This window comes from Calypte anna, chromosome 2 (assembly GCF_003957555.1).
Source record: "Calypte anna isolate BGI_N300 chromosome 2, bCalAnn1_v1.p, whole genome shotgun sequence".
Lineage (NCBI taxonomy): Eukaryota > Metazoa > Chordata > Aves > Apodiformes > Trochilidae > Calypte > Calypte anna.
In genome coordinates this window covers 16964111-17034412 of record NC_044245.1, presented here as the reverse complement: position 1 = coordinate 17034412, position 70302 = coordinate 16964111, and the positions used below count along the sequence as shown (strand labels likewise).

The following is a 70302-nucleotide window of genomic DNA, read 5'->3' as shown; positions in this document are numbered from 1 at the left end:
GCAATTAGTAATTGTGGCAAGGGACTAAGCACAGCACTGTTTTGTTTTATGTCTGTATTTATACAGAATTTCATTAACATTTAGAGGAGAAAGTATTTTGTATCAGCTATAATTACTGGTGTTATGTTAGCTGATACGAAACCTTTTAGTAACAAACCTTAAACTTCTTCAGTTTTTAATAGCTAGTAAAAGTTTTAGGTGTATTTTGTTTACTATTTTTCCCAAGTCCCATCTTTTAAATAAATTCTGCTGTCTGCATACTGAGCTAATGAATCTGTAGGGACAAGGCCAGCTTCCAAAGAACCAGTGCTCCCAGCATTGCCCACTTTGTGAAGAACAGGACTACATTAGTGCCATCCAGTAGAAGCCTTCACTTTCATTCCCTTGCTGCAGGCTAAATAGCATTTGCTTTTCTTATTACATTGCATAGGACTGCTATTTGCTTTAATATATACTAGCTTGGTCCAAAACACCTACTTAGCTAGGATTACAGTAGTATTACAACCTCTGCTTTCATTCCTCTAGGAAGGCTGCTCTACACTTGAAATAATAGGGGCAAGTAAGTAGAGGACATCTGCAGAAGTGCATAGACAAGTACAAGCCTATTTTAATTTATAGTGGGAAGATGAAACAGTCCTGACCTCTACATCTTTCTCCCACCTGGGGCTGCTGCAGCATTCTGATTCCGTACTGGACAGGTATGTGTGTGACTGACTACTGGCATTTAGGGTATCAAACCTTTTTCTTGATTGAAGTATAGTAGGGGTTAAACTTCTCACTGGCATCACAGGAGTTAATTCAGAAGACTCAAGATCTTAAGAGGAAAAAAACAGTAATTCAAATATTGATACAATTAGGCAGCATATATTCACCAGCTTCACACTGTCAAGCTTTCACATACATTATGGAATCTAAGGAAAGCTATGTGTGACATCATAATTTCTCTTGTCATCTTTCCTGGGTAGTCAGTTACCTCATTTTTTGGAGTAGGGACTTGCCAAGAATTTAGAACATGAACATTAACACCGTAATAGCCTTCTTTATCATTTCAGGTTACAAATTAGAAAGCAGCAAGCTAAGACCATTTAAGTGAAAGCACACATAGCTATATTAAATAATTCAGAATGAAACTAACACATTCTTAGCAAAATCTTAAAGGGTCATTTTTTAAATTCAGTGGTTGTGCATTTGAAAAAAATAAAAGATAACATCAGTAGTGTAGGTAAACATCAGATCTTAAACACTGGAGGAATGGTAAGACAGCAAGACACCAATAGAACCACACCTTTTATCAAGTGGGTCCAAGCTACTAACATAAAATTAAAAGACCACAACCTTACAGCCCAAGTATTAGCACAAGGCTTGGTATACTCACGTGGTCTAAATAATTTAGTTGAAAGAGAAGTATTTTCCTTTTGGACCAAGGATAAGGGAGAAACCACTCCATGCTGACTGTCAGATGATTGACTTGAATTGTGCCCTGACATTTTCATGCCCACAGGAGTATACTATCAAGCAGGAGGGATAGATAAAAGTTAATGGAGCCTGAACAAAACTTTCAGGATGGAGAGTATAACTTAACACATTCATATGTTTGCCTTGGAGCTTAGCCGTGCCCATTTACCAAAGTTTTTAAAGAATAACTTTTAGTCAGCAGTTTGAAATATAGGACAAGGTAATAATTTTAGAACTTCAAGGTACTGGAAACATAGTAAGTCATACTATCACTTGGAAGAAGATTTGCAAGAATAAACTTATCACCCCTATTATTACATTTAAGATACTTAGTAAATTAACAGAATTAAATAAAGACAGTGAAAATTACTTACAAAACCCAGAGAACTGATGAGAGACAATAATTGTCCTGGAGTACGTGAATAGTCTTGTTTTGGTTTTGCCATTGATGGCGTAGTAAGAATATCTATCATATTTATTTCTACATGCAGACAAAAATATCAAGCAGGTCAGGTGTTTCTTTTGGTCATAAATAAGCAAAATTACAGGCATTAAGAGGGACAAAAATTTAGTCACATGCTAAATAAATACAAAAAGAAGCTATAAACCGAGTGAAGACATATCCATACATTCTTATTCAACACAAGCTGGTTTTTCCTGTACATCCACCATAAAATCAAAACTTATAAACCAAGACACTGTAAAACTCCAATTTCTTTTCCAACATACTGTGTTGGGAGCATTAGGTTTTCTAATTAGATACCAGATTTGGTTTTTAGGTAGTAATTCCAGCCTATGCCTTGTAGGCTACGATTTAGATCCTGCCTTCTCCAAGACATCTCAAAAAAAAAGCTACAGCTGAGCTTTTCACAGGTGAAAACCTTAGATGCAATTTTTTTTTGCTTACAAGAGGTAAGTAAGGCTTATAGCTTACATTATTATGTTAAACTTGACACAATCTGTCCCATTAGAAGATATCAATTGATGCAGTATTTTATAGAAAATATAGTATACTTAGTATTATCCTCTATATACTCCTAAAACTATGAATCAGACTCAAAACAACTCTGAATTTCTACAGTGCCTGCCAGCAGCTGTGTCAAAAAACTACAGCGGCCCAGTTCAGCATTAGTTTGGCTGATATTGCCAAGGGGTCACAGGTGCAAACTACTTCAGGAACTGACTATTTACTTTTAGACAAGTAGCCTATTGCCCATGTTAAAATCATCTGACTATTCAGCTGTATTTTCTGCTAGTTGAAAAAAGTATACTCCTCTGCAAAAGCACTGATTTGTAATATTCTTTTAGGGACTCACCACCTCCCCCAGTCCCTCAAATTAATGTCTCAAAGGTCACAGCTCAGGTTGGAAGTCAGGATATACAAGGAGAGAAAAACATGAACTGAAGGACAAAAGTAGCCAGAGAAATACCAAGAAAAAGCCAAAATTGCCCATTCACCCTTTGAATTCTCTTCAGGGACTTCACAGAAAACTATGAATTCTTTACCCCTCAAGAGAAATTACTCTATATTGTATTTCATACACCCTTGTCCCACAGAATAACTATTTTGGCTTCTGAAGTGCAATGCTGAACCTTAACACCTTGACTAGCATGCACTTTACCAGTACTTGCTAACTACAAATCAGGTATTAGTGTAATATTTTGGCTTATTTAAGTGAAAGCTGCCTTCTACAGGAATGTAAAGCATTCAAGAATGAGAACATGACACAAAAATACATTTCAGGGGACCAAAAAGGATACAGACAACTCTTACCTCTGTTCAGCGTAACTCTTGAAAGTCCAAAGTCTGTCAACTTTATATGGCCCTGATTAGAAATGAGCATATTGTCTGGCTTCAGATCCCTGAAGACATGAATATAGTTGAAGTCAGCAAAAAGACAACCAAGTAATATTAAGGAAGTTAACTGACCAGAGACCCTCAATACAAAACATTGATTATAGCTGTTCCTCAGTAACATCTCTAAGCCAGCAGGAGATTCCAACTAGAGGAACACACCAAAATAATTAAATATATCTAACACTAAATATTGTCACAGGAGTTGCATATTTTGTGTTTCAGCATGTTTAATATGTGTTCTTCATAAATACAGCCAGCACACATGACAAGCAAGCCCCTACTACACGTTTCTTCTCTGTAGCTCTACTGAACTCAAAGAACTCAGGCTACAGAATGTGCATTATTAATACACCAAACACCACTGTGCCCAGGGGGAGCATGTAGGCAGGGGAAAGCAGTGTATGTTTATCTGCTTAACACATATGGGCAGATTTTATTTTAGGTGTTGTTTCATGGTGCTCTTGCAGTGTACACATGTACAAGGAGCTTTCACAAGTTCTAGCAAACAAGGTAGCTGTTACTATAAAATTGTGACTGGTTATGTGTTGAATAAAATATTAAAAAGCCAGACTAACAAATAGTTATTTCTGAAACAAGCAAAAGAAAAAAAAAAAGGTAGGTTTTACCTGTGAATTATCCCATGCCTGTGAAGATAATCGAGAGCCAATGCTGCTTCAGAGATGTACTTAACAGCCATTTCTTCATCAAAATATCCATAAATATGGAGAAGAGATTTAACATCTCCACCGATAAGGTACTCCATTACCTGCCATTCAAGTAATAAAAAGCTTTAAATTTAGCATTTTAAAACATTTCAAATTCATAAGTAAATTATAAAATAGCTTTCACTCCTAGGAAAATATCATTTCAAAGAGCAGAAGCTGATAGAAGCTTCCCTGTTCAACCTTCATTTCCCACATAGTACTTTTCTATTGCATAAAATAATTAAATCTAAAGATGACAAAGGACAAAAAATTTTCTTCTAATAGGTTGTTTACTTATTTTGCCTTATTTGCCTGGCCTACTGTCTGACATAAGCTTTCTAATTAACTTATGAAAGATTTCTATACTATAGAAAATAGATTGCAAAACATTTCTTTGAAACTCAAGGCCTGAAGCAAAAGACCACTGATATTCTGATTCATATAGAACATGTATCTCTCCAATTTTATTTTACAAGTGCTCATACACAATATTAAATTCAGAACTGAGCTCTGAAGTACAGATTTCCAGAAACATATACAGTGGGAGAGACTGTGCATTTAAGAAAAAAGAAAGTGTTTAAAAAAATATACATATAACAAAAACACTGACTCAGGTATTCTTATGGTCCATGTCACATTCAAGAAAAATAGGAAAGTCAGCAGGGTTTCAGAAACTCTCTTCGATTACAAGAATAAATTTACAGTGTTTTGGTCAAGAAATCTCATTAGTACTTAGAATCCACACGTGACACTAGCATCTGCTTTACAAATACTTCATCCTGAGCTCCTCTACTCCACACAGCAGTTAACATATATCCCAGGAAAAGAGACCTTCATTTATACTTAAATGTGGGAATCCATAGCAGCCTTGCCTCAGAATTTAATCCAGATGTTCTCTGTGTGTGCTTACAGCAAAGCAGACATATTATTCTAGACCCTCTATAAAAGCCACACTACCTTTATGTGCAGGCAGTATACAATAACATATTCAAGTCATACTACACTCCACAGTCCTTGATATGGACTAGCAATTGGTTTCCCCACTCAGTGACCCTCTTGTCATCTAGGCCAACTATCATAACTAATTTGGAGCACAGGCAACAAGCAAAACAAAATTCCTTTAAGTAAGCCAGAGGGCATCTTGGATTCTGCTTGAACAGAACAGTTTCTTGTTGTTTTCCCTAGGATTTCTATATATTCCTAAAATAGAATAGCTATTAGATAAGTCTCCTCTGTAAAAAAAGAACACAGGTGGAAAGATCTCAGACATACCAGGGGAAAAGAAATATTTCACATATTCAGAAAAAAATTACCAAGGAATACCCACTCACTACCACAAAAATGTTTTCAGACATACAGTTCTGCACTATGCTTTCAACACTTCCATAAAACAGCAAAGCCAGTTATTTACTCACTAAATAGATGTTATTAGCTGATTGAAGTGAGTAGTACAAGTGCACAATGAAAGGACTTTTGCTGAGAGCCAGTGCATCCCTCTCTGCCTGGACCTGATGAACCATATTTTTGTTGATCATGTCTGCTTTTTTCATCACCTGAAAAACAAAACAAAATCAAGGAGATAAACTTTCTTTGCTTTGCTCAAGCTGCAGTTTTTTAGAAAATTAATTTATACCTATTTCATAGGTATTTGCATATAAATTTGCATATAAAACAGAGCTGTAACTTCCTATATAGGCAGAACTTTAACTCACAGGTTAGTAGAGAACCTTTTCCATTGTTCTCCTTATAATTCAGTCCTGAATAGAAACCACACTACCAATATTTATTGCAATTGTACATATTGGAAAATGAGTGTTTAGACTGTATCTTCAGTTTCCTCAAGTTAATTTTCTTATTGCTAGAACCAGGAAAAAAGTGTTCAATACCTACTTATACCCTGGCTGACCAAGTCTTTCTGTCTTTTCAGAGGCAGAGATATATGGCCTGAGGCTTGAAAATTAGAGTACAGCCAACCATCCCATCTTGGTATCCTCAAGAGCAAGACTGAAGTCATTTCAGCCTCAAATTCTTCACGTAGAGAGAGCAACTCAACATTTGCTTAATTTAAAATTTACAATTAAGTCACCCAACAAGTATTTGTTTCCTTGAGAAGAAGCTTTAAAGCATACAACTCAGAGTGAAAAAAATTACAAGCTTAACTGTCAACTAAGCTCTGATTCCTCTACTGAATTACTCCACTATACACTGATGCCCACTCATTATTAATCTTCAGTAAAAGATGTATAATAGCACAGCTGATAGTTATTCAGGCATTACCTATGTGTTGGAAGTTTGCCCACTTTCAACATCTTTGGTTCATACACATATGGGGATATTAAAGCAAGTTTCATTTATACATTTACTATGCAACACAACTGTAAAAAGTTGTGTCTATAGCTATCACTATCACTCAATAACAGAATAAAAAAACCAGTAAGACATAGGAAGTGTAATTAATAGCTTCTGTGCAACTGTTGACCTTAGCAATAAAAATATAGAGCAGGGGTTAATACAGTAGCTTGGATAATTCCTACATCTCTTTGCAACAGAAATAATGGATTTACACCACAGCTTTTAGGTCACAATAACCTTGTGTAAGATACTAAAATAACCCAATTGAACTACTCTATATGTAGCACCTAATTGCGGGAAATTAAGCTCTACGAATACCATCACTATTACTATTATATGACTTCTTACATTTCCTTTTATTGGTATACTAGGCAGCTGGCTACCCTTTAATTTCAAAGTTAAGGTCACACAGACCATCAGTAAGGCCTTTGATATTGATGAGCCTAGTTTTTAGTCCTTTGTGTAGAAAGCCACAACAGCTTTATTTTTAAAACGCGTACACGGCAAAAATCCTGTTTATAACTTGCTCTTTACACATCTGAGATGCAGGCTTGTCATTCCCAAACAGGTGTGAGAACGCCCTCCTTCACTTATAACAAAGTCTTTACAGGCAACAAGCAAAGAGCGCGCTAAAGCTTCGAAAGGTTTTTCCGTAGTTCCTCAACATTTCAAGAGCTTATAGAAGCAGCTGTCATTACCAGCTGCCTCCTAGACAAATCCCCCAGGAGAACAGGATCAAGGGCTCCCCAAAAGCCCCAGTGTCGGGACGCGGGGAGGCTCCCGTCGGGACAATCCGCGGGCCGGACAGGGGAGGCCCCTGCGGGGCGTCTCCCTGTGCCCGCGGGACACCCCTTCCCACACGGGGTTAAGCGCAAGAAGGGGCGGCGGCTCCGCGACACTAGGCAGAAAGGGGTCCCTGAGGGCGGGCAGGTGCGGGGAGGCGACCCACGCAGCCCCTCACCTTCACGGCATAGAGCCTCCCCGCCTTGCGGCCCAGGTACACCTTCCCGAAGGCGCCGCGGCTGATGGGCTTCACGATGGTGAATTCCTCGATGGAGGGGGGCCGGGGAACCTCGATGCGCCTCGGGCCGGCTGTCGTGTCGGCGCTGGTTGCCGGCTCCGGCTCTTCCTCCGGCGGCTCCTGCGGCCGCGCCTCAGCCGCCGGCTCCCCCATCCCCATGTCGCACCCCGGCCCCGCTGCCCCGCGCGGATTCAAAGCGGCGCGAGCCCCGCCCCGCGGGGGCACGGGCCAACGGTCAGGCGCGGGGGCGGGGCCCCGGGATCTCGCGACACTCCTCGCTCCGCGACCGTTGCGGCCGTTAGGAGGCGGTTGTGATGGCGGCTGCGGGGCTGGGGCGGGACCCGGCAAACCCCGTGCGTCCCGCGGCCTTCCCGTGCGTCCCGCTGCCCAGGGCCACGCTGCCGGCAGACCCCTCCGTCACGAGTCCCAGCAGCGCTGGGACGGTCCCTGCGCCTCCTCCAGAGGCCGTGGGAGACGCCATGACTGCCGCTTGTGCAGGCCTTTGCGTGGTAGCAAGTGCCGGTGTACCCGCCCTCCGTTATTGTTCCGGGTGGTGACTGGTGAGCAGTGTGTGTGCCCAGTTTTCTCACGACTAGCAGGAGTTAAATATTTATTACTGACACAAGCATGCTGAGTAAAGTTCGTTGCAGTGTTCGAATTGCAAAAGTACCTCTGATAGGCTCTTGTCACTCCAGATAGACTGTAGTCTGTATTGCCTCACCACAGCCTTCCCACATTGAGCAGGACTCGTCAAAAATTCTCATTCTCTTTATTGTATAGAGCAATTAAAAAAACAAGGAAACAAACAAAAAAACCAAACTGAAACCAAAAGAAGAAACCCCAGAATTCAATCTGAGGTGGATTTGTTGTTTTCCTTATTTATCAGAACATTAAGACAAACTGTCAAAGCTGTTGACCTGACTAACAGCTACTCAGTTTGACATCTGTGTTTCTTATTTGGCAGTAGGTTGTTGGTTGCTGTGAGAATGTAGACTCTACTCTCATTTCCATGGGATGCTTGAAGGTGGAAGGTGTAATAATTCAACAGAGCTTGGTAAGAGACATTAAGGAACTGGACTATAATATTAAACTTAGAAAGCAACAACTGATTTTGGTCCCACATGATTTTTTCCATGCTTCACTCATTTTCTCACAGTTGCATGCTCAGTAGTTCCAAGAGTGCTCCCCAAAGGGGGCAGCCAGGATGGTTTGTGTGCAAGACTCTGTTAGCTACCCAGTGCTTGCTATGACTTCTGAGCCCTTGCTGTCTCTTGGCGTCCTCTGGACTGGTGAGGACAAATTTCTTTCTGGGCTGATCTTCCATGATCAGGAGTTAGAATAATGTGATCTGTTGCTTCCCTCCAATTCTTGACTACTTAAGCCTCCATTAATCTTTGGTGGGGTTGCTCCCTGATGTCTTTATTTTGGGTATTTCATGAGTACATTCTGCCTTCCTGTTGTGACAGTGAGGACAGGGATGGCTGATCGTGCTGCGATCCTCCTGTTCCCAGAGCATACGCCTTTTGTCAAATCACCTGTGATAGGGCCTTACCATGAAATTCCTAACAAACCCCCCAAAAGTTGGAGAGCACAAGGAAAAAAAAACAAACCAAGGCATGTATCCCTCCCACTGTAAGAGATAATAAAGGTCACGACCTCCTGAAGAACTTGAATATATGTAAGTCTCTGGGGTCTGGTGAGATGCATCCCAGACTCCAAGGGAACTGGCTGGTGTGGTTTCCAAGCAATTCTCCGTGGTATTTAAAGTCATGGTTGTCAAGTGGAAAACGGGCAACAATACACCAATTTTTAAAAAGGGTGGGAAGGATGAGCCTGGAAACCACCAACCTGTCATCCTCACCTCTCTGCCTGGGAAGCTCAGGGAACAGATCCTCCTAGAAGCTATGCCAAGGCACAGGAAGGACAGGGAGGTGATTCAAGAGTCTGCATGGATTCACCGAGTCCTGCCTGACCAACCTGGTCGGCTCCTATGATGAGAGTGACTGCATCAGTGGGTGAGGCAAAAGCTTTGGATGTCAGCTGCCTGGGCTTCTGTATCATGGTGCCTCACAACCTTCTCTCTGAATTGGAGAGGTAAGAGATTTCGTGGGTGGGGTGTTCAGTGGATGAGGAGCTGGTTAAATGGTCGCATCCAGAGGGCAGTGGGCAACAGCTCCACATCCAGATGGCGACAGGTGACATGTGGCATCTCTCTGCGGTCTGTACTGGGATCACTACTGCAGTATCTCCACCAGGGACACAGACAGTGGGATCGCCCGCACCATCAGCCATTTTCAGGTCATGCTAAGCTGCGGGTGCTGCTGGCACCCCAGAGGGACGGGATCGCACCCGCAGAACCCGCGCCACCCGCCTGAGGGCTCCCCTGCAGACGGGGCTGCCCAGGAGGACGGTTTGCCCCTCACCCTCCTCCTCCTCCTCCCCCTCCCTCCGCAGCTGATGGTTTGGTCGTGCCGGCGGCATAGCGCGAAGAGGCGGGGGGGCTCATTGTGAGGCGGAGGCTGGGCAGGGGGAACGGAGAGCCGACCCGGAAGCTCTACCATCTCCGGCCGCTTCCGGGACAGCTTCCGGCCTGGGCTCTGGCGGCCGGAGGGGGCGGCCATTTTCCCGCAGAGTGCAGCCTTGGGGTCCTCCTGCTGGCGGCGGCGGCGGCGGGGACTGACAGGCGGCACGGCGTCTGCGTCTGGGCTGACAAGCGGAAGAGGCGCCTGTGGCCGCCGCCGCCGCCGTCGGCGTCCCCGCCGGGAGAATGTTTTCCTTCTCAACCGTGCAGCCTCAGGTGAGGGGGCTGGCGGAGCGCACCGGCGGCCGTCCCGGCCCTTTGCGGTGCGCAGTTCGCCGCGGTTGGGCCCTCTCTCCGCCCGGCTGCAGTCGGGGACTCAAGTCGAGTTTTGGGAGAGGCAACGGTGCTGGGCGGAAGCGCTCGAGAGGGCCGGAGGTTGCGGGCCTAGGGTGCAGGAGTCGGGATCTGCCACGTTTCTGGGATTTGGAGAGTGGCGGCCGGGTCTGCGCCAACGGGATGTGAAAGAACGCATGGCGAGGGGCTGCCGGCCTGGCGACAGCAGTGTCGCAGCGGGGGGAAGGCTGCCGAGGGCCCGGGTTCTTATTGGGGAAAAAAGTATATAAATGGAAGGTAGAGGAATATACATGGAAAGTTTTGGGAATTTCAAATGAAGAGTAATCTGGAATCTCCTACTAGATCAGGTTGCTCAAAGCCTCATCCAACCCCCTTCCAGGGATGGGGTATCCGTAACCCCTCTGAGCAACCTGTTTCGGTGTTGCATCACCCTCACAGTAAAGTTCTTCCTCGTATGTAATCTAAATCTACTGTCACGCAGTTTGAAGCCGTTCCCCTGCCTCTTTCCCGTAGGGTAGGGGACCGTGTAGAAGGACCTACCCTGGCTTTCTTGTCGGCTCCTTCAGGTACTGGAAGGATGCTCTAACGTCCCCAAATTTCTCATCCTGTCTTCACAGGAGAGGTGCTCCAGCCCTTTGATTACCTTTGTGGACGTTTTTTTGTTTTTTTTTTCTGTTAAATGGATTGGTATGTGATCTCATTTTACAGTGGGATTTGGTTGTTCTTTACGGATGTGGAGAATGTGTTAATGGCTTCTGTTACTGTAATGATATTTTTAGGAATGTGTCATTCCACTTTTCTGTAGTGGGAAATGCATCAGAAGGACTTGGTTAGTGGTTAGGATGCCAGCTTTGATCTCTGGAGGCTCTATGGTTTTACTACAAACTGTAGAGTTTAATTATAGCTTTGAACAATTAAACAGACTCCCCGAGTTGAAAGTATAACTTCGGGCAATTAATTCTGAGGCAGTTTTCTTGTCTCACAGCATTGTCTCACTTAATCTTCTGCCTGGTCACACAGATGGAAGTTCCTGGGGGAATGAGATTAGTAAAATGAAGATGAATCAGGTATTGTTTCAATAGCAAGAGTTGCAGCCTGACTGACTTCCCCAGTGACATGTAATGAGACCGAGGTGTTTTGGAAGCGTTGGAATTATTTGTACTGTAAATGCACAATGGGCATAGAGGAACCCTGATAGGTGGTTCATCAGGGCTTTTGTACTGAGTCCTGAGGTGGTGTCACTGAGCTGAGAGTGACTGAACTTCTGAAGTGACTGTGATGCGTGTATGTGATTTGGTTTAGATTAGTTTGATACTTAGGTATGTTTCTAAAGCATTTTTTCAGCGTAAACTTTGGAGAATACTTTGTATAGTGCAGGAAAAATACAGATAATTCAAATTATAAAAGTATTACTTTGTAGATGAAAGTAAGTGATATTTGAAAAATAACATAGGAGTCAGTAGTGCTTAAGAACTGTGATCTCTGAATTAGTAAGAGGTTTATAAATCCTCATGCATCAGTGCTATTCAAAAGCAGTCACTGAGCTTTTTGTTGAAGTTGGTTCAAGCCTGCTGAGACCTGTTGCTTGCGTAACTGTCCAGGGATACTCTAGAATTTCCTATGTTATAGTATTAAAGTCTGAAAGCAAAGCCTACCACTAAATAGAGGTAATTAACAAACAGTTCTTCTAAAGAAGAGAGAGTTCCTGAACAAGAGTAACTATAAAAAGGTTTAAACATTTCAAGAGATGGTGACAATTTGCATGCTTTTAATTGTAGAAGCTGTTGTTGTTTTCCTCTTTTTCTCCCCTTTTTGTCTTTTATTGCTGTGTGGGGAAAAACGACTGGCGTGGAATGTAAGAATTGACAGGGATGGGGGCTTGCTGATTACAGTTGAAAAACATTCAGTTTCACAAGGTTTTATATTTTATTTGCATGGAAAGGTTAAGTTTGTAATATTTGTCAGAAGATGGCAACAACCCTTATTGTTCTGTAATCTGGTTGCAACAGCATATATCTAAAACAGCAAGCAAGTGATACACTAAAAAAAACCTGAAAAAAATATCTTAAGGAAGTATGAAATGTAGTAGGGATTTTGTTTCCTGCTGTTTCAGCTGAGAACAGTCTGTAAGAAGGTGGCTGGGTTTTTTTGGGTTTTTTTTTGTAACTAAACATTGTCTTAAGTGTGAATTGAGGGCAGTACTTTCATTTTCTCTAACTATTGATGGTCTGTATCTGCTTCTGTATTTGCAAATCTAGTGATAATTTTCTTTGAGCCATTCTTATGTATGAAAACTAGGAAATGTAACAGCTTTTTTTTTTTTTCTTTCTTGCTTCTTCCAAGCTTTGTGAGCTTCTATTCTGCTATGCATACTTAAACTTTTTTTGTACTTAAATAGGTATCAGCTAACATTGTGATGATGAATCTAACTTAATGTAGTGTATTACAAAGTTGTCAGTTATAACCCTGCAGCTATAAGCCTGGGTTTGGATTGGAGATACATTTAAATACTTTAAACAATCTTAAATTATGATCTGATTTTTTTTTTTCTTCCCTCCAGGCTACTGTTCCTCTGAGTCACCTTATCAATGCCTTTCATTCACCGAAAAGCTCCACTGCTCCTGCCAGCACAACATCTGTACAGCCTGCCCAGAGGGACACCTCCCCAGAGAATGATCCTCATAAGAGTGAGGTACTAAAAACCTTTGGAAAAAGTGGTGGTTTGCATTTAACTGAATTACATTTGAATAATACCAGGTTTAGTTACTTTATCTCATAAAATTAATGTAATGTGACTAAACAAAACAATGTTAATACATAGAATGTAACTTGTAAGTCAGTGCTTTTGGCAGCAAGGATTCTGTGAATAAGCAGTATTTCATTAACAAGGAAAGAGGCTAGTACTTATCTCAGTAGTAATTTTCAAATAAGGAGAGGGTTAGTTTTCACTTTCAATTTAATGTTTATTCCTGTAAAGTAATAGTAACTTACCTGTTAGAACCCCCTTACTGTCTTTTCACTTTGAATGTTAGCAAAGATGCTGCATTATTGCATCTGAGAAAATGGATTGTAACTTAAATTGTGATGGGTGGTTTTGAGAGATTAAATGGCATATTGGTATGTTTTCTTATTTTTCTATTAAATAGCTTCCATTATCATTGTTTTTTTGTTCCTCACAATGAAAATCAAAATACAGAAACTGCAAAGTACTGTTACATCTTGCCACTAATCTTTCAAATAATATCTTGCAGTAAGTTTTTTAACTAGAAGATGTTTGGGAGTAAATGTATTCTGTTTCAAAAGTGAAAGTAGATGGCTTCTGATCCATTTAAAAACTTCTTTTGATTCTTAATTCTAGTATTTTTCATGTATATTTTATTAGAAATCCAGTTTTACTTTGAAAATAGAGTAACCTAAAGCTTATATAAAAAAAATTATGAAAATAAAAATAGCCATATTGTTCTAACAATCAAGAGTTCAATACTTGTGCAAATACATTTAGGATGGAATATTTACTTCACAATTTAAAAAATGTCATTGCAGAAGCAACATTGAAAGGCTAACATATTTTAGAGGGTGCAAACCAATACACGTTTTTTAAACATCCCCTTCCATAAGAAGATTTTTTTTTCCTATCTGTGAAATACAAGATTAACATTACCTTGATCAAAGTTACTTCTTTAGTAACTCAAGTTTGTGTGCTTTACCTCTACATAATCTCTGCTATCTGCAAAAAGGTTAGCAAAAAAAAAGTTTGAGGGGATTTTGCTCTTTCTTCACTTGGATAAAATACAGTGGGTGACTATTGCTGTACATCCTTCCTCCTCACACTGTCAATTTGCTCCATCATAAAGAGTTGAGTAGGAAAAACTCTTTGTGTGCCTGTTTCAATCAGGGAGCAGGAGAGTATTAAAAAGACTGAATTGGGAAGAAAATGAACATCATAAATGTACGGTGACAATTAAGATATTGATGTGTGCAAATGGAAAAATTACTCTGCATTGACAGTAGCAAATATTCTTTCTTTAATCATGTCCATTTATTTTCTTTTAGAAATCTTTTGTTTGTCTGAACTGTGAGGTATAGATATTACAGCAAACAAAAGTTAACTCAGTTAATTTTTTTCCCTAAGGTACTTTGAAGTAAACTTTGAGCATTTATTTCTGTTTTGCAGTCTCTACTTACTTTAAGAGATCTGGGCTTGTCTGATTTGAAAGCTCGTCAGTTTAAAGAACTGATGAACAGGTTGCTTCCTGGCTACAGTGCAGAAAACAAAGTCTCTTCACAGTGGCATACATCACACATCTCTGCTGAGTCCTTCTTTGAAAATAAGCATGGTATGTTTCAGAGTACAGTGCCTATGAGAATTAATAAGAGTTAGATTATAAAGGTGAACACACCCTTTGGTTTAATCTCTCGTGCTGTAGATAATTTGCAGTTTAAAAAAAACTTTAGTTAAAAGAGTTGATGTGAGTTTTTTTGTGTACAGGTTGTCTCCAGAGTGGTGCTTTTGAATTTTGGGAATTTTAGAAAATTCAGCCTAGATCTTTGGATCGTTTCTTCGAATGCAGTTTTGAAGTTGGCTGCTCTTAAAGTTGTCTGGACTTGGCTGTAGTACTAGTGCATTGTCTCGTAGTGATGAGCCTGAGCAATGATGTTTTTCACCAGTTCTGTTTCACTGAATAGAAGAAATTAGATTTTGCTAATCTGCTCAATTATCAGTCATTAGCATCTCCATTTTAGATTAAGTTATTCCTTTTTTGCTTGAAGCAACATCGCATGAGGATATTGATTAGAAAAAATTCTATGTGACAAACTGTTAACAGTCCATGTAGAGTTACTTAATTGCTGAAAAAAACAAGAGTTCTTCCTTACATTTAAAAATGTTTTGTTTGGATGAGTCTAAAATACAGGAAGTAATGTATTGTAGATGCTGAATAATGTGTTAGGAAAAGAAGCTTATAGCTGACATTTGAGTTGCTGCCTATATAGTATTGCAGTTGGGAAGAAGAGTGTGAAAATAATACCTCAGGGCTACTATTAGAGGATAAGTATTAAATTGCATTACAGTGTGATATAAAATACTACCCCAGAGGTGGCTTTCTGAATGTGAAGGAAAAAAATTCCAAATGCTTCAGGGCTTTGATAGAGTAACATGCAAGATCACCAGACAGGTTGTTTCATTCATAGATGAAAAGACAAGATTGTATGGCAAAGTCCCACAGGCAAGGGAGATTCTAAATCTTAGAGGTGACAATGCATGCTGTGGATGACTGTTACCTTTGATGCGCATGTTGTGCATATACTTGTGCATAAATAGAGGAGAGTATGTTTTTTTAAACTAACATATTTGTAATTCTGTTGTATGAGGTTAGTCAATGTGAATAAATAAGTGAGCTGTGTACTGGTCATGGTTTGCTTGTGTCATTACAAATGCCTGAAGGACTGTAGTAAAACAGAACAAATATCTAAGAAAGAAAAAAACTGTTATGTTTGGTAATGTTTAGTTGCCATTTAATGTAGGGATATATTTACACTTTGCTGTATCTTTTCACAGGTTTTGTGGATATTTTCAGTGCTTTACGCTCGCCTTGTTTGTACAGACAGCATCCTAATCCCCTCCAAAATTTCTGTTCGGGTGTTCAGTGTTGGCCAGGTAAACATGTAAATTGCAAACGTGGTGTAACTATAGAGTCTTGTTCAAAGTTGTCAGTATTCGTGAGTCATAGTCTTAAAAGAGGATAGATAAGCTTCTGAATTGATACACATAATGTATCTGGTATTCATCCAGATGGAAACTCTCTGAGTTTCTTGGTGACTGATTTAAACTACTCCTTGGATATATGATGGCTAGCAACAGGGCTGCATTAGGAAGAATATAATCAGGACCTCAGGCAGTGCAGGTACTGTCCTCAGTTCACTTTTCTGTTGCTTCATCTGGATATTGTACCTGATTTTTTTTTGTCTCAGAATTAAGAGAGAGGTACTAGTAAAATGGAGATAGCCCAGTGATCAGCCACAAGAAAGGGTGCAAAATTTTGAGCATTTAATGTATAGGGGAAGCTGAAGGTTCTGAGGCTTTACAGTTAGCAGAAGAGAAGGCAAAGAATGATCTAATACCTATTGGAGCCATATTAATTACCCTTCTCTTGTACACCTCAAAGAAGAGAAAACAAATACAAGTGAAAAAAAAGGCAGTTCCTGTTGGAAAAATTTCATAATGAGAATGGCTACGTTCTGAAATGGATTGTCTGGAGAAGTTGTACTGTCTTAATCCTTGGAAATTTTCAAAACTGGGGTGGATGAGGTCCAGACGTAGCTGATCTGATGTTGAAGCTGTGCCTTTTTTGAGCAAGGGATTGATTAGGTCACCTTAAGAAGTTACCCTTTTCTAGTGGTATTCTATGATAACAGAAGGCTTGGTTAACACTATATAATTGACTGGTATTGATGATTATTTTAAAACATAGGAGTGAAAGAAGAGAAGTATTCTTGTCTTTTGTGATTTATGTGGTAAAATATGCATTGCAACATTTCTGAGATGATGGAAGATGACATAGTTAGTTCTATATGTATAGTGCTAAAGACTGTTTAAATGCTCTCATTATCTTTTGTTAGTTTCTAAGTTAACAGTTTCCCTTAGCTATTTTAAATCTCTTCAGGGCACTCTGTCAGCTGAACTTCTCTAGACAAAGCTTATTTTACAGCATGAAGCTTCATTCTGTTCCTTCTGGATTAGTTTCCGAATGTTTCACATTGTCACCCTACTTGGATTTAGTTTGGCACAATGTCTCGTGTGTTCCTTGAGACTGGGATAGCATTGACCACTTACCTATAATACACTACATAAACTCATTATTTTATAGAAATTTGAAATGGGAAAAATACATAATGAAACAGTAAGCAGTGTACTTGCAAGTTTAGATATACAAACATGGTTCATGATCCTGTCCATTTGCAGTACCAAATATTTTTGTTTATTTATCCAGTTTGTTACTATTAGATCCAGAAGTGTTTTTCATACAGTGTTCTGGTTTTTACTTTTTTGGTCATTCATCTTAAACAAATTGCTCTTCGCACTTCACTTTCTACTGTGGATATTTTGGGAAGTTTATGTTCTGTTCAATCATGATAGTCTTTTTCATATAATAGTTTCTGAAATCTCTTGATTTGTTGTTGTTGTTCAGTGTGGTTTGCTTGTAGTTGTGGGGTATTTTTTGGTAGGTTTTTGTTTGTTTGTAGGTTTGTTTCTTTTTCTAGTAGTAAATCGGATAATTTCTAACTTTTAATTTATTATTACTATTCTTAGTTTACACACAATCACGGACCTTTAAGACTTTGAGATCAAGAACAAGACGTCTGCAGTCAACATCTGAACAATTCACAGAAACAAAAAATTCACTTTCTTCCCTTCTGAAGGTAAAAACAAGTAGCAACATGAACTTGGTTTTGGCTTATTCACACCATCGCTCTCTTGAATCAAACTTCACATTTTACCATGGTTGTTTTGTTTGACTAATGTGAAAAAGTTTCTTCTGAAACTTCAGCTAATGACAGCATACTTACTTACAGTAAGTACTGTACATTACATTACTTACAGTTTTTCTTACTAATACACAAATTTGTGTATCATCAATATAAAGTTGGTTTTTTTTAAACTCCAGAAATAAAATTATTTGTATTCTGTTTTGGTGGCTTTGTTAAAACTAGCTTGAAGTCAAATGAAATGCTTATTTAAACAGAAACACAACAAGTTTAACATACAAGGATACATTATTTTAATCAGTTCAGCATGCAATAAATGCTTTAAGAATAGACTTACTTGTGGCTAGTGTATTGTTATGATAAAAAAATTTCAGACTTGGTGTCTTCATGTCACTTACCTACTTTTAATGCAGCAGATGAGCCAGTCTTGAGCTAGCAAGTATTTAACAAAACCAAGTTAGCCTGGTTACTCTTTGCTTCTGAATGGTTCTAGAGAAGTCGACTAATTAAAGCATTTGATCTTACTGTGTGTGTCAGTTAGCTTTGAAATCTCCTTTTCTGCTAGGCATATGTAATCAGTTTTGTCTGTGGACTAGGTATACCATGGATGAAGATAATCCAGGGCTAGCTCCATGCAGTGATGCTTTTAAATATGGCAAGGCATGCATAGGAGATGTATTTGATCTAGCTCTATCAAAACTACTTATGAAGATACTTCACATTCAGATATAACTTAAGTTGATTTCATGAACAAGAAGCTTAAGCCAATAACTCCCTCTGAATCAAGTATCCAAAACTATCTGTGTACAACTCTGCTCTAAGCTGTGTTTTTTGTTTTGAACTATGGTCCAGGAGGGTTCTGAACCTGTCCTGTTCAGCAAAAAAATCCCTGAGTGCCCCTGCTTGAAGCTGTTGATGCCATACTCAACCCTACCTTGTGTCATTTAACCCCATAGCACCTGAATTAAATTCTGATTTTTTTATATATATATATATATATATATATATTCTTTTACCCCTCACCAGATAGTAAGTTAACAATGTATCAAAACTTAGTGTATACTAATGCTGTGGTGGAAAATATTTTAGGGCTTTATCCTGAGAAAGCGAAGAATTGACATTGAAAACTTGGATACGCTCATGAAAACAAAAAACATCCCAGAGGCACACCAGGATGCTTTTAAAACTGGTTTTGCAGAAGGCTTTTTGAAAGCACAAGTATTCCTGCAAAAAACACTTGGTAAGTTGTTTTTCTTCATATATCTTGTCTTAGAATTCAGAAAGTATTTTATTTCAACCCATTTAAAAACTACTTTTTTGTTTTGTTTTACAGATTCTTTAAGAAGATCACGTTTGCTTTCTTTCTTTCTCTTTGTTCTTTGTTTTTATCTTGCTATATATTCGTCATTTTTACCTGGGAAAGGCTCCTTTTCTGATGCTGGTTAGTTAACATTTTTTTTTCTCCTTTGTGTCACTTTTGTTGCTTCTTTGAGCAAGTTTAGGACAAGTTAAGTTTTGTGTTTTGACATTATAGTTTAGGATAACATCTCAATATACTAATGTAAGAGACAATATGTTTACTGCTTTTGGCTACAGTCTTTCAGACAGTAGTGTGACAAAGTGCTTATAGAGGCAAAAAAAGTTGTCTGTTAATGTAATTATTTCAGTTCTTTTGGTGAAGCAGCTACATGGAACCAAGCAGAGAAGAAGTCAGACTGTTCACTGATTATGTCTTTGAATGTAGATGATGGGTTATCTAGGTTAGCAGTAGGCAAAATGGTTTGATTTTTATTTGTAATCACAGCCTACTTTATAGCAACCTGTACTTGCAGGGCCTAATTGTCATTTTGAGAGATCTGTTGAAAATAGCATAGCAGTCAAAGGCTGAGCTAATGTAAATGGAGAATTTCAACTTCATGCTAAGTTGTCACCTGTTTACAACAAAGTTAGGGCATGTGCAGGAACACTGAAGGAAAATTTCTGGCTCTGTGTACCTGTGTATGGATGCAGGGTTTTCTGTGCTAAAATGACTAAAAAGCACATAATTGAATTAGCTGCAAATATTTTAAAGACATTTATATGTCTATTTAGTTACTTATTTTTACTCTTCCTGGACACTTCTAAATGGAAACATGGCCTTATAAAAGGACATGTGTAAAGCTAATGGCTTAATGGTATGCATTCAAGTGCAAAGCTCAGTCTTGGAATGACATAACTTGATGTGTAAATTCGTTGTTGATGGTTTGCTGTTTGCTGTTAGTACGCTTTCGAACATCGAGTATCTTTGATGCTGCAGTTGATCCAATCCAGCTGAAAAATGTCACCTTTGAACATGTAAAAGGGGTAAGTTCAAAAGTAAAGTATGTGAAAGCTCTTGCCTCATTAACCACTGTGAACCTGAAGAATATCTTGCTTTATTCAAGAATTTTTTTGTGTGAACTGAAGCCATATATACAGTGACCACTACAAGATTAAGGGGGGTTTTAACCACCCTTGATCTTTTATATCTCTGTAGCACTTAGTACCATATAAAAGGTGCTCTCTTGAACTTGGTGAATAATATTTTTAAAGTCTAGACTAGCAAAAGACAGACCATAAGTATCCATTTTAATTATTCTTTTTTATAAGTGGACCAGTACAGGAAGGTGGTAATATTACTAGATCATTTCTGTCTTAGTACTATTTGTTTCAGATATCTGTTAATAGGACAGGAGATATGTTCTTGGAAAGAAGTAGCCATGTCACCAATGATGTGATAGCTTTATTTTTTCTATTCAACCTGCCAGTGGCCAATTAATCTGTTTTTAAGTAGTAAGACTAATAATTTGATGTACAATTTTGGATTCATTATTTATTCTTTGGTCAGATCTGGTCTTGAACTACTTGGTTATTCCTTCAAAATGTTTAACTTTAGTGATTATTCCTATGAACATTACATGGACACTCAGTATCCACACAAATTCTGTTGTACACTTTTATCTCCTTTTTCTGTATTTTTGATGAATACACAATTAGAAACTTGTATTTGTCTTATAAGGCAGATGCACAATTTTATAAGTGCTTAGTTGTCTTTTGTGGCATGTTTTTAATGTATAGGTTGAAGAAGCTAAACAGGAATTGCAAGAAGTTGTGGAATTCCTGAAAAACCCACATAAATTTACTGTTCTAGGAGGTAAACTTCCAAAAGGTAAGAAACTTTGCTCAGCAGAATGAAAATCTCATGCAGCTGTGGCTATCCAAAAATGGGCCTCAATTCTACTGTTGCATTTAGCTTGTGTTTGGGACAAACAGTGAAATAGTGATAGGCATAGGTAGTGGATTTCCTTGTTTGTTTAAAATACTTGAGGAGCAAATGAATCTTCAAAGAGAGCTGTGGAGGCTTCTGTGTTAGATAACCTTAAATAAGGTACTTGGGAGTGAAGGTTAAGGTAGTGATGCTGCTTGCTTTCTGTCCTATCTTCAGTTCCCTGTCTGTAAAAACTGGTCATTACTGCCTCCCCCCACAGAGAATTTGAGGTACCTGAGATACTCAGATAAAAGAAGCAAAGATGCTTCTTTGACCAAATCTTGCATTTGATCAAAATACAATAACATTAGGAGTAATAAGGTATAACAGTGCAAAGCAGTGACAGACCAAAAGCTTTTCAAAAATCAAACCTGTGTTTGTTATTGTTAGCAGCCTTCTTTACAGGGTTAAGAATCGGAATTTCTTTGAAGTCCCAAAAAGAAAGATACATAAGTTTATTCCTGAAAACTTCAACTTTCTATATAGAGTACTTTAAGCATTTGTTTATAGTCCTGCAAGTCTTTGTTGTATCAACATGGAACAAAGTGCTTCTGGACCTCTTGCAGGAACTTCTTCAGACTGCAAGTAATGAGCAGTATCCGAAATGGGATGTTAATGGCTTTTTCTAATTTATTTCTTCTAATGCATGGAAGATACTGTACCTGTATAGTAAGACTGTGTGGGTTTGGTGTTTTTGTTGTTATTTTTTTCTTTTTAGGTATTAGGTTATGTTTTTCGTTTTAGGTATTCTGTTAGTTGGACCTCCTGGTACTGGTAAAACTCTTCTTGCACGGGCTGTAGCTGGTGAAGCTGATGTTCCATTTTATTATGCATCTGGATCCGAGTTTGATGAGATGTTTGTTGGTGTAGGAGCTAGTCGCATCCGAAGCCTATTCAGTAAGTTAAATATTTATGGTTTTGAAATCTTTTAAAATGTGTTTTTAAGTATTCATGGTTGTTCACAAGGTTTGGTTAGGTACAGTTCTTGTTACTGGGAAGTACTTATGTATAAGACTAATAAATAAAACTTTATTGTGTAGGTAAATCAAATCTCAGAGTTCTGTGATTAACAATTAATTGTAGAATCGTTGTTAGTTGTCAGAGAAAATTGTAGCAAAATCTATAACTGATGTTACAACACTCCCAGAGAGAACAGAAGTAATTTAATTAGAAATGTAATACCCTATAAACTAAATGGAGTATTTAAAATTGTATTACTGTCATGCATGAATTATTGTAAATTTGAACTAAAGTGTAAACTTAAGATAAAAAATAGTGTTAACCTTCTCAATTACTTCTCTCATTTTTATAGGTTTTTTTTTCCTTTCACTGCATTAGAGCTCTACAGGATCACAGTATCTCACTAAGCTGAGGTTTCCTTTCTTACGCCCATCCACAGGCCGAGAATAGAGGGCGTTATAATGAAACTTTTAAAATTAAAGTTTAGATTGTTAACTTTCACTTCAGAGTCTTTCTATTTTAATTATGCACATAAACATCAGGGGAGGAGGGGAATCCAACTTCTCTATTAAATGTGAGATTAGTACTATCAGGCTTATACAATGTAGAAAGTAGTTGGTATTTGTAGACGAAATGTGACTTGCTTCATGTGAAAGGGGCACAAAGTGTACCATGTTGTACCTTAATTTGCTTTTCCTTCTGTTGACTACAGAAGTTTAGATGACCAGCTAGTACACTAATATTACAGATATGTCTAGCTGGGTAAGGTGGGTTGCATCCTGGTGTGCATAATGGTCTTGAAGATTATTGCATTTTTATTATGTGTTTTTAATACCTGTAAACCTAAGCATGTGGTGTTCACTGTTAAATAACAAGCAGGTTCTATTAAAAGAAGCTGGTATTTAGTCCTATCACGTTTCTTACTTTTATTTAAAAGGTCAGTGTTTGTTCTCTACACAAGCCTATGAAATAAACTGCTGTAGGGAGTTGATAAAAATACAAATAATTTCTTAATCTGTTTACTAGTAATTTCTTGTAGCATGGTACGAATAAGCTGATGTGGAGACAAAGAACCTTGCTTCTCTTTGTATTGCTTAATTTCAAAAATATACTTAAGTTTTTAAATGATAAAATCTAGACAGTTCTGGAGGTGTCTAAGAGAAACCAAGAATAATAGAAACAGTAGAGTCCTAAATTACATGATACACTGTCAGTTCTTTCATGTGGTTGAAGTGCTGTTTTCTTTTGTCAGGGGAAGCCAAGGCAAACGCACCATGTGTTATATTTATTGATGAGTTGGACTCAGTTGGTGGGAAGAGAATTGAATCTCCAATGCATCCCTATTCAAGACAGACAATAAATCAACTTCTTGCTGAAATGGATGGGTAAATATATGGGTTCTGAGAGCACAGAAGGTGCTTGACTGACTGGTATTTTGAATATTTGGGTGAATTCTTCATTGATAGCTTTAATGTGTTTTGTTATTTTTTTTTTAATGCTTGTTAGGATATTAAGATGCTTTTATGACTATATATAGTACAGCCGACAGGTCTTGCTTTAAAGAATATAGAAGCTTATGAGTTATAGTATACTAGCTGCAGTTATTGTAAATCATTTCTTAGTTTTTTAAGCTGGCTCTGTATCTAGGGGAAGAAATTCAACTCTGAGATCAGGGCTTGGTTTTAAGCAGTTGCTGAGTTAAACGTGACCATTCTTAGATCATATGCTATGGTTTGAGTGTTTTTGACTGGCTAGTTGAGGTAATCTAAAACTAGAAATAGAAATAGTTATTGACAGAGAAAGGTGTAAATTCTGTATCAAAAAAACCCTCAACATTCTCATCCTTTTTTTTCATACAGGTTTAAACCTAATGAAGGTGTTGTTATTATTGGTGCAACAAATTTCCCTGAAGCGTTAGATAAGTGAGTATAATGTATTGATCATTTCTACAGAACATGTATTAAAAAAGCAAACAAGCAAAAAAACCCACAAAACCTAAGTTGCTTGCTATAATCTTCAAGTTTTATAGCCAAGTTTTTTCCTTCTTTAAAAGGGTGTGTGTTGGCTAGTTTTTGGTATTTAAATTTTGTTGAGTTGAATATGGAGAAATAATAACATACTTCTGAGAATCTAAAATTCAAAGTTTTTCTAATTCTAATAATCTAATAATTAGATCTTAAAATTTAAAAAATCTAATAATTAGATTTTCTGAAAATCTAAAGTTTTTCTAATTCAGCTGACAAGCTGCATTCTTTTTCACAATGCAAAATTTTCAAATGCAGAAAAGCCTTAAAAATGGTTTCATAATAAACATTTTCCACCTGTCTTTTTACAGACAAGAAAAACATTCTTTGCATCTATGCAGCAGACACAGTCTATGTAGATGTGTTTGGAATTAATGCATTGTTGTTCCTTATATACATGAGTAACAGTTTACAGCAGTGTTTTGAAGTCAATGTATTCCATTGTCTTTTCCCTCAGTGCTTTAATACGGCCTGGTCGCTTTGATATGCAAGTTACTGTTCCCAAGCCTGATGTAAGAGGCCGTACAGAAATTCTCAAGTGGTACCTTAATAAAATAAAGTATGATCCATGTAAGTAAATGCTTTACTTAATATGTTTGTGTGTAACAGCTCTTATACTGGATCAGCCCACTCATGTATTAGCTCTTTATTCTATCATCAGTTGTGGCTTTACCATGTGTCTCAGCAAAGAACACAGATTGCCTAATACATAGTGTTAAAACTCTCTTCTGATGCATGTTTTTTTCTGGTCCTAAACAGTCCATTCATTTCTTCTACAGCTGAAAATTTTTAACACCTTTTTTTTAGTAGAACATGATTCTTGCTTTTAATTTGACCCTTTCTTGATATTTCTTCATGGTACAAGCCTTTTCAGGAGTCTAATATGGAGTCTAATGACAAGTTTGGTTTTTTTCTCATAGCTGTTGATGCAGAAATAATCGCAAGAGGCACAGTGGGATTTTCTGGAGCAGAGCTTGAGAATCTTGTAAACCAAGCTGCACTAAAGGCAGCTGTTGATGGAAAAGAAATGGTAACCATGAAAGAACTAGAATTCTCCAAGGACAAAATTCTAATGGGTAGGATTTTATGCAAAAGTCATTCTGTATATATTGCAGTACGCAGGGGGTTTCTTGTGTGATAAATACTTTTACAGAGAAGGAAAAATTTTTATGCTGTTTTTTGTTTTGTTTTTTAAGCAAATAAGTCTTCTGTTAGTTGATTATGAATGAGACCTTTGGATACCAGAGAGTAGTATGTAAAATCTAGTATGGAATACATTCTTTAAGACTTGATACTTTTTTTTATCAAAAAATGCTGTATGTGTACCTTTTAAATAAAAAATGTTGTATGTTTTAATTAAAAAATTTATGTTGTTGAGCCTTCAGGAAGTCACAGGCTTGATTTCTTACCCCTCTCCTACTCCTCTCCTCCTCCTGTCCTAAAAGGAGAGAATAAATGACCAGAAACCTGGAACTTCTGTTAACTAATTTGTTACATGAAAGCACAAAACTTGAAAACCTGAGACATATACACTAAAAATCTGGTCTGTTCATACTTCAGAAAAGAAATGGCTTTTCTCAGATGCTCAGTCTGCATTTTAAATCTATTCCTTTAAAAGAAACTTATCTGTAGTATATTGTGATCCATTTTGGATGTTAAAATTCTACTTGTTAACATTTTGCGCTTAATATTTTTTTGTTTGCATGCTGTTCCTCAGCTACTTTGTGGTCTGTTAGATTATATGTAATGTGTGGATTATGGCAGTCAGATGTACAAAAAAGTTTACTTAATGTTTTTCTATTTAAGGACCTGAGCGCAGAAGTGTAGAAATTGATGAGAAAAACAAAACTATCACTGCTTACCATGAATCTGGACATGCCATCATTGCCTATTATACTAAGGATGCAATGCCAATCAACAAGGCTACAATCATGACTCGAGGAACAACACTTGGACACGTGAGTATTTCTAGAATTTTATGTTGAGGAGTTTGCCAACAGTGCTCTGTTGTAGTTACGTTATGGCATATTGTAATATGTTGAAAGATTCAGTTATAAGCAGTCTCTTGGAAAATGCACTGGTAATATTTTCTGTGTGATAGAAAGCTTTCTTCCTTCATTTTGAAATAAAATAGCATATGCTAATATTCATACAATGAAAGAAATGTACGTTTGATTCTGCTGCAGCTAAAACAGCACCCAACAGTGAAATTTTGAAGAATGTCTTAAGGGCTGCAAAGCAGAAGCAGTGCTCAGTTGTACTTCTAACACTAACATCTTTATCAAGTTGTTCGTTGTCCTGTGCGACTTTTCTAAACCTAACCAGTTAACTACCTTGTTTCTAGAATAGATATTCTGAAGTTTTTCTTTCTGCCTTGAGCTGCCAAGTGTTTGAACAGAAAAATATATCTATTATGTCTGTTTCTGTTGAACTCTGTCCAAGTTTATGTGTTCAGTTAAGAAAATCATTGGCCTGAATTCTCCAGACAAGTTGATTTTTGCTCAGTAAAAGCTTAGGTAATAAGAAGAAATGGAGAGAATACTTTGTTCTGACTCTTCTGGTGGCAGGTTTAAGTTGCTTAATTTTATGTGGTGCTTGTGGGTTGTAGGAGACTATTTCAGGTGGTAGACTAAGCACCTCCAAGCAAACATGGTGGATTAGAAGTCCTGAAGCATTCAGATGGGTGCATAAAAGATTTTATATCGGCTTTGGATATAAACAAGAATATTTTTTAGATTATTTTAGTATTTCTTCTGTTTATGGTTACCTCACCACAGTTCTGTATCTTACAGGTATCTTTGCTTCCTGAAAATGACAGATGGAGTGAAACTAGATCCCAGCTGCTTGCACAGATGGATGTCTGTATGGGAGGAAGAGTAGCAGAAGAGCTCATATTTGGAAGTGATCACATCACAACAGGTCAGCTGATTGGTAGTTTTTAGAAGAGTTTTTGACCAAAGCTTGTGGACTGGCATGTTTAACTTGGTTTCCTTAACATAATTACATCTGTTTGTTATCTAGGTGCTTCCAGTGATTTTGACAATGCTACTAAAATTGCAAAACTGATGGTGACTAGATTTGGAATGAGCGAGAAGGTAGTATCATCAATCCCTAAATATTTATGTGGTACAAAGAAATATTCTATGTTGAAAATAAATACCTATTTGTCAGTGATCACAGATACTAAGTAGTTCTGGCAAGAAAGAAAGCCTTATGACTAGTCTTGCTAGAGAGAACTCAACTAGAAAACCAGTATATTGTTTTAAAAATTAACTTGCTAGTTATTAACCTCAAAATTATGTTGAAAGTTACTAATGTTTGCTGAAAATGTTCATAATAAAACCTGACATTTTGGAATTGAGGAAAATGTCAGGTTTTGGGGGTGGGGACAACAGCATTGAGTTTTCTAGAATTCTAAAGAAACTTTTTAGTCATCTTTATTATTGATCATGTGTTAGTAGTTTGGGGACTTTGTTTTGATTTCTGAATAAGAAAACAGTCAGGATCTGTGCTGTGACCTGAAACAGAACTCCGTAGTGACTACATTGTTGATTAATAGGCTTCTTGGTTTGCTTGTGTTGAAAGCACTTCAAAAAGCATTTTATAAAATATTTTATTTGCTTGCACATTGAAGCAATAAGCAATGAAGCTCTTAAAGTGCTATATGCCTATTCCTGCAACAGTAGTAAGATAAAGATTTTGGTTTTGTTGTTCAGCTTGGTGTTATGACCTACACTGATGCTGGGAAAGTTAGCCCTGAAACTCAGTCTGCAATTGAACAGGAAGTAAGAACACTTCTGCGGGTAAGGTTCCCTCCCCTTCTGCTTTTGCACAGTTATTTTGAGATTAGCTGAGCATCAGCTTACTTGACTATTAAGTTTGATAATGTAGATTGGTGAAAATACACAGGTAGATGGAAGGATTCCCAAGTGTAGCTGCAACTTTGAACCTCTGCATATTTAAACTTTTTGGTGATTGACATGCACAAGTAGTGAGAAACATTGTTGGTGTTAGGTTCTTTAATAAATGCTTTAATACTTCCTCTTATGTTTGGCCAGGACTTGTGTTTTGCTTATTCAATTCATAGGAAAAAAAATTACAGTTGTGAATTGTTTTAGAATGGATGTAAGTATTTTAACTTGCAGTTAAATAATTTTATATAGAATCACAGGAATGGCTGTCCCAGATCAGAGTTGCCTTTTCCAGTATCTTGTTCTTCACAGTGATCAGTATTGGATGCTTAGAGAAATTCGTAACTTTCTGTCATCACAGAACTTCAGATCACTTCTCTGGTAATCTGAGTTAGTTTGGTGCAGGCAGGAGAATTATTTATATCATAAATTTTAAACAATGAACTCTGCTGTTGGTGGTTTTGATCTGACTTGGTCATGTAAGAACTATCTATGTAGAACCACAGTTAAAGTTTGTAGTACTGGCAATGTGCATCTGCTTGCACCAATTGGTAACTTGTTGGGTAGCCTTAAACTTTTAAAAGTTAACTAATATTTAGAGTTCTATAAACTTATAAAAACTTAGTTCTTTGAGGTACTACATTCCTGAAATGTTCATAACATAAAATCAAATTTATTTCATTTACATAAGTTGTGTAAAATTACTAAGGTTTTTCTCAGAATTTTGTTTTTAGTTCTACTTTGGAAAAATTCAAAGGTAGCAAAAGTTGTTTGTTTTTATTATGCCATCTAGATTTTAAATCTCCACAAGGCAAGAGCTGTGCTAGCTATGAAATACTTGTTTCAAGCTGCCTTTACCTGGAAACAATTTTTAAAGTGGAATCTTGCTGTTATTTTTGATAAACTGTCTTAAAATCTTCTTCCACCCTTTTTAATATTAGGACTCATACGAGCGAGCCAAGAACATCCTGAAGACTCACGCAAAAGAACACAAGAATTTAGCAGAAGCTTTATTGAAATATGAAACTTTGGATGCCAAAGAAATCCAAATTGTTTTAGAGGGAAAAAAACTAGAAGTAAGATGATAAATTCTGGGATACAGTAGCTGAGAATATGAAGAATGTACATCTAGCAATGCAGTAGTCTTTGCAGCATAGCCTTTTTTCCCTTCCTGATGCGTGTATGGTATTAGTGACACTTAATATGCTGTCTCTTGTGAGCTTCTGTTACTCATCTATTTGTTGTGTCTCATCAGAACAAGACACAAAATAAAGCAAGTTCCTCATCATCTGCTCCCTATGTTCTTCCCACAAGAAGTTATTCAGAAGGATAAATCTCAGGGCTGAATTCAACATTTTGATCCATTCAGGTGTGTTGCAGCTGAGAAGGAAACCATACAGATGTACTGATTTGGCATAGCTGCCAAAACACAGCTGGGTCATGCTGCTACCTGTGTGTTTGAAGTGCTATGTGCACCCCACAATATGTTTTATGGGTAGTGACAGATTGATTTGTAAAAAACTAGTACGTAGTCTAACTAATGCTAATACTCTGAAGCTAGAGGTGACTTTTAAAGAAGACTTAATTAGAAATGTAACAAAACATCTCTTAATGAAGTGGCAGCACAGTGCATCCTTATTAAAGGGAACTGTGGGAGCTACATGTTAGACAAAAGCATTTGTGGTGGTGTCTTCAGTGCTCTTGGGGTTAAAATGCACACATGTGGCTGGGAGAGAAATTTTAATGCAGAACCAATAGACTAAACATGTGTAAGCCTTTTTGGACCATGTTTTGGGCAGAACCATGGCAGGGATAAGAGAAATACCTGTGACCTCTGATGTGCTGCTGACAGGACTCCTAGGGGGTGTTTTTTTTATTATTATTACTGCAGTAGATGGATGACAGTGCTCTGATGACGGTGCTTTTATACTGCTGGAGATTCTACAGAACTAGTTTCTACTTGTACTATGTATGGGCGTTTGATAATCAGACAATTTCTTCAAAGAGGGCAAAATTGCTCACTTAAGATCAGAAAATGTTTGAAGCATGTATTGCTTCAAATAACATTCACAGATCTTTTCTACAGTAGAAGTAGGGAAGTAAAGCCCCTATTTTCAACCCTTATAGAAACCTCTGGAAATTCTAAGATCGTAAGAAAAAAGTTTTTGAAAACAAAAGCAGTTTCCAATCAAGTGGAAGTGATTGCTAGCAATTGCATACCAGCATTCTTTTAATCTTACGAAACTGGTTTTTAGGTACAACACGTAATCATAATCTTTCTGCAAAATTAATTATAGACTCGTGAGACTATGAACTTGTGTTGCAGAGAGAGCTCTCATTAGCCTATTAATGTTGGAGGTTGGACACCTTGTTGAATGGTGAATACTTGGATGTGAAAATAGTTGGGGTGGTGCCAATAACTGAATGGAAATCAGTATCTATACTTAAAACTAGAAGTAACATAGTATTTTAGAATTTTCCGAGTGTAATGCTTGATTATAACCTCGTTTTTTAGTAAGAGCACATGCATTTTTTTTTCTTTCAAAACCAGGATAACTTTCTATCAACCTATTTTTGTCAGCTTACTTATAGTGACATCCCAGTGCAGTGTGGGAGAACTTCTAAGTGTTATGAAACAGTGTACCAAATGTCTAGGCTGACCAGTTACAGTTGTACATGTACATTAGGAATATGCCAACAGAAATACACTGCATATTTGGCATCTGTTTCTGGAGTAATAAAGGTTAATTTTAATTACACATTGTTTTTCTTTTTATTCACTGTAAATTGCTATAAAATGTAACACCAAGTTCCCTGCGATGTAAATTGAGATGTATAAAACATTTAAACTTGTAAATAAATTTAAGAATTATGGCAAAATTTTACTCTCTCTAATTGGATCTCTATGGAACATTTTAGAAATTCAGGCCTTTTTTCAGTTCTCCTTCTGGGAACTTTTCCAGCTAAATGATGTAAATCTGCTTTAGAAACGGAAGAAAAAAAAATCATTTTTAAAGTCAGTAAATGTTTTATTTGAACTGGTTTGAGGGGTAAGTCCTTGAGGTCTAACTTACATTGCTCATGCAAAAGCTCTTGCTATAATGAAGAAGTGAGTGCAGTCTCAGAAAAAAAAAAAAACAAAACAAAACCCCAGAGTGTTACCTCATTGGGTCATGAAAGAAGATTGTCAGGGATTAGCCATCAAATGTAAAAGGTGTCTTCCTTCTGGCCAGTTTAACAGCAGAGGTGTTACTGGAGATTTTGTCATACCTCAGTGGTTGGGTGCATGTGGTATCTGGCATTTCAAAAACACTTCTGTTTAGGCATTGGGTTTCACCTCCTGTGTTCTTGGCTTTATCTAGGACCTGAAATTTCCTCATTGGTCAGAGGTAGGAGACCACTGTATGAGGTTTGCACAGCAAGGTTTTGGTTGTGGGGGAGGTTACAGGAGTGGCTTCACAGAGGAGCTGCCAGAAGCTTCCCCTGTGTCCTACAGAGGTGATGCCAGCTGGCTCCAAGGTGGGCCTACTGCTGGCCAAGGCTGAGCCCGTCTGTTGTTGTGCCTCTGGGGTAGCATAGGTAAGAAGGGGGAAAAAACTGACTAACACAATGATTTTATGGGTTTACACTTTTAGGACTGACCAGCTTAAACCCAAGTTGCTTTTTGCTTTGTCCTGAATTGGGGTGTCATTTTCCCTGGTGCATCCTTACCCTTCCATGACATGGCACAGCATCTTCCATGGGGGTTACCCAGAAGTCCACACAAGTTCAAACACCTACAGCATATCCCTTCATAAACTGCAGCCAACAGAAACTATACACAATCTTCTTAAAGCTAAATCATATTTAATCTTTGAAAGGAAACAGGACACCTACAAAAGATGGATTCAAATATAAAATGTGAGTCCATTTGCCTCCCCTAAGGGAGTCTTGTGCTGCATTAGGAGCCTAAGTAGCCTTTGTCTCCTGTAGGTTTATGAATCATTGCAATCCAAGGCAGTTCTGACCCTCTGTAATCTTGCTGTTAAACCTTCAGGTTTGTGCCTCCTCAGAGAAATTGTCTTCAGGCTCTGCTGGCCTGAGTTACAGTATCAAGTTCAACAGGCAGGAAATGCAAACCAGTGGGAGCTGTTCTTCCCTCCTGTGCACATTTCTGACAAACCTGTAAGGTAATTCCATCAAGCTGGGGCAAATGTATTAGAATCTACAGACACTGACCACTGCCCAAATACATTCAGTACACAAATCACAATAAAAAATAATTTAACAACATTAAGGCGTTATAGACAAGCACACAAAAAAGAGATTCTGTGCATTTTCATTTTGTCTGTTAATTTTCTTGCCAGGCCTTTCTGAGGCCTTTGCTTCCCTGTTGTTTATTTTTCTGTCCTTAGGTTCTCAATTTCTTATATTCCCTGAAAGTCACAGCGTTTTACTCTACATATAATAAATACCTAGTATCTTACATGGAGCTCACTCCCAATCTTCTAAGCTCTCTTTAGATTTGGTACTGTGGGGTGACCTGCCAAAGCTTCCAAAAATGGTTAAGAACACGGGAATAAAAACAAGACCATGAAGAGCCCCAAATGAAATAACAAGGAACATGATCTTGAAGAATGTCCTGAAGATGTAGGTTTTTGCTGCAGCCAGGACAACTACTCCCAGTACAGTAGAAACTGCACCTTGTAACACTGGGTAACCTAGCAGAGACAGAGCTTTGATTGCCCTTCCATTGGCTGACGACTCTCTACTTGTAACAAAGGCATAAGAAATATGAGCAGAAAAATCTACTGAAAACCCTATACAAATGACCAGGTTGATCATGGATATGGAATCAAGATTGACATCCCAAAATGTCATGAAACCAGCAACGCCAACTATTACAGAAGCTATGGCAAAAGTCACCCACAAGGAGCACAATGGGTTGGGAATAAGCAAAAGGGAGATGACAAGCATTGCCCCAGCAGCAATGACAACATTCTGAATGGTGTTCTGCACTATTACGAGGTACTGATCATAGTAGATGAAGGCTGGATGGTACACCATTAATGGAATACTGCACTGCTTGGCTGTCTCTCTTAACTGGTTTAGAAGATTTTTCTCATCAATAGCTGAGGTCACGTTCACTGTCTGAATAAAGAAGCGTGAAGCTTCTATTTTATTCTGAGTCATGTTAATGTCCCACTTAAAACTGGGAACCCTTTCGAACAGTGTAGGTAAGTTAGTAATGAAGAGAGTCTTACTGCTTATATTTATCAAACCACTGTTGCCAAGTCCTGTGTATACTCTGAGCCATGACTCTGAGAGGTTCTTGTCTACATAGGAAATAGCCTCTAAATTCTGTGTGCAGTTCTCAATCACAAGACGAACGGTCTTATTCCAGTAATCTACACTTTCAGGAATGACAACCATGACCCTGGGTCCATAAGATGAGAAGTATTTGTCATCATCATCGTAGTATGGAATAACATAAGAGTCATCACTTGCCAGATTTCGAAGATCAATGCCTTCCCTGACCTGAGTGCATCCATAAATGCTGCCACCCAAATATGCTCCGTACACCACCACCACAAGTAGCTTGACCCACTTATTTGTCAAAAAAGGACCATAATACTTTTCAAAGAATATGCTCATTGGATGTTCACTTTCTAGCTGAGATGACTGACTAGAACAGTTGCCTATACAGCAAGCATTGTACAAGCAGGACTTCTCAGCCTGATCATTATCTACTCTCACAGGCATACAAGTTAGCCAGTGTCGGTTTCCTTGCTCCCTTTTATGATTTAATACAATAACTGCCCCAAAGAAGGTCATGGTATATATATAGCAGAAGACAAAAGCAGTGCCTGTATAGAGGCAAAATGATCTCACAGATGGAAAAGCAGTCCAGGTGCCAATGAAGAAGGCCAAAACATCTGTGAGCGTGGTGATGGTCACAGAAAGAGCTGCTTCTGTGTACGTCTCAGCCATCAGAGCTTTAACATCAGATTCCCTTTTCTTTCTTGAACTTTGCTCCCAGGAAGCGATCATTATGAACATGTCATCAACACCAACTCCTGCAGGGGGAGAAAAAGTTAACACTGCATTGCAAGTAGCAGCTTCCACTAACACCCAACGAAAACACAAATTAATCACATTTAAGTCAGCGTACAATTTTGAAAAAGAAAGTTAGGGTTTAGCATTGCTTCAGTGCTGATTCAAGTTAAATAGATACACAAAACCAGATGCTTTGTGCGTAGGTGGATTGATTACATTTCAGAAACTCCTGGTGACCTGGTGAGTTGTTGATCTCTCAGCCTGCTCTGCTGAACGACTGAGCACTCCTACTCCATCTCGGACAAACGTGCTGTCCAGCTGTTCAGTGAGGTAGATTACATAGATTTAAGCACGTTGCTTACTTTAATGCTCTACTATTCTTACTGTTAGAAAAGTCCTCATTATCTCTGCAATCACTACAAGAGAGAAGACCAATAATTTCTTGCTCTGCCTTCAGGAGACAGGGAAAACACTCGTTACCACATGGGAGAAATGTGGTCCCCGTTCTCCAGTAGTTTGCTTTTTTATGCACTTTACCTTTTCTCCAGTTTATCTTTGAGCATTTAGTCATGATTTATTATTCATTTATCTTGACAATTACACTGATGTGCCTGAAGCCTGGGTTCTGAGTTACAGTTTTTCCCAAGACAAAAGAGTAATCAAGCCAACGTTTGAAAAGGAAGAGCCAGTGTGCTTCTCAGCTCTGCTAACACTTGGGATTTTAATCACACTTTTACCAACATTACTGTATCAATGACTCTTCCATTCCCTGAAAATCACCCAATAAGGGAAGCAGGACTATATGAAGAGAGGAGCAAGTGTAGATTATATCGGTAAGCATTAGAGAAAAGATGAAATCACTGCTGCCTCAACAGGCAATGCCAGTAGCCATGCAAAGATGAATTAAGCAGCATGTCAAAAGGTAATACTGGATGTCAGCAAGCCAGGCTGCCTCCAGGAAGCAAGGTGGCTTTGAAAGCAATTAATCTAATGTACTTCTTTGGCTTAATGCAAGGAAGATAAAAGCCTGCATGTTATTTATAACGATCTGAAGAGACAGGCTTAAGCCCTTTCCCTAACATACGCAAGGGTAATTCTGAAATTTAGAGCCTCTGCGATTCATAAGCAAACAAAAGCAAATACAAAATGCATGTGAAACAAAGAAACAGGAAGAAAGAATGCAGGAAACAAAGAAACAACATATATTTTAAAGAGTATTTGCAGAGCTTCTATCAACCTGATGAAAATATCACATAAATTTAACATACAGGAGACCACAGACAGATTTTAAAAGCAGTAATTTATTTGTAGCAACACTACCCAGTGGTATTTGCTAAGTTAAGCACTGAGTTAGACAGACTGTGCGATTGTGATGCAACAACACTAACTTCCTTGCTTTTCTGAGGGGAGCTGGCTGTGAAAATGGTGCATTACTTCAATTGCATAGCTAAGTGAGACTGTTTAGTAATCATCATTATACTGCAGAGGAAATTTCACATCCTAACAAAACAAGATGTATTTCTTATTTGAAATTACAGACAGTTCTATTGATTACTTAGGTTGTATTCAAGCCCAAAGACTACACTCCGAAAATGGGATGCAAAAGCTTACAGTTACTTACTTCCCATATTCAGCTCATCATACAGGTACTGGATTAAGTCAGCACTAGCACAGCACGAGCTGCACTCTGGCACATGTTCCGTGGTGCTGCTGTTGGGCTTCCCTGAAGCTGACTAAGAGCAGAGAAACAGGGAGCTCTCACTGTACTGCAAAAAGAGGTGGTCATGCAGTGGATGATTTGGGGAAGACCTCTGCACTTGCTTACATTGATGACAAATTCAGCAGTCCCATCAAACAGCAGTAAGAACAAACTGTTTTGGCATAGAGAAACTTACTCAATGCTAGAGGTATATGTAAATGATGTAAATGTTTATAGTACACATACAAAAAGCATCAGGGGATGGTACAGAGGAATGCGATGACAGAAAACTTTTGAGCTCACCTCAAGTATTAGCACTAGTTAAATAAATTACTAATCAGCGTGGCTAAATTACCAGGGATATTCAAACAATGGCAGAAGTGCTAAGTGTACCACATTTGCATTTACATTTCTCATGCCACAGCCCTGGAACTGGAGCAGGCATTGTTTTTGGGAAAAGCTGCCCTTCTGCCAGAGCCCAGCCCCATTCCCAGCTGCTGGTCTGAGCAGCTCCTCTGCCTGCAGGACCTTAGAGGATGCAGTTCCCCTCAGTGCAGGATGGAACTGTAAATGATCTGATGCTCACACCATAAAAGGGTAACAACACTGTCATGTCGTTTTAATTCCACTTTAGCCTTTGTATCTGTATACAACTCACTTTTTCTACTTACCTAGAATAAGAAATGGTGCGTTTGCTACCGTGACCACAAATGGCACTCCACAGAAGAGCATCAGTCCAAAGCTGCTTAGTACAGCTAAACCAGCAGATAGTACTCCACAGCATGCAAGCCACACATTATTTCTTATACAGTTCAGTCTGAAAACATTAAAATATTTTAATATTTCTTTAATAATGTTAATTAATATTTAATATTTTTAGAAATTATCTTAGATACACATTAAATATTTCACCAAAGCATTTGTCATGATAAGTGAACACTCTGCACAGATACTGACACTATGCTGTCTGTGAAGAGGCCTCTTGATGAAAGCTGCTCTTTGCTGCAAGAGCTACCAGGTGTCAGCACTGAACAAGATTCATTTCTATAGGAGGTGCTAAATACATTATTACTGCCAATTATGTAAATTACGGTAAAGATGTTTGCAGACCCTTGCATCGGTAACAAGAGAGATGGCAAAATGAAGATACATAAGCTCTCCCAGTGAGAAGATAGGTTTTTAGCAAACACAAAATTATGAATTTTTAAAAGGGCTTTACTTTTACACAGATTGTTAGTGTAGCTTCATTCTACTGCAGAAACATCTTCTAGGCACTCAGTGATTTTTATAGAAGCCTTCTCAGCAGACAGATTTGCTACTATCCATTTGCTAAGATGCTCCTGCGGGCTGGCTCAAGGATTCCCCAATAAATGCTCCCAGTGAGACTGCACCACAACCAAGGAGGCAGAGTTGCTCCTTGCTGAATCACTAATATTTTCCAGCATGTAGACCTTTTCCGAACTTTAAGAGAACCTCTCACTTCCAAGGCAAGAAGTGTGTATTAGTGGAGGCATCCTTGCTCTGTGGTCACAAAAGACTGGACATGAAAGAGCTTATGTAGAGAAACTGTGTAACTATGATGCTTGATGTAAGCACAAAACCAGTGAGCTCACCCTCCAAGCAGATCTTTCTCTCTCAAACATAGCACACAAACACTGCCATAGAGTTTTCAAATGTACAATGGTTCACCTTCTATCATCCAAAAAAGAAGGGTAGGGTAAGTTCTTTGTGGGCACCAGGTAAGGCTCAAACTCTTCTAGCAAGCAGAATGCCTAAAGACATACTAAGACTTACAGTAGGCTATGAAGCTAGTACTCATTAATCTGTACCTTGATTAAGCAGGCGGCAGAAAAAAGGTGCAAACAGATATTTAAAAGGTATACTTCCTCCTCCCTCCCCATCTTGCTTCCCCTTTTTAACTGATCTTCACAAAGAATTAGTATCTTATCAGCAGGACAAGGTTAGATGCTACAAATGAAGCAAGAAAGTAGGCAAATAACTTCAGCAATAGCACCACTTATTCCTTCCCTCCACTCAAATGACAGCTTTCCTGTGTGACTTTTACTTATCTTTTTGGTGAATGTCTACACTGGGTATGCCAAGTTGAGTTGGTAAGTTTTATTCAAAAGTGCTTGTGCAGAATTATGCCACTGCCAGGCTGGCTAAATCATGGTTCTGGTCCCCCTCCTCCATAGGGTAAAGTAGAACCCTTTCATAATTAGAAGCTATTAATTGGGCGTAGTATTTTTCAGTTCCAAAGCCATAGCACCACAGACCTTTTTGAAAGAGGGAAAGTAGAGAATTGTTTCCTCTGTTTAAATAGTTCTGAAACCATCAGCTACTAAAAGGATGAGCCACAAACTACAGAAATGACAAATGGCATCAGAGAACAGATGAAGGGATCCCAGCATTCAAGCTGTGCATGGCTGAACTAAACGCCTGTTCAGGTATTGGTCTGATACTTATCATGAACCTCACTGAAGCAGCTGGAAAATACATACAAGCAGGAAAGAATCAGCAAAGAAATACATGTTGCTTAAGAAATCCATAGACATTTTACCTTAGGCAAGAGATGATTGAAAAGGTTATTGTCAAGAAATAGGTTACAGAGAAGAAGGGAATCACGCTCTTGGTATTTCCTTCAAACTCCTGTTGTCTGGACAGTGAGGTGAAGTAAGTCACCTGTTGTTAAAACAAGGAAAGAAAAGATTAAGAACTTCTACTCCTTTTCTTGGTCTTTTACAAACACACAGGCAATGATAAAAACTAATGCTTTTCTGCATTTCTTGCAACCCCACAAAGTGCTGCCTGTACTGAGCAGAGGCCAAGGCCAGTGCACTGCATCAGCAGCAGGGAGTGGATGACACTGGAAGCATTCCTCAGAGTGCTGCAGCCAAGCATGACCCCTGCCTTCTCCCTCTGTCACCTCCCTTCTAGAAACCAGGTAGCCTGGGCATTTTGGGCCTCCTACCACTGACAGTGCTGTCCAGACTAGAACCTCAGGTGGTCCAAAGAGCACACAGGCTAACCTGGAGACTAAAACCCCATGAAATACAGATGTGACACTGGGCTTAGGAAGTCCCCGAGTTCCTGTTCCCCAGTAGCTAAGGAGATACAGTGGTGGGGCATGGTGGTGGCTCTTCTGCTCCTTCTATTGCACCTGTAGTGCCTGTTTCTGGAAATTGCTTTTCTGCCAAATGGACCTTTAAATTTTATTTTTAATTGATTCTAGACAGAAGACATTTCCCTGAAAACCTTAGCACATGTCATGGTTTAACACCGACCCAGCTATTAAACAACTGACAGATGCTCTCTGTTAACAGGAGAGTTGCAGCATGACCCCTTTACTCCCTTTTTTCTTTGTGGATGAAGCGTAAAATGTTTTTCAGAACTGAGGAGAGGTCTTGGTTCTGCATACCATTTTCTAGCAGTAACTACAGCAGAAGCAGACACAGACTGCAAAACATGCCATTAATTTCAGCAAGTACTTAGAAAACCCAAACTGAAAGTAAATTACTAGAAAGACAGTTCTATTCTCTCTGAAACTGGGACAACACAAAAGCCTGGTGAGGAGGTGGACTGGCAAGGAGGGCCACAACCTCATAAAAATCTGGATTTACCTGTAGGATAGTTTGCATGATTAACCACTTATAACCTGGAGTTGACCATCACAGTGAAACACAGCACACCGGTGTGCTCCAGTGCTGAAGTGAAGATCATGAGTAATTTGTGAGAGGCCTATGAGAACAACATAGTGGCTGTCAGTGTAAGCTCCCAGCCCTTCCGACTAGGATGCCTCTGCTTCAGAGCCACTTCTGATCTGGCCAGAAGAAACCTGAGAGGGGACCATCAATCTGTTACGGCAAGGGTTGAACCTCAATCATCAAGTCCACACTATGTTGTAAGAAGCCCCGAAACCCTACCCTGCCTTTTACACATTTCTCTGTATTTTCGCTTTGACAGCAATTAGCCAACCTGATCCCAGGACTGAACCTCAGAGCTTGGGGAATCTTCTCAGTGGGGCTGTCCCATCCACCCTGAAAGGCTGTGGGCACCTGTTTCACCTGTTTGCAGGAAGTGCAAGAGGTTTTGGGGTGCAGGGGACATGTTCTTGAGGACAGAGTGGTCCCTGGTGTACCTCTATTCCTCTTGGTACCTGCTGTACCAAGCAAATTTGAGTTTGGGTGGACACCTATAGGAGCCAAAGAATCATAGAGCAGTTTGGATTGGAAGGGACCTCTAAAGGTCATCTAGTCTAACCCTCTTGCAGTAAACAGGGACATCCCCAACTAGATCAGGCAGTTCAAAGCCTTGTCAAGCCTCACCTTGAAAACCTCCAGAGATGAGGACTCAACTACCTCCCTGGACAATCTGTTCAATCTCATGGTGAGCCTTGAACAAAAGCTCTGACTCTAGGCCATCTGGGGATGATTGTCATCTTTGCATCAAAGTGGGGAAATTGGTGAATGAACCTTGGCCCGCCTTGGATTTAGTTGCTCTGGAAGACCAGCAGCATCCCCACGTTGTGCTGAGCTCGGTTTCAACCGTGTTTACGGACCGACCATGCGCCTAGGATGCTGCTCCCTTCAGGTGTCCGAGGGCAATCTGTGCCGCTGCCGGCACAGTGACTGACCCCAATTAGTCAGTTCTGACCCCGAGCCCACACCTCCGTTACCTGAATGGAGGAGAAGCCCAACGCCGCCGGGATGTCCTTTAGGAATCTTTCCAGCCACTGCCGGCTCCTGCCCGCCGCGGCGGGGCTGTCCTCCTGCAGGTGATACACCAGCTTCAGGGCCCGGGCCGACACCACCCGCCCTCCTGCAGCCGTCTGCACGCCGCCGAGATCCGCTCCCAGGAAGGTGCCGTTGCTGGAGGGGAAGGTGAGGTCCCCCAGGGCGGCCGCCCCCGCCCCGTCCAGCAGCGGCAGCAGCGGGTTAGGGCTCTGGCACACGCCGTGGCTGCGGGCGCAGACCTGGTCGTAGCCGCGGGCGCGCACGGTCTTGTCCAGCTGCAGCACGTTTTGCCGCGCCGTCGGGGACAGCACCGAGCCCTCCCCCGCCGCCACGGCGATGAGGGCGGCGTAAGCGCCCTCGGTGGGCAGCCGCGCGGCGGAGAAGCGCTGCGAGTCGTCGGTGGGGAAGTGCTGCAACACCAAGTTGCGATCGGCCTTGGCGGGCCCTGTCGTAGGCGTGAACTGCCCCTCGATGTCGTTCGCCTGCCGCAGGGGCAGGAAGAGGAAGCCGGTGCCCAGCCCGCTCGACAGCAGCAGCGGCACTAGCAAGAAGGGCCACGGGCAGGCGGCTACGCTGCTCCCCAACCCCTCGAAGAACCGCCGCAGCGGCCGCTCCAAGCAGTTCGTATTGCGGCAGGAACAGCCCTCCTCGGGGCTTCGCGTCCCTGTCATGGGCAAGCCGGGGGCAGGGGCCGTGCGGCCGCTTGCGGAGGAGGGGAGCTGCCGGCGGAGCGAGTGCGCGTCCTGCAGCGGCGCGGCGAGGTCTGTGCCGGTGGGACAAGCGGCCGCTCCCTCCCTCTGACTGCGCGGCGCTTCCTCCACCTCGGGGCTGCCGGGCGGGGACACGAGGTTGCGGCCGGGGCTCAGAGAGGCGGGCACGTCCTCCCACCGCCTCTTCCCCGGGGGGGGAGACAGGTTTGGCCCAGTGGGCTGCGGAGGTTCTCCCGCCCCGAGGAGAGCGGTGCCGCCGGGACCCCGGGTGGAGTGACAGCGCCCGTCGTGCCAAGCACTGCTTGCAGCCCCGTTGTGCGGCTGTACGGGCCGGCTCCGGCGGGGCAGGCTGCAGGCCCTGCTATACACTTCCTCCTTCAGGCTGCACTGTCTGTCATCTTTAGTGTTTTCCCCGGATCCCATGCTCTGTCATTACTTCATCACTAGGAATTATTCTTTTGCCTGGAAGCAAAATATAGAAAGTGGTGATGTACTACATCTTACAGTGCTTCCTCTCTTGGTAAACACATTAACAAATCAGAGGAGTGACAGCTGAAGAAATAAAGGGCTTTGAAACAAGGTTAGTGATTGCAGCGGGCAAAGCCAGAAAAATCTCTGGTGTGGTAGTCCAGAGGTTTGTGAAACAGCAATGATACCATCTTTCTAAGTCCAAAATCTACCCTGGAGCCTGGTGTTCATGACAGTGGTGTGAATGCCCTCTGGCTGAGGAGAATGTTAAGTTCAGATGTGAGATTTATGGAGTCACATTTCAGCCCTTCAGCTAATATGTCACAAGCATTTCTTGTTGACCTTTTAAAGAAGCAACTTTCTCCTCTCCTGCCAGTACTTGCAAAGAAAACTGTATTCTGTCTCATCCTAAGGAGAGAAGCTTGCCACCTGTTTTATGCTTGTGGTCATAAACCAGCCAGCCAGGCTCTGAGCAGTGTTTCACATCTCCCACTGTGCCCAGCATTTAGTGCAGTTTGGATCCTGGTGTTTACCTTTTCTGTGCACAGGTGTTGTGAGGAAGGTATGTCAGGTTTGAGTTTCTCTGTGGAAGCAGGCCCTTAGAAGCTATTTTCTTTAGCTCCTAACTTGTTGAAACGGAAGTTTTTTTAACCAAGGTTTTTCAACCAAAACGACAATTTCTTCTTCATGTTCTGTTCTTCATTTCCTTGAACAGATTTGCGTATGTTAGAGTCAGAGCTCTTCACACAGGATGAATCTGTCATCAGAAGAAAGGAGTAAGGTATTTGATATCGTGAACACAACATGGCTTCTTTTCAGATTTATCCAACTGGAAAATATAGCTTTTCTTATGTAGAGTTAATTCCAGAGAAAAACAGACCTATGCTTGAGGACAAACACCGGAGGCACACCTATTCCCATACCCGGAAAAATTACCGGACAGCGTGGCAGTGGACCAGATTGTGAATGATTCACTCAAATTGCAGAAGACATGAAGAGATGTTGCCCAGCTAAATGCTTTCACTGTAAAAAACATCCATAAAGGATTATTGAATTATTTAAGCTCATCAAAGCAGAACATAAAAATTGACTGTGTGTTATAGCCAGTTTCTTTCTGGCTCCTCAGGAGCTGGAGACCAAGCTCTGTAAATTATTAGGAGGTAGGAAATGGCCTGCTGGTGGGAGCTACCCAATCAGGGAACCCAGTACCTTGAGCACAGGTTGGTTAACTCTTTCTGAGGCTTTGGGGTCTGACATACAGTGTGAAAAGATGGTCCAGCTCACCATTCAGACTGGTCTTCAAGCAGGAGGTAAATGCCAGTGTTCAAGAATCTGAATTCTTTTCTCTGTTCCCTGGCCTATTCATGTATTTTTTATTAACTTCTAATAATAGATAATAATAAATAACTAATAACTACTTCTAATAGTAAATAACTTCATAATAAACTTCTAGTTGTATAAAATCTGAAATAATTCTTGGGGCAGGGACAGGAACAAACTACAGGACTTTGAACAAATCAAGCTTTCCTGTATTTTTGGATGAAGACACAGCCTCTGTCCTGACAGTTAACACTATTTACTGAAAGTCTCAAAGTGAGGTTCCAGTGAATGAGTTTGCAAATATTGCCACATAGGTAAATATTCACCATAATGTTTCTTTGTGTTTCTCAGTGCTAATGAAATGGTGACAGCCAAAGCAGACATATACTTGACATGACTAGAAAGAAAAGAGATGAGAGTGACAGCTGGTGCTTCACATTAAAGCAGCTTGTACCTGCATCTTTGCAAGATCTGTGGGTATCCAGAAATACAATCATTTAATTTCTAATATCCCCAATGACTTCATCTTTAGATGGTGTCAGAATGTGCCTAACATAGGTACATTGTTGATTTCGGGCTCACAGAAACTAATCAGGAGCAGCTGTAAGAACCTAACCAACAAGCAGGCCCTGTTCAGGTGGCTGAGTTGCCTGCCTGTTGCACCAGCACCCATGGTCAGGCCATGTACCAGGAGGGCAAGAGACCTGGGTTCAACCCCGCCCTCAAAATGAGGTGCCAGAACCTTCTCTTCAACAGCAGGAACCACTGACTAGCACTGGGGCATTTGCAAGAAGCAAGGAGAAAGACAGAGAATTCAGCCCAGATCTCCCTCAAGGTCAGCACAGGAAGGCTCACAGATGCAAAGAAAGCTTTGGGTGTGGCTTGAATGTCACGATGGGTTCAGGGCTGTAGAGACAGCAAGGTAGGGAGAGCAAGTGCAGTTTCTAGGGTGTGGAACTTTCTGCACAGTGCTTTGCAATTAAGAAACAATGTATGTGTGCTGGTAAGACTCCACATTTCACAACATTTTGTGTTTGAAGTATCTTTTTCTGTGTGCCTCCTCAGCCTCTGTCTCTATTCAGAAAAAGGTTCCATCTCTTACTCTAGCTGTGCCTTCCTGTCTTTTTTTTTTTTTTTTTTAAGTAAAATAATTGCTGGGGACAGAGCAGGGACAACTTTGCAGGGACAAACATATTCTGATCTGTCTCTGTGTTCCTGTGTCTTCCAAACGTTTGCTGAGACACGAAGTGATTCAAACAGTTTTGCAGAATCACAGAATAACATGGCTTGGAAAGCCCCTCTGTCACCCATGTCATCCTCACAGAAGGTCTGGCATGGGTGTTAGGCCTGGTTGCTCAGGACTTTGTCCATCTTACTTTGGAGAACCTTCAAGGATGGGCCTTCAGAGCCTCTGGGCAGCCTGTTCCAGTGTTTGACTGCCTTCATTGTTATTTTTCCCCCTCATGGCTGGCAAGGTTTTGGGAGCAGGGTTGAAAAGTCTGACCACTGTCAGACCATCAGAGCATCAGAAGGGAATTTGGTCAGTAGTCCAGTGGTCTACCACCAGGTAGGATGAACTGTGCCCATACCTTTCCTGAAGAAATCAGAAGTTACTACCACTAGACTTTTCTTAAAAATTTCAGTGACTGAGATGGACACTTCTCTTTTGGGTTCTCTCCTGGGTGAATGATGTAGTTTAATCCTGGTTGGAAACAGCACCACAAAGCCACTTGCTCAGCCTCCCCCAGTGGAGATGGCAGAGAGAACTGGAAGGTAAAAATGAGAAACTCGTGGGCTGAGATAAAAACAGCATAATGATTAAAAATATGAAAATTAAATATATAATTAAAAATTGTGATAAGTTTGAAAAGCACAGTGTAGGATGCAGAGACAGAAGCCATAGAAGGCTGGGCAACAACAAATACAGAGATTAAAGAGTAGCAAGTAGTCCTATGTACCAGTGAGCAAGAGGAAATGACAACTCCGGGTGGCACCCATCATCTCATGTTTTGCATACCTAACTTCAGGTTGCAGATGGGTATTTCTGTATAGCTGGAGTTCAAAGGAAGTGAACACCAACTAAGTGAAGAGGTCCTAACTTCTTCAGTTGTATCTTATAGGTTACAGCCCCTATCCAGGAAGGGTAGGGTATGGGTATGAGTCACTCTAGCTTGGTACCCACATAATGAGAATGAAGAGGATTCCAAGAGGTCAAGCAAAAGGAGCTTGACTTTGCAGTTGGATGTTTATTTGGGAGGTGGAAATTATTGATTCTGGTTCCCAATCCCAATCCCCCAGTGTTTTATCTGAAATAGCTACTGACTTAAATAGCAAATAATTCAGAGTACAAGGTCCAAACCTCCCTAGTGATTCCCTGTTGCCTAGAGGAGCATTGTACCTCTTTATGATGAACAATTTATTAACTCTGGTTACTGGCTGAAAATGTGTGTCACCCTCTGTAATGCCAACCATAACAAAGCTAAATTAGCGTCAGCAATGCTGTTTTGAAATGACACACTCATGTTGCTTGAGATGTGTGCTCAGGGCCTGCTAAACCAGATTGAATTCATAGGAGTGTCTGCTGGGTCAGCTTAGAACCTTGTTGGCTTGCTGAGAAGATGTTGTTTACTTTTTCAGCCCACAACACTTTTGGGTGTGAAGAGGATGGCAAAAACATTTTTAAACTGAAGGTAGAGGAATCCTGTCAGTTCACCTCCTGGATTAGATGACCACTGGGTGAGCATTTGTGTTTTTTTTTGTTTTTAATGAAATTTGTCTTTTTAGTGCCTAACATTCACTGAAATCCTGAGGTAGCTTCTGAAATCTCATTTGGATTCAGTCTATCTTGTCTTCCTGTTGACAGTGGCAGATGAACACATAATCTATAAAATGTTTTTAATCAGAAAAGAAAAATAATCTTTGTTGGAGTTTCAGCATGGAATATGGAAAATTAGAGGGTCATTGCATGCAGGCATCTGTAACACAGAATGCCTTTTTTAGGTAAGTCTGATTTGTTCTACTCCCATTATTAATGTGTTTTGGAACCTCACTTCAACCTTCCTATTTTCACAGAATTCTGCTGGCTGGCTTTAACTTCAGGTGTCCCTGCTTGAGCAGAGGAGTTTAACCAGATAGTCTTCAGAGGTCCTTCCAACCTGAACCATTCTGTGATTCTGTGAAAACTTGTGTTTCCTATGCCTTCTGTTGATATGCTGCTCAGTCATGCCTGCTGGGAAGCAAGATATCAGGGAGGCAAGCCCACAGGTGAGCAGAAGAGCCATTAGCAGCCTTTCTTCTGGGCTGTTATTCACGTTTGTCCCTTGTGTTGTAGATAGTGCTGTTAGGAATTATAAACAAATGCTGGATGTGCACCCTGAATGGCAAAAGTCTGAGATGGAACTTAGTTTACTTTGCTAGGAGCCTATAACACATAATACAATTTAAGAATTTTTGTATTAGTGAGAAGCTTGATCTCTTGGTCTGCCTGCTTCTTTGCCTCAGAGGTATCTTTAGAGTGAGTATCCACCTGCACATCTAGCTCTATGTCCACTGGCTGCTTTTTTAAACTGTAAATCTGAATGTGTGTATTTGGTGTATCTGAGATCCTGCAAGTAGATTGTTTAATTCATTTTCCTTTAGTTCTCTCTCTGTTGGCCAACATTAGCCATTTGCATGTCACAAGCTGGTGAATGTTTTGGGGTGTGTGTTCATGTCTTGTGTGTGAATATATGTGAAATTTCTTAAAATAGTGAAATATTATTTTGCTGCCTACAAGACTAGCAAAGCAACCTATACATTTGGCCAGTTAGAACCTCCCTTTGCTAATATATATGTATATATTTAAACAGAGTTATATGGTTGTCTCACCACTTGTGTAAGACCCTTACGAATTACCACAAGGTGCAATTTCTGTGAGAGCTTGTTTGCTGTCAGTAATCCTGTAACAGCCTCCCAAGGCTCATACGTGCTCTTGAGCTGAGGAGTGTTAAAAGATCTATAGGAACAGAGGAAAAACCCAGTTTTTCTTAACAGTTTTGAGTTGATTGAACTGCTAGTTGAGGCCTCAGGGTACAACCTGTAAACTGTCATACAGAGAGCTTCTAGTGTACTGACATTGTTACTGTCTTGGTTACAGGCTGGTTTTCAACTTACATAATTTATTTTTGCATTAAAAGTCTTAATTGTTCAATAATTTAATGATGGTGAAAAGTATAAATTATCTTCTTTCGAATATTAAGGAAAATTGGTGAGGCACATAGCTGCAGCAGCAGTCAGTTCTGTGGCTGAATGCCAGGTTAAGGTGAACAAGGAAGCTCCCAGAGCCAGGGAACCCAAGAGAGAGCAGAGAGCTCCCCCAGTTCTTCTGAGCACCCTGCTTGCAGGCCCACAGCTCAGAGAAGTGTTCTAGATCTCTGCCATAAAGGTGGGCACTTGCCTCAGAGTCAAAACCAGTGTAGAGAAATGTGTAGAGAAAGACTGAGTTATCTGATGCTTCCATCCAGATGGAACTGGTAAGGAAGGAGGCTTCAGTACAGATGGTAGGTTGCAAATGAGTTTCCAGACCCTTATCTTGGAGAAAGGATAAGGTCTTAAAGGATAAGGTCTTTGCATGTCTTAAAATGCAAAAGATGCACACAGGCTGATGATGTGTTGCATCAGGTGGCCAAATTGCAGGAGTTAAGAGGCAGAAGCTAGAAGGGCAGAAAAAGAGATGAATGAGTGGTTTCAGAACTCTGCTTCTGTGGCAGACACCACAAAGAATGAGGCACTTTGGACCCTGGTGACCCAGGGACCTGCTTCAGTCCCTATCCTTTAGCATTACAAACAAAACCAGATATGAAATTTCAGCAGCTGTGGACACCCACGATCAAGGTCTAAAAGGATAAAGGGTACCAGCAGCACACAGTGGATACTGCAAAAAAAATGATGAATGCTCATAGTGGGTGACTCTGTGTTAGGGGGCACTGAGGAGCCCATTTTCCAAGAGGGAAAAGCTGCCTCTGACAAGAAGAGGCTGCCTTCTGGGAGGTGAGGTCTGAGATGCTGCCAAGAGGGTGCCTGCCACGAGTTCTCAAAAGCATAGACTACTCTACATTCCTACTCTTTCATGTGTACACAAATGGCCCTGCAATCATGAACCTGGGCAGAATCAAGTAATACAACAAAGCCCTGGGGGTGCAAGCAAAAAATATTGGTTCTCAAGTTACCTTTTCTTTCATTTTAGCAGTCAGTGGGAAGGGAAGCAGCCAGAGATAGACATATAGCACAAATCAACTTCAGACTTCATGGCTGGTGCTGTCATGAAGGGTTTCACCTGCGTAGATCCACCTGTGTAGATGAGGCAAGGGAATCTTTGGCAGGATGCCCCATTTGGTGGGGCAGGCTTTAAACTGAAGGACTTGGGGGGCAGGGTCCGAGGTGGCAAAGCTCATGCTGTTGCAACTGACTGGGGAATAAGCCAGGCTAATCCGAGCAGCAACAAATGCTCGGTCTTCCATCTGTAGCTGCCGCTCAAGATAAGAACCAGAAGACCAGGCACCTCAAGTGTGTGTGTACCAACGCAGGCAGCCTGGAGAACAAATAGGGGGAACTAAAGCTCTGTGCCCAGTTGCTGTATCATAGGAATAACTGGAACATGATGGGACAAGTCGCATGACTAGAGAATCCCTATGGATGTTTATAGGCTGTTTCATAAAGACAGGCAGGGAAAAAGAGGAGTTGTCATGCTCCGTGTTAAGGAGAACCCTGAATGTATAGAAGTCAGTTATGGTGAGAGTGGAAACCCTATTGGATGCCTCTGGGTCAGTATCAGAGAAAACTCCAAGGAGGGATCTTACAGTAGGCATCTGCTACCGACTTTTAAACAAAGACAATGAAGCAATATTTGGGCCCCTTAAGCAAGCTATAGGTCAACAGAACTTGCTTCTTATGGGTAACTCCAACTACCCAGACATTTGTTGGAAGAACAATACAGCAGCTTACATGTCAAGTGCCTGGACTGTGTAGTGGGCTGCTGCTTATTCATACAAATGTTAGATATGCCTGTCGGAGTCCACTTTGTCAGGGTGGCTGTTTTGAGACAAATATTCTTTTTGGGATTCTACAGTGCCTACCAGGGATGAGTTATGCTGGACTTGCTACTTGGAAACCAAGAAAACCTGCTTTATATGATCCTGGTTGGTAATAGCCTTGACTGCAGTGATGATAATATTGTGTAGTTTGGGGTACTGCTGAGCATGCTGAAATTTAGTACTAAGACAAAGGTTTCAGATTTTAGAAGAGCAAACTTAAGCTTGGTCAAAGCTCAATTGGGAGGGTTTCTCTGGGAAGCTTCTAAGCAGGATAGAGTAACGAGTAAGTGCTAGGAGTTTTTAAAATATGCTTTCCTGGAAACACAAAAATAGATCATCCCCTTTACAAGTCAGGGAAATAGGCAGGGCAAGAGACTTCCTTAGCTTAACTGTGAGCCTCTGAATCTGCTCAAAATGAAAAGAGAAGCATACCAGGGATGGCAAAGTGAAAAAAATACCCATTAAGAATTACAAGAGCATTTCCAGTGTGCAGAGGTACAGTTAGAAAAGCAAAATCTCAGCTGGAATGGAAGTTTTCTGGAGCTGTAAAAAACCACAAGAAAGGGTAAAGGGTTCTTCAGTTATGTAAACAATAAGCAGAAACCGAAGGAAAATACTGGCCTGCTGTTAAATAGGAGAGGTGAATTAGCCACCAGCAGTGCTGGAAAGGCAGAGGATCTTAACACATGCTTCACCTCTGTCTTTATCAGCATTGTTGTGCCACAGGTGTTTTGAACAAAAATCAAGGTTAATGCAAACACAGATCCACCATCAGCGAAAGAAGAGTCAGTATGTGACCTATTATAGGAGTCTGACCCCTAAAATTCAGTGGGCTCTGACATTATCTACCCAAGAGATGTTATCCTTTCCATCATCTTTGAGAAGCTGTGTAGATGGGGGGATCACCAGTGGAGAAAAAGTCATTATCCTACTCTACTCCACACTTGTTAGGCCACAGTTGGAGTGGAGCCGTAATACTGTGTTCAGTTTTGGTCCTTGCTATGCAAAAAAGACGGACACGGCTGGAGAGGGTCCAGAGAAGGACCACAAAGATAATCAAAGGGAAGCTTGCCATGTGAGGAATAGCTGAGAGAACTGTGTGTGTTCAGCCTTGAGAAAAGAAGGCTAAGGGGAGACCTCATCACCAAGTTCTTGTACTTAAATAGTGGTTACAAACAAGGACCTACAAGGAGTCACATAGAAAAGATGAGGGATAATGAGTACAAGTTACTCCCGGAGAGATTCCAGTTGGACATAAGAAAATTTTTCACAGTGAGATCAGCCATTGGAATAATCTCCCCAAAGATGTGGTGGATTCTCCACCACCAGATTTTTTCAGGATTCATCTATAGAGGGTTCTGGGCCATCTTGTCTAGTCCATGCTTTTCCCAAGAAAGGTTGGACCCAATGATCCTTAAGGTCCCTTCCAATCTGGTCTTCTATGATTCTATTAAAATGCTTGCTTGTATTTACTATAAAGTCTACACATGGCTTCTCCCAGTGTTTCAAGGCAATATTTTTAAAAATATACCTATTTATGTATAGTTACTTTCTTTTTTTTTTTTTTTTTTTTTTTAATGAGTTTAAACACCTCAGTTTAAGCCTTGATACCAGATGCTATTACTCAATAGTAGAATCGTCAAGAAAATGTCTTAAAATAGCTTAATGCAACATCATGAATCAGGAATCAGCTGGGGGTTTCAACAAGATGTGGTATTTTTTTTCCAAGAAGCTGATATTCTGAAGAGGAAGCTGGTGGTCTTGTTATATAACCACCTCATTTCAGATGTCAGATTAAGTGTATGGTAAAAAGAATGTTGTTCCTTCAACTATAAAAAAAAAGTACTGAGTAGGTATAGGGAAGTTTTTCTTTTCTTTCTTTTGCATTTGTTGGTGAAAGCTGATTTATCTAACTTCAGTCATTTAGATTAATCTGATTTTCCTAGTGCAGAATTTTTGTCTGTTGTCTTTGAAGAAGCCAGCCTGATGGCTGCCACAGCCATGTGCCTAACACTTGGGTAGCTCAGATTAAATGAGAGGAACCATCAAAGAAGGCCAATGGTATCCTGGACTGCATTAGACAAAATACTACTATCAGGTCAAGGATGGTAATGTAATTCTCCTCTTCTCAGCACTAGTGAGGCCATACCTGGAGTGTTGTGTCCAGTTCTGGCTTCCCAGTAAAAGAGAGACATGGACTTATTGAAGGGCAATGAATATGATCAAGAGACTGGGTGCATCTCATAAAGGGGAGAGAGCTGAGAGAGCTCTAGGAATGTCCTGCCTGGAGAAGAGAAGGCTCAAGGGGGATCACATCAATGCATAGGAGTACCTGAAGGAAGGTTATAGAGTCTCTCTCCTTGGGAATGTTAAAAAGCCACCTAGATGTGATTATGGTAGAGGAGGTCTGGGTGTCCCTTCTTGAGCAAGGGGATTGGACCGGAGGATCTCCAGAGGTTCTGTCCAAGTCTTGGAATAATATCTTCAGTTTCCGTATTCTGTTCAGGGCAGATGCTGATCCTGCTGTTTCAAGGCTTGGGACAACATTTGATCTATATGGTAAAAGCTTCCTAAGCCTTTTCCTGCTCAGTTTCTGGTGCTTACTATTCCCATTACCTATGAATATCACTGTTCTAGTAGTGTTGTTTTCAGAGGGTTGGAGAAAGTATATCTAGAAGTATATCTAGAAGGACTATGGAGCAATAGAGTTAATTTGATGCACAAAACCTGTGTTAATTTAAGGCCATTTTTGTTCTAGAGTGACTGCTTCTATAATGCAACTTAATGACCTTAAGAGATTCAGGGTTTATTCCATGTGTATAGCTTCCAGATTCCATCTCCAGGAAATGAAGAGGAATCCTCTTGTGCTTCATCCTTTCCTTATCATCCACGTTTTAGGAAAATGAAGCAAATCTTCATACTAAAACCTGACGTCCTCTCTTCTACCTTTTCATCATCAGGAAAACAGTAGCTTTTGTCCAAATCATCAGCACTGGCACTGTACCCTCCTGAGTCAGATTGAAAGGTGCAGAGCCTATTTTTTCCAGACTCGCAGCAAGCTCATGAGGACAACTTTGAATCACTTACTGTAATACAGAAGGCTCAATTTTGCAATCAGGGAGGAGGTTACTATTAATGTTGTGTGAGTCAGCACTGGCAGGGTTCAGGGATGACCACAAACCCATGGATGAAATCCAAAAAGTATATTTATTTTTGTTACTTGCCCAACCGGGGGATTCCCGGAGCAGCCCCCGGGCAGGGGCACACGGGTAGGGACAGAGGCACCACGGAACTTTGTGTTGCCAGAGGATTGAGGAACCTGCTCTTTGTATCTGGTTGCCAGGGATTCATGCAAATGTAGTTTACTGCAATGCCTTGATCTCTCCCACAGCACAGCAGGAATCTCAATCGTGTTTGATAGGGTTCCTCTAAACTTATCACAGACCTATGTTATCTGAATGCAGGTGTTCTACTTATCAAACACACAAGGACAGGCAACAAGTAGAATGATTGTATGTATTTTTCTACACCCCACCTGCAAATGACTTGAACTTAGCTACACTCTTCCTGCTCATTCTTCTATTATTTTCCCACACACGTGGAAAATAAAATCCAAGACAAATAATTTAGAGGACAGAAATTGCTTTTCCTCTTCCTTCTATTCTTCTTGACTAGCTCCATGGTGCAGAGCACTGGAAACTAATAAAAAGACTTAGGTTTTGTCACAAACATTACTCTTTGTGGTGAGTCCCTTTTTGACCCAATGGATTTAGTGTGGCTCCTGGCACAGCAGAGCCTTCTTGTGCTTGGTGTCATTGTCAGCACTATAATGATAACAACAGTGATAACAATGATGTACTATAAAACTTAATAGATGTAGACTGGAAAAGGTTCACTGCTCCCTCATTCAGTGACACATAGATATCAGTTATTGTTATGTCTGAAGCTAATTTTTTACATTTGACCTATTAAGAAATTATTTGCCCAAGAACCAGAGCCTTTTCTCTCTAGGTCACAATAATGCAGAATGACACATTTGTGCCACCTCCTAGATGGTCAGAGTACTGCTTTGGTGAAGAAGCAGCTTCTAGTGATTTGCAGAGTAATCTTTCTTGTGTCCTGATGGAAGCAAGAATCCTACAAATATTTTTGTCCTAATAAGTGCTTGGAACTAAAAACTTTTCAAAAGAGGTTTTTTTGGCTTTTTTATGTGTTGTTTCTGAGATTCAGTCCCACAGGAACTTCAGTCATGTATGTTTTCCCACCAGAAGACTTAATTGAAATAATAATTGAATAATTATAATAATTGAATATTTGAAATAATCAATACTAAGCAAAAAAAAATAGCTGTTTTTTTTAATATCTGAGTCTTGGCAGGATGGAATTGTTGGTTTGAAAACCTGGGGAAATACACACATATTTTATTCGTCCTTTTGGAATTATTAGACATAGATCTGGTTAGAAAAAGCAATAGTTCTGTTCAGAGGTAGGCACTCTGTAATGACACAGAAGACAAAGCAATTGTAGTGCCTCTCATATGAGACAAGTCTTTGTTGTTCCATTTTGAACTTTTGACTTTCAAATTCAGATGTAGTGCATAACAGACTTGATGACAAACCAGCTTCTTATAATTTGGTTATAAATAGGGTGCCTATGTCAGTAACAGTAGTCCCAATCTGTTATTGCTACATGTGCTTCCATACTTAGTTCTTATTTCTGCTTCTGGCATTGCTCGGAAGGACTGAGCAATCAGTGCTCTACTCTGGGTTTATGAATGTACTTCAGCTGTGATGAGAGTAGTGCAAGTCATCAACACTCAGGCAATACACTGAAAAGTGTAAGCCAGTGTTATGTTTTGAACCAATGATATCAACAGGATTTTTTTAGTACTGCACTGGTGTCCCTGCCAGCACTGACAAGAGTGCTCTTTAGCCTCATGTGAAATAGGGGCATTCTCAGGATGATGGCATTCTCCATCATCCTAGTAATGCCATCAGGGAAGTGGGTTAATTTAGTTAAAGAAATCATTAAATAACTCTAAATAACATCATAAATCAGAAAAGTGAGTTACTGAGATTTACAGCTGTGAAATGGAGTACAGAATCTGAGCTTTTCAGAGAGCTAATCAGTGGAAGAAGAAACTGTTTCTTCTCTTTGGGTTTTTTTGCTGTACTTTTGTAAAGAGATGGGTCCTACAACCAGGGCAAACATTAACCATATATGAACTACCCTGGATCATTGAATATGGTGTTTCTGTTACAAAGTCAGATGAGGAGAAAGATGAGTTTGGGTGGCTGGAATGAAAGGTGAGATGGGAGGAGCTGAGGGTTTGTGTCCCTGGTGAGACACTGGCACAGGTTGTTCAGGGAAGTTATGGATGCCCCTCTTTGGGAGTGTTCAAGTTGAATGGGATTTTGAGCAACCTGGTCTAGGTGTCCCTTCCCATGTAGGAAGCTTGGAACTAGATGATCCTTAAGGTCTCTTCCAACCCAAACTATTCCATGATTCTGTGATAGAAAGATGTTTAGCAGAGGCTACAGAACTTGGTCCTTCTGGGGAATACTTCTAGATAGTCTGCTCTTTGTTTTGCTTTTAAGATGACAATTTTTAGAAAGAAAATTCAATATTGCATTTAAAGTCCTGGTGGACTCAGATATTTTGGGACTATTTGCCATTTGACGTTTTTTTTTCTTGCACATTTAAGTGGTCCTGCTCAGTAAAATAATGCAAGTATGAAATCAAACATGAAACTTGGGTTTTAAGTTTATAGAGTTTGTGATTAGTTTTCACAAATGGTTCTTTCAACACACAGAGGGACTTTAAACTTTGGTTCAGTTGATAGTAACCAGATAGTGACAACCAAACTAGCTTGTTAATTAGAAACAGAGTCTATTAAATAATATTTGTAAGACTGTAAATTTTATGGGCTGTTTCATGGTAAGACATCTCAAATTTATTGTTTTGCTAACTATAAGAATTTAGATAAGACAGAGACTTTACTCTTGTTCTGTTGTAAAACTTGATTTTATCAAGAGTTTACTACTTCAGGGAAGTGGTATTGAACTTTAGCCAGCGGCACTGACTAATCTGACAAACCTCATGACTCTTGCTCTTTTTTTTTTCTTTGAAAGGCGTTAACATGCTCACCACATTTTAGCATTCCATATTTGAATAAAAAACCTCAGCGAACCCTATATAAACAACCTCCCCAGACTCAGCCTATTAGTACACCCTACTGGGATGATATAAGGTAAGAGTTATGTAGATCACTGGATAACTCTGTAGATGCCACAGATATATTTTCTGTTATAATAAGAAGGTCCTTGGTTTTCTATTATGTGCTATTTAAGTGCTACTTTAGGAACAATACTTAAAAATACCTTTGTGATAAAAGTAACTCTGATGGGCTTTGCAGCTTTAGGTTGACAATGAAGTTAAAAATTAAAATAGAAAAAAACATAGAAATTAGATAATTCGGAAAGAACTAAAATAAAACCATTTTTGTAGAACTTTAGAATATATATTATTGGTAAAATAGAAAAATAAAAATATAAAAGAAAACAGAAAAAAGAAAAGAATCTAGAAAGACAGGTTCTGGTCTCCTTATTTTTGCTAGGTGGTCTTTGTCTTAGTGGAACTGATATGTGAATTTTCAGTGTGCATCCAAGCAGTCATTTTTATTTTCATGTTTCAAAGCAAGCCTCCAAGAAATGGTAAATATGTGTGGGGCTGTAAAACATCCTCATCTTTGCTTCACTGCCATCAGTCAATAAAGGAGAAGGGCTCTTTGCGGCCTCCTGTGGTGTCACTGAAGTAAGAATCCATCACTACTGCCAAGAACCCCTCAAAATCTCTTTCAACATGAATTGTCTCTTTGTGCATTGAAGCAAATCCAGGAGGACTGAAGGATTTTGAGGTGAGTATCTTACTGAGTTCTAATTTATGTGACTGATTTTCATCTCTCAGGTTCCTTTCTGAGAATTAAGGGGGGAAAACGAGCTTTAAATTCTATACTGAAGTGTTTGATTTCAACCTAAACAATTTTTTTTCATTGCAGGTTTTATTTTGAATTGCTTGATGACAGGAGTTGTGTTGCCTGTGAAGCTGCCGATGAGCTGAAAGGGCAATTTTTCCTAGGGCTGTAGTGGGGTTACCTGGAGACTGCACACTGTTAGGAAGAGAGATCTTGTAGCTGCCAGTGGCTTTGAGCATGGTCTGAGGGTGTTAACTTCTAACTACAGAGGAAGATGATTTAGACAAAAGCTAGACAGCCTTGGGATCCAGCAAAGCAGAGCTCTGAATAAGCTTTTTTTTTCCTGACACTTTTCCAGTATGTGGAAGACGTATATTGTGTTCCTTCAGCTACTTGATTGTCTGTTTCCTGCTTATGTGGTCTGATTTTAAATAGTAATTTCCAGAGTCTGTCTGGGAGAACTGAGCTGTGAATAGGATTGAGATGATAGAGCTGAAAGTGCATGTGGATCAATGCAAAATTCACTTCTGTGCACAACAAGTGAAGCAGGACTGATCTAGGGAGAGGCTTAAGAGCAGATGAGCTGATGGCGGGAGACTGGGGAATCAGTCAGGGGTTTTCCTCTGAAAGTAGAGACAAACAGAAACTTGCGGCTCTGGTCACATGTGGGGAGTGTAATTTCTCATGACAATCAGAATAAGATCAGTCAAGAATAATCAAGCTTTGAACGAGTATGTATGTTTGTGGGAAGTTAATATTTTTAGCCTAAAACTTATTTAATGACAAGTGCATGATTGTTTGAGCTGTCTGACACTTATACCTGTATTGTGCAGCCCAGGACATGGAGATCGAGACTGGAGATGAAATTGCTATTGTGGGAATAGGATGCAACTTTCCTGGAGGTAAGTTTTGGGTGAAGCAAAGCAGGCTGCTGAGTGGATGTTGAAAAGCACAGTCACCCATTAGTGTTGAGGTGAAGGAAAACAATGTGTTCCTCCCATACTCTGGAGAATTTGCTACTTTGCTAGCTGTAGGGTATTTTTAAAAGGTCACACCTTGGAGGAAACTGATTGGTTCAAATTCATCTGCTGACAGACAGATCTGCAGTGCTGTGTGTGGGCAGGACAGTGGGTTTGCACAGGTGAAAATCATGCAAATGAACTGGATGATTCTGGGATGATCTTTTTCCATGTGCATTTGCTGAGTGATTGTGCATTGTTGCAGGACTGTGCAGGATGGGATATATTGAGGGCCTGGCAATACTACAAGCTCTGCCTGTAATATAAATATGTCAGGTTTTATTGAAAGAAAACTTCCTGCTTTATTACAGTATTTGCTTTGGTGGAGAAAGGGAACACATAATTTAATCTACTTTAAAACCTTTGTACAACAGGTGATGGAATTGAAAATTTCTGGAAGGTCCTGGAGGAAGGCAAGAACTGTACAGCAGAAATCCCCCCTGAGAGATTTAATGCAAAAGATTGGTATGACCCAGATGATAACAAGCCAGGAAAAATGTGTACAACACGAGCTGCTCTTCTCGATGAGTGAGTCTGTGATGCCACTGAGGTTTTTTGTACCTAGACTAACATGTCCAGCCTTTCAGAGAGTGCAAGACACAGGGAGAGCTTACATATGGGACCTAGAAACTGGCTTTCTTTTACCTCACACAATAAACATGCAGTTGTTGGAGTGCAGGGATTCCTGGTGCATGACATCAATGTGCAAATGTAGTTGCAGCCCCTGATAAGCCCATATGTTCACGACTGGGAACACAAATAGCCTTTGGTTACACAATCAAACATGTATGTTCACACCCACCATGTGTTGAGATGTCACCTGTCATGCAGGTGTGTCTGCATTTTTGGTATACAGAAGTACACATGGATTATACACGAAGGGTATGTACTGGATCTGAGGTGGGCTCCAGCCTTCCAAATAATTTGTACTGTGGAGGAAGGTGTCAGAGTATGGACTCTGAGCTGTATGAACTGCATGTTAAGTCTCCTCCAGTTTCAGCCTGAAGGTTGACCAGCTTTGCTGGACCTCAGGACCTAATGCTGTGCTTGTGGGGACAAGCAGCTCTAATTCATGGTCATATGTGACTGTTTAGAGGCAAAGGAAGGAAGTCTGGTTCTGTTAGACAGTCAAGAAGGGAATTTTTTACTTAATTTGAGTGTTATGCTTGCATGTAAACCTGAACTACTCACAATTTCATTATCTTGCTTTTCTCTGGGCTCATGCTGTCATGGCTTAAAACACAAAAACCAACTTTCTTTATTCTAAGTCACTCTCCCATAATACTAAGGGATTATGTATGCACAAGTATCAGGTAGAGATATTAGTGTAAAGATAAATCCTGGCAGAGCAACATACAGTGTGCATCCCTTCACTTGTGTCCTCATGGTTCTTGTCAAATTACCCCAGAGAGATGGGTACAGCTGTTTGGGGGCTACGACTAACATGAAGAATAGCAAATTACAGTAAGAGCAACATAAGTGTTTTAATTTAAATCCACATTCACCTTAAATACTCAGGCTGTGAACCTTTATTCAGTCAAGAAGTTCACATGTGTGAAGCAATCTTATTGCCTCCTGAGAGCAATACCTAGCAGGTTGAAATTGTAGAATTGTAGACCTAGACTTTAGTGATAAGTCCCATGTTAGATTTTGACTGCAAAAATGATAGAAGAAATGATAGAAAGCCATTCAAGGCTAATCTTGGGATACAAGATTAAGCGTGGGCTTGGTCTTTTGTAAGTGTGAGCCTACTTTGAAGGTTTTTTAAGGATATACACACATCCATACATAAGTTATTATTGGAAAAACATGGGCATCTCTTTGAAACATCTGAGCTGATCCTCTACTGTGATTTAAAACACTTTGTTCTGAATAGCATAAATGGCAACTGGGACCTCTTACTACTTTGCTTTTTATAAAATTGCATAAAAATGCATAATTTGAGGCTTGAAGCAAATGTGTATTGCATATACATTTTATTATTTTAAATATTTTAAATTATATATTATTTTTATTATTTACATTAATTTTACTTTAGATTTAATTCATTTGACAACCACCTGTTTGGGATTAATAATATGGAAGCTGAACGCATGGATCCACAACAGAAGTTACTGCTGGAATGTACATACAAGGCCTTGGAGGATGCAGGAGTCCCTGTAGAAGCTGTCAGTGGCACCAAAACAGGTGTTTTCATTGGTAAGATGCAAATTTCATGGTGAAAAATGCCCATTTGAACTTCAGAAAGATTGAAGCATTCCTTCATAAACTTTACATTTACCTACAACTACCTTTTACATTTACTTTTACATGTACCTAGAACTGGAGAATCTAAGGCTACTCTGCTATTTTTGCTAAGGATTACTAGGCTGCACTAGAAGTTCATTATAGACTTCACATATCTAATGTAGGTGCTCCTCTTGGTGTCTTTAGGCACTGAAGCTGAAGCAGGGAACAGTTAAAGTGTCTATCCAACCCAGTCCTTCCCAGGAATAATGCTCTCAAGCCAGGCTGACACTTCTTTGCAGTATAACATAGGTTAAGGTGTTGTGGTGGATAAGATCCTTTTAAACGAGCAGAAATCCTCACGTAGTTGTTAGTATGCTACCAAGTTGCTCTTGTCCATCTGCTTACCTCAGAACCTTGAAAAGTTATGGAGAAGATTATACTGGATATTGTTGAAAGACCTATAAAGGACAATGCAGTCATTAGGCACAATCAACACTGGTTCACAATAGGAAAGTTCTACAATAAGGTCACCCACCTCATGGATGAAGGGGATGGGGTGAATTTAAGTTTTTCTGGATTTTAGTAAGGCTTTTGATATTGTCCCTCACAGCATCTTTCCTGTCAAGTCCAGCCGTGAGATGTCCAGGTACACAGTGTGCTAGGTGAAGAACTGGGTGAATGGCAGGGGTCAAAGGGTTGCGGTGAATGGGGCTGCATCTGGCTGGTTGCTAGTCACTAGCAGTGTTCTTCAGGGCTCAGTTCTAGGGCCAGTTCTTTTTAATCTTTTTATCATAGAACCATAGAAGGGGTTGGAATGGACTGTTAAAAGTCATATAGTCCAGTCCCCCCTCGGGGAGCAAGGACATCTTCAGCCACTCTCAAACTGAGATACAGGGGTCTACACAGGGCCACACAGAGCTAAACTGCATCATATAGTGAGCTAAGCCATCAGGAAATGAGCTATGCTATGCATGCTGGGTGAAGAATGGATTGAGAGTAGCCCTGAGGAGAAGGACTTGGGAGTGCTGGTTGATAAGAAGCTCAACATGAACTGGCAATGCGTGCTTGCAGCTCAGAAAGCCAACTAACTCTATGTTGGGCTGCATCAAAAGAAGTGTGGCCATCAGGTCAAGGGAGGGGATTCTTTACCTCCACTCCACTCTTGTGAGATCCCACCTGGAAGCCCTCAGTGCAGGAAAGATATGGACCTGTTGGAACAAATCCAGACGAGGGCTATGAAGATGATCAGAGTGCTGGAGCACCTCTCCAATGAAGACAGGCTGAGAGAGTTGGGGTGTACAGCCTGGAGAAGAGAAGAGACCTTACAGCAGCCTTGCAGTACCTGAAAGCGGCCTACAAGAAAGCTGGGGACGGACTTTTTCCAAGGGCATGTAGTGATAGGACAAGGGGTAATCACATTAAGCTGGAAGCGGGTAGATTTAACTTAGGCATTAGGAAGAAATTCTTCCCTGTGAGGGTGGTAAGACACTGGCACAGGGTGCCCAGGGAAGTTGTGGATATCCCCTCCCCAGAGGTATTCAAGGCAGGTTATATGGGGCTTTGGGCAACCTGGTCTAGTGGGAGGTGTTTCTGCAAGGGGAGATAGAACTAGATAATCTTTAATGTCCCTTCCTGCCCAAACCATTCTAGTGTTCTGTGGAAGGCCTTTCATTTACTGTGCAAGTTGAAAGGTCCAGTCTTAGGTAGGTTTGTGTAAGTTGGGTCCAGGGGAATTGCTGGGAGTTTTGCCTTTGATTTGCATTGAAGAAAATTTTCACCACAGGAGCACTTCTGCTGTGAAGTTTAGTATTAAAACAGAAATACAGAACACACTATCATGTTTAGAGCTGCGAATACCTTTTGTTTGCTTAGGTTACCATGACATGTATTTGATATTTTTACAGGTCTTATGAATCGAGACTATGAGATTGTAGCAAGCCGAGCAGTGAGTGAAATAAATCATTATGATGGTACTGGAACAGCAATGAGCATTGCTGCTAACAGGGTCTCGTTCACATTTAATCTGACTGGACCATCACTGGCTATTGACACAGCATGTTCATCTTTTCTTTTTGCTCTGCACTATGCGTTGAGAGCAATTAAAACAGGTAATGGGACTGAAGAGATGCTGGACAAAGAAATTAAAATTGCTACTGTTTCTGCCCATCATCCTGGATGTCTCAACATGAATTTGTTTCTATTTTACTGTAGGAGACTGTGAGGCAGCAATCTGTGGTGGCGTGAACTGCATAATAGATCCCCGCACCTTTGTATCTCTCAGTAAAGCAAAAATGATCTCTCCAGAGGGAATAAGCAAACCCTTCTCTAAAAAGGCAGATGGTTATGGAAGGGGAGAGGGCTGTGGTGTTGTTTTCCTCAAACCACTGAAAAAGGTAAGATTACTTGGGAGACATCCTAAAATAAGACCTATCTGAATTTTCTATTTTCAGTTGTAATTATTACTTTTCCAGAAAAGAATTTCCAATTCAATCTTAAGATTAATGAACCACTTATTGCTCATTAAGAATTATGCACTTCTCCTAGCGTGAGAAAGCTATTATGCATTTAAAAGTGTTATTCTCTTGGCTGTTTGTATACTGTTCTTGGCTTTGTTGTTTTGTATTGTTTTTTTCCTAGACAGAGAAAGCATGAGATTATTAAAAGCAATGTTACCCTTTTATAAAACAGGCAAAGGAAGACTGCAGCAAAATCTGGGGTGTTATAAACATCAGTGCAGTAAATCAGAATGGTAGGTCCATGACCCCCATCACAAGACCATCTCAAGTAGAGCAAGAGAAGTTACTGCGCAGCATTTATGGAACTCATGTTGATCCCTCAGTTTTGCAGTATGTTGAAGCACATGGTACAGGAACTGCTGCTGGAGATCCTACTGAAGCTGAAAGCATAGCTAGTGTAATTTGTAAAAACAGGTCTTCAAAAGCTTCTGTTCTGAGAATTGGCTCAGTGAAAGGAAATATTGGACATACTGAATCAGCTGCTGGGGCAGCAGGGTTAATCAAAGTGCTTCTGATGATGCACCATGGAAAGATCGTTCCATCCTTGCATTACTCGAAGGACATGAGCAGCATTGATACAGAGAGATTGAAGCTGGCAATTCCCACAACTATAGAGCCGTGGGAAGAATCCAGTGAGTATGGAAGAGTAGCTGGCATTAACTGCTTTGGATTTGGAGGAACCAATGCTCATGTTGTAGTCAGGCAGGCTAAGCAGCTAGGGCCTCTCCCTGCCTTTAAGAGGCCCATTGAATTAGTTCTGCTATCAGCAGCATCAAGTAAGTCCCTTCAGATGACAATGGTCGATACAGCTGAGCAGCTGAGCACGAGAACCTCCATAACTCTCCCAAGCCTGGCCTATACGTCTGCCTGCAGAAGAAGCCATGCCAACTACAGGTACCGAAAAGCATTTGTCACAAATTCTCTCCAACACTTGCAGCAAGAGGTTATGTCAGCAGCGAGCACTGAACTTGCCCTTGCAAAGGGGGAGCCACAGCTGGTGTTTGTCTTCTGTGGCAATGGTGTAACAATGAAGGAGTTCAGTGAGTCACTGCTGTACTTTGACCCAGTGTTCAGAGATAAGTGCAAGGAAATAGAAGCACTTTTTCAAAAACACACACCCATCAGCCTCCAGACAGCAAGCTCCCAAAGCCCAAAGGATCTATTTAATCCAGAGATTTCCCAGCCCTTGCTTTTTACCCTGCAGGTTGCCTTAGCTTCCCTTCTGAAATACTGGGGCATTAAACCAGTCGCTGCTGTTGGCTTCTCTGTAGGGGAAGTTGCTGCTGCACATTTTGCTGGGTACCTTTCCCTGGCAGATGCGGTCAAAGTGATTTATCACCGGAGCCGGCTGCAGGCAAAGACTGCCAGAGGCAGAATGTTGCTGGTTGGAAACATCCCTGTTCAAGAGATCGTTGAACATCTGCATCACTACTCAGGAAAGGTGTGTGTTGCAGCTTTCAACAGCCCAGTTTCCTGCACCTTGTCTGGGAATTCAGACTCCATGGATGCTGTCCAGAGAGATTTAGCTCAATCTTTCAGCCAGAGAAGCATCTTCCTTCATGCTTTAAATGTCCCTGTTGCATACCACAGCCCTAGCATGGATACAATACTTGGCGAGTTGGAAGAAAACATGCAGTCTTTAGAAAAACAGGAGGGGGAAATTGAAGTTATTTCAACTCTGACTGGGATGCCTGCTTCTGGAGATGAGTTTGCCCAGGGCAAATTCTGGGCCCAGCATACTCGTGAGCCTGTTGCTTTCACTCAGGCCATCAAAACTGCAGCTAGAGACAGGGAAAATGTGGTGTTTGTGGAAATAAGCCCCCACCGAGCGTTACAGCGAAGCATAAAGGAGACTCTAGGAAAGGGCACCAAGGTGCTCTCTTCTTTGCAAACAGATGCAGAGTATCAGACACTTTTTACCCTGGTAGGAAATCTGTTTGAACTTGGATATAATCCCAACTGGAAGCACTTTTATGATGGGTATCAAAGCATTCCAGTGGCCATTCCACAATATCAATTTGATCGCAAAAAACTCATGGCCTGCATAGATATACATCAACAAGTAAACCAAAGAGGAGTCAGCTCCAGTCATCCTTTAATTTATGCCATAAATAGTGAAAATTTAGAGTTTGGCTGCCTGCTTTCCCAGGATACAACACCGTACTTATATGAGCACAAGAACAATGGTGTGGCTTTAGTCCCTGGTACTTTTTACGTGGAGCTTGGTCTGGCCTCTGTGTTGAGTGGCTCAAGACCTAGAGTGCCTCTGAGTACTTGCCAGATGAGTATCAGTTTTTCTGCGCCATGTGTTCTCACACAGAGCTCCCAAGTTTTGAGTATCAAGCTGAGTCCACAGAAAGCAGTGACAGCCTTTGAGATACTCTCTTCCTCCAACACAGTTTATGCTTCAGGCCAAATTACAAAGGGGCCCAAAGCTGTGGTGGAAGAAACCACCATCACCTTCCAAGACATCTATCAAAGATGCAGGTCAGTAGTTAGTAGAGAGGAGGTTTATGAAGCACTGTCTCAGGTTGGTTTTCAGTATGGTCCTATATTCAGACAGCTCAGTGATGTGCATTACTGCCAGGAACTAAAGGAAGCTATAACAAGCATCAAGGTGAATAAGGAGATCATGAAAGAGATGTATGACTATTGTATCCATCCAGTGGTGCTCGACTGCTTTCTGCAGATGACCACTGTCATGACCTCAATGATGTTCCATTCTGGAACAGGCTTTCCCTCAGGGATAGGCAGCTTGATGGTGCTCCAACCGCTGGAGGAAGAAATGATGATATATATGAGAACAAGCAAATCTACTGGGAATTGTCTAGAGGTTTGTGGATGCCTTCTGGGCAAACATGGCTCTGTTTTGGCTGAACTCAAGCGTGTTGCCATCACTTTCATGAAGCAAGCATCTTCCAGAGACAATGAGTTCATGTATGAAAACAAGTGGAAAGAAGTCTCTCCTTCACAGATAATTGGACATCTGGGAGCTTTGCCCAGAGTCCTAGTGTTTGCTGACAAATTTGGGATAGCTGAGCAGCTCAAAAAATATTTGCATCCTGATTCAAGATACGTTATGTATAAAGACTGGGAAGCCCTCTTGGAAGGCCACACACAGAATACAATGAAAGCAGAGGTAAAGGATTATGATGAAATTCTGTTCCTGTGGGGAATTAAAAAAGTAAATGAAGATTGCCCAAGCAAAGCAGTAGACCAGCTGGCAAAGTGTTGTGAAGGCTATCGCCAAGTTATTGTGGCATTAAGAGAGAAAAGGTCACACTGCTCAGTCAGAGTTATCACATACAGAACAACAGAAAGAAATGTAGACAACATAAATTGTGGGTCTGTGCTGCATGGCATGACAAGAACTTGTGTTGTTGAGGTTCCAGAAGTCACATTTCAGATAATTGACCTCAGCTCTCCCAGTTCCCTGGACATCTCTGTACTAGCAGATGTTCTTGTAAAATACAAAGCTGTGGACTATCCAGAAGTTTGCATCAACCAAGGACGAATTTATGTGGCTGAAATCAGACGCACACCTTTTGTAGATGCAGATTACAGCCAACACATGAGAGGTCTGCAGAAGACAGAAACATTCACTCTGTACACTTCTGATCCGTACACAGCAAGAGACCTGTCTGCTGAGTTGTCCACCAGCACTACTACTCAGCTTGAAAAACAGAGTGTTGAAATTCAAGTGGATAAAATATGTCTCCACTCAGAAGATTATTTTCCAGTTAGTGTTTCTAGTCGTAACTTTGGTAATACACTGTACTGGAATTCACAGGCAGCAGACAAACACAGACTTTTAGCTCTTGATTTCAGTGGCACAGTAACAGCAATAGGTGTTGATGTGAAGAAAGTTAAAGTGGGAGATCATGTGGTTTCATGTTATCCAGCTGCTGCATCATCCAGGGTTCGGATTCCAGGAACAGTTTGTTTCAATGTAAAGAAATTCCCATGCTTTCAGGCTGTGCCTTGTGTGTCATACTTTGTTATTGCATGGGAAATCCTCAATCAGAGGTTACCCAAGGGGAAACATGGCAGAACATTAGGTATTATTTCTACAGAGCCATCATCGGTTTTGTGCTGTGTTCTTTCTGTGGCAGCAGAAGAGATGGGTTGGAGAACAGTACTTTCAAGGCCCACTCCAGATAAGTTCCAGAATATAAACTTGTGCAATGCCCTGGTTGTTCTCCCTCCTGTAAACAGGCTGTCTCAGGAGGACTTGGCCCACATGCACTTTCTTAAAGATGTGGTGATAGTGTGTGGCAATCGACAGTCTGAATGTATCCATAATGTCAGCGGAATTGATGATGAAAATATCAGCTTTCATATCCTTACACTCACCAGCATTTTCCAGAAAGCATCTTTAAAGCAACTGCAAAAGACTGTGGGTGCATGGATCACTTCCATGGATATTAAACAGTTTAGATGTCTATCAGGTTCTGTTTTTCAGCGGACTGGGAACTTAGAACAAATGAACCCCATAATGTCTTATTTTACCTGTAAATCTGTCCCACTGGCTGTACTAAGAAGGCAGAAGGACTTCACCATGCTTTCAGATATCCCACTGTATGAAGTTCAGAAGAAGTTGTTTAAGCAGAATGCTGTTTACATAGTAGTTGGGGGGCTCACTGGACTTGGCTTTGAAACGGTGAAATTCATAGCTGGGAATGGAGGAGGGTGCATTGCAATACTCTCCAGGACAATTCCAAGCAATGAGAAGCAAGAAGAGATGAAGGGTTTGCAGCATCAGTACAAAGGGAGCAAAGTGGTGTTTGTGCAGTGTGATGTTACATCAGCCAGGGATGTCGAGAACGCTTTCCAGTCCATTGGGAAACTTTTTGTAGGGAGTCCAATCAAAGGTGTATTTCAAAGTGCTGTTGTTTTGCATGATGGCCATCTTGAAGTTCTGAACTTGGCTGACTTTCAGAAAGTGCTGAGCCCAAAAGTTGCAGGGACCCTAAATCTTCATTGGGCTACCAGAGGCCAGGAGCTTGACTACTTTGTGTGCTACTCCTCTGTTACTTCCTTTCTGGGAAATTCCACCCAGGCAAACTATGCAGCTGCAAACTCTTTCTTGGACGTCTTTTGCCTCTACAGGAGGAACTGTGGGCTTTCAGGCCAATCAATTAACTGGGGTGCATTGAACCTTGGCATACTGCACAATAAAAAGGATATTCAGAACATTCTGGGATCCAAGGGCATAGACATTTTGCAAGTGCATGAAATTCATGAGTATCTCAGGAAAGCCTTACTTATGAATAAACCACAGCAAGCTGTCATCAAATTAAACTTTCAAGTTTTATCGCACCATGTCTTTTCACGGATTTTTTCACTCAAAAGTCGCTTCAAATCACTAATGTCAGAAGAATTCAGGAACAAGCTTGAAACCTCTGAGGCAACTCAAGTCCAGGATACTGTCTTAATCAAATCTGAAGACTATATCACCTCCCTGATGGCTGACCTCACTGAACTGAGCCCAGAGGAACTAACTATGAACACAGCACTTTCGTCACTGGGCATTGACTCTATGTTAGCCATGACAATTCAGAACCGTGTCTTTCAAGAGAGAAATGTGGACATTCCTCTTCTGAAAATTCTTGATCCTCACACAACTCTGTCAAGTTTAGTTGTAGTTTTAGAAGAAACAGGCAAGGAAAATGGAATAGTTGAGGAAAAAAATGATATGCTTGATAGTACAGAAAATGGGAGCTGGCTGTAGGAGTCTTTTCACTCAGGAACTGAAGATACCTGGACCCTTTGCAGTATCTCAGAATATGTCATTGCAGACAGGGCTGGTGATGCCAAATACACTCTCCTGCACTGACCCAGAACAACCTGCACCAGGTTCTTCTGCCATTGCACTAGCTGTATTAATATCAGTTTCACTTGTCACTTTCAATATTTGTAGCTTCGTTTTTCAAAATTTAAACTGGAAATAGGTAGGTTAGGACATATACATTTTCATTTGGTAAAGTTTTATGTTCAACAATGCACATTGCATTTTTCAAACCATGTTAAAGTTTTAATGAAATAGTACATTTGCACTTCAAAATGATGAATGCATATGTAAAGCAGCATAGGATTGCTCAATTTTTTGTCATTTTTATATTAATAATGTATTATCCTTTTTTGAGTATTATTAAATGTGTGCAAATATGGGCATATTTTTGAAAAACTTCTAGATGCTCTGAATTTTAAAGTTTTCTTTTCCAGAAAGTACACTGATTTTTTTCCTTAATTATGAGTTGCAAAGCATATAGCAAAGCAAATGTTTTTATTATTAACCAGCTTTTATGAAATCCCAAATAAATAAGAATAGTAAAAAAACTTTAGAAGCAAAACGTAAAGTGTATCTTTGTCTTACTTTTAAAAATTTTTTTGTTGCTCGATTTCTTTCAAAGCTTAAGTTTTCCTTATCTTAACCTTATTTTACTCCAGTGATGAAGTACATACTTTCCCCCCAAAACACTGAAGGAAACAAAGTGCATGGAGTATTCATGGTCTCTGAGGTCCCCTTGAAGGCATCTATTCTCTGAGCTGAACAAGTCCCCTTCCCTTAGCTTCTCCTCATAGCTCTGGTGCTTCAGCCCCCAAGCATCCATGGGCCTTCTGCTGAACTTACTTTTCTTATAGTGCTGAGCCCAGAACTGGACCCACAATTCCAGTTGTGGTGTAATGAGTAAAGTGTGTTGTGGTATGATGACCTGAGTAAAGGTGAAGAAACCTCCATCTAGGGGCTGTGTTCCTGCCAATGCAGTCAGCTCTTAGTCCTAATTGCTGCCAGTGTGTGTGGTGAACTCCTGCTTAGTCCACGGCCCATCAGGACCCCCTGCTCCTTTTCACCAAGCTGCTCCTCAGCCACTCAGTCCCCAGCCTGTAACCCTGTGGAGCTTAGGCTGTCTCATGTGCAAAACTGGTGCAGGGGCTATCCCATCCCAGGTTCAAGGCTTTGTATTCACCATGGTTGAATTTAATAAACATTCTGTTAAGCTCTGTACCAAATGCTCTCATGTAACTTGTTCTCCATGAGTTTGCTGCCATTGCACTCTGTCCTATTGGTTAGGCTGTTAATAAAGAGCTTGTAGGATGCTGCTAGTAACCCAGTGCCAGAAGGACTTTGCACTGCTGATATCACCCTCTGGGCCTGGCAGTCCAGTGAATACTCCATCCATCTTACAGTCCTCTTTTTCAATCTCTCTCACATCAGTTTGGCTACAAAGATGCACTGGGAAACCCTGCTGAAAGCCTTGCTGAAGTCCAAGTGGCTAACATTCTCTCTCTCTCCTCACCCTCAGAGCTAGTCTTTTCATTCTTAAAGGTGACTCAAGCTGCTTGGGCACCGTTTGCCTTTGGAAAATCCATTCTTCATTCATGTTCCTAATGGCCTGCATCATTCTGAGCTTCTGGTTCTGTATGGGTAGAAATCCTTGTGATTTCACCTAAACGTTTTGGAGTGAAGCATGGTAATGAGAATCAAGTAACTCTGTATGTATATGTATACACACATGTATATGTGGAAAGCCACACAGTGGTTCATGTGTGGCAGAATGTGACAAATGTCCAGTGGACGGAGGAGGGACTGCAAATAGAATCCCCTTTGATCTCTTAAAATGAAAGCAGTAACAAAACAGCTTTTTCCCAAGTTGGCCTTGTGGTTTGGGAAAAGAAGAAGTTCAAGCTGAGCTCCCAGAAGCTCCCAAAAGCTCCTGGTCCAGACTCATCAGCCAGAGGCTCACCTCAAGTGAGCAGACATAATCCACAAAGCAGAAACCCAAACAGTGAGCCACGATGTCTGCTGATGGGTTGCCCACATCCCACCAGCACCTGTTTGACACTTGCCAGACTGCTCAGTGCTTGTGCACCTGCATGGAGAAGCAGCAGCAGCTCTGGGCTTTTGATTGGCCATGGGACATCTCATGGGTGCAGGATAAGGAGTCCTAGTGAAAACACTAGGAGATCAGTAGGAGATGGGTTTTCCTGCCTGCTGGATTTCAGGAGGTCAGGGCACACAGAAATGCCCCGTGTGTAGAGAGCAGCTGAACACTGATGACTGTACTACATAGGGAGACACATTATTATGTAGATTGAAAAAATACATATGTTCAAGCCAATTAACTATTAGTTTCCAGATTTTGAATCTTTTGTTTAGACTTTTTAAAGGCAAATTTTTATATTTGAAGTGCATTAGATGTATTTCTGTAGACATGCTTTTATTTGCTGAGTAAGCTTCTGCGTTGTATTTGTTGTACTCTGCCCAGATATTTTCTTCGGTAGTTTGAGAATTAAGCCATAACCACATGAAGCACATTGAAAATTTTTATATAGATGATCTTATGCTTTAAAGTGCTGAGCATGCTGTTTGAAGGTGTCCTACATTTGAAAGAGCAATCTGCTGTCACTCCAAAACAAAGTCTTCCACCCTGTGTTTTGTAAGCCACTATTGCACTATGCTGATGGAAGCAGAAATGGAGATGGCTTTTTGAAAGTAGAGGAAAAATGGAGAAGTGAGAAGGAAGTTTAGCAGCATCCTGCAAAGCAGGATGACTCCAAAGCTTGCATCCCCAGCTCCTGAGGCTGGTACATAT

The 70302-nt window shown here is 40.5% G+C and overlaps 4 protein-coding genes across 7 annotated transcripts in view; 2 read left to right on the top strand and 2 right to left on the bottom strand.

Moving 5' to 3' along the window:
* The window catches only part of MASTL (microtubule associated serine/threonine kinase like), a 10594-nt gene extending 6566 nt beyond the window's left edge, over positions 1–4028 (bottom strand). Inside the window, exons 1-5 of the mRNA XM_030445590.1 lie at positions 3940–4028; positions 3230–3318; positions 1830–1936; positions 1376–1508; positions 642–814 (exon numbers count right to left, since the gene is read on the bottom strand). Coding sequence (XP_030301450.1) covers positions 642–814; positions 1376–1508; positions 1830–1936; positions 3230–3318; positions 3940–4010 — 573 coding nt within the window. The 5' untranslated portion in view covers positions 4011–4028. The remainder of the gene's footprint in view (positions 1–641; positions 815–1375; positions 1509–1829; positions 1937–3229; positions 3319–3939) is intronic.
* Positions 4029–9982: 5954 nt separating this feature from the next.
* Positions 9983–30811, top strand: YME1L1 (YME1 like 1 ATPase). Of its 3 annotated transcripts, none has more exons than XM_030444432.1 (19): positions 9983–10187; positions 12826–12957; positions 14440–14602; positions 15823–15921; positions 17575–17684; positions 18840–18990; positions 19084–19191; positions 20011–20093; positions 20847–20937; positions 21781–21933; positions 23249–23381; positions 23856–23918; positions 24478–24590; positions 24941–25096; positions 25827–25978; positions 26813–26939; positions 27042–27115; positions 27737–27823; positions 28873–30811. In XM_030444432.1, exons 1-19 carry the CDS (start codon positions 10158–10160, stop codon positions 29014–29016), a joined length of 2169 nt encoding a protein of 722 aa, XP_030300292.1. In that variant the 5' UTR covers positions 9983–10157; the 3' UTR covers positions 29017–30811. The 3 variants fall into 3 exon arrangements, with proteins under 3 accessions (XP_030300292.1, XP_030300294.1, XP_030300293.1); XM_030444434.1 differs by lacking the exon at positions 9983–10187 and adding an exon at positions 10756–10831 and having other exon boundaries at positions 28873–29686; XM_030444433.1 differs by lacking the exon at positions 9983–10187 and adding an exon at positions 11303–11332 and having other exon boundaries at positions 28873–29686.
* Positions 30812–31745: 934 nt separating this feature from the next.
* PTCHD3 (patched domain containing 3) lies at positions 31746–41547 on the bottom strand. The gene is made up of 4 exons (XM_030446304.1): positions 40342–41547; positions 38227–38348; positions 36338–36483; positions 31746–33987 (listed from the first exon to the last, which is right to left on the bottom strand). Exons 1-4 carry the CDS (start codon positions 41530–41532, stop codon positions 32405–32407), a joined length of 3042 nt encoding a protein of 1013 aa, XP_030302164.1. The 5' UTR covers positions 41533–41547; the 3' UTR covers positions 31746–32404.
* A 4572-nt stretch (positions 41548–46119) lies between these two features.
* Positions 46120–68000, top strand: LOC103527552 (highly reducing polyketide synthase ZEA2). 2 transcript variants are annotated; one of them, XM_008492765.2, is made up of 9 exons: positions 46120–46161; positions 55100–55218; positions 55665–55884; positions 56775–56843; positions 57335–57488; positions 58999–59159; positions 61094–61297; positions 61401–61582; positions 61878–68000. In XM_008492765.2, exons 4-9 carry the CDS (start codon positions 56783–56785, stop codon positions 67434–67436), a joined length of 6321 nt encoding a protein of 2106 aa, XP_008490987.2. In that variant the 5' UTR covers positions 46120–46161; positions 55100–55218; positions 55665–55884; positions 56775–56782; the 3' UTR covers positions 67437–68000. The 2 variants fall into 2 exon arrangements, with proteins under 2 accessions (XP_008490987.2, XP_030302104.1); XM_030446244.1 differs by having other exon boundaries at positions 55640–55884.
* Positions 68001–70302: the final 2302 nt, after the last annotated feature.

What these genes read in the sequence shown, in the direction of transcription:
- YME1L1 (XM_030444432.1), top strand. Translation starts at nt 10,158, where the DNA reads ATGTTTTCCTTCTCAACCGTGCAGCCTCAG. An exon ending in CACTTTCTTCCCTTCTGAAG is followed by an intron (nt 17,685 to 18,839) that starts GTAAAAACAAGT and finishes AAAATATTTTAG; the next exon opens with GGCTTTATCCTGAGAAAGCG. An exon ending in GAGGAACAACACTTGGACAC is followed by an intron (nt 25,979 to 26,812) that starts GTGAGTATTTCT and finishes TGTATCTTACAG; the next exon opens with GTATCTTTGCTTCCTGAAAA.
- PTCHD3 (XM_030446304.1), bottom strand. Translation starts at nt 41,532, where the DNA reads ATGGGATCCGGGGAAAACACTAAAGATGACAGACAGTGCAGCCTGAAG. An exon ending in TGGGCTTCTCCTCCATTCAG is followed by an intron (nt 38,349 to 40,341) that starts GTAACGGAGGTG and finishes TTTTAACAACAG; the next exon opens with GTGACTTACTTCACCTCACT. An exon ending in CGCACCATTTCTTATTCTAG is followed by an intron (nt 33,988 to 36,337) that starts GTAAGTAGAAAA and finishes CTCCCCCTGCAG; the next exon opens with GAGTTGGTGTTGATGACATG.
- LOC103527552 (XM_008492765.2), top strand. Translation starts at nt 56,783, where the DNA reads ATGGAGATCGAGACTGGAGATGAAATTGCTATTGTGGGAATAGGATGC. An exon ending in AGGATGCAACTTTCCTGGAG is followed by an intron (nt 56,844 to 57,334) that starts GTAAGTTTTGGG and finishes TTTGTACAACAG; the next exon opens with GTGATGGAATTGAAAATTTC. An exon ending in CGAGCTGCTCTTCTCGATGA is followed by an intron (nt 57,489 to 58,998) that starts GTGAGTCTGTGA and finishes ATTTTACTTTAG; the next exon opens with ATTTAATTCATTTGACAACC.